General features: G+C 54.8%; 3 protein-coding genes across 5 annotated transcripts in view; all 3 read left to right on the top strand.

Annotated features, from left to right (window-relative positions):
• The window catches only part of DYNLL2 (dynein light chain LC8-type 2), a 7,241-nt gene extending 6,417 nt beyond the window's left edge, over positions 1–824 (top strand). For both annotated transcript variants that reach the window (XM_074160614.1, XM_074160613.1), the window contains one exon: positions 1–824. This exon is cut by the window's left edge and continues 1,078 nt beyond it. The gene's annotated coding sequence lies outside the window, so the exon portion shown is untranslated.
• A 10,362-nt stretch (positions 825–11,186) lies between these two features.
• On the top strand, positions 11,187–29,421 carry HEATR6 (HEAT repeat containing 6). Its single transcript, XM_074160621.1, has 20 exons — positions 11,187–11,400; positions 13,347–13,454; positions 13,859–13,999; positions 15,400–15,515; positions 16,982–17,096; positions 17,349–17,450; positions 17,865–18,002; positions 18,965–19,257; positions 19,648–19,825; positions 20,135–20,341; positions 20,892–20,991; positions 21,234–21,589; positions 22,462–22,584; positions 23,164–23,250; positions 24,276–24,410; positions 25,574–25,696; positions 26,422–26,546; positions 27,237–27,333; positions 27,744–27,948; positions 28,433–29,421. Exons 1-20 carry the CDS (start codon positions 11,200–11,202, stop codon positions 28,981–28,983), a joined length of 3,501 nt encoding a protein of 1,166 aa, XP_074016722.1. The 5' UTR covers positions 11,187–11,199; the 3' UTR covers positions 28,984–29,421.
• An 11,972-nt stretch (positions 29,422–41,393) lies between these two features.
• On the top strand, positions 41,394–63,932 carry HNF1B (HNF1 homeobox B). 2 transcript variants are annotated; one of them, XM_074160565.1, is made up of 9 exons: positions 41,394–41,731; positions 47,081–47,280; positions 48,700–48,886; positions 49,329–49,570; positions 56,985–57,148; positions 59,996–60,128; positions 60,259–60,450; positions 61,130–61,248; positions 63,912–63,932. In XM_074160565.1, exons 1-9 carry the CDS (start codon positions 41,394–41,396, stop codon positions 63,930–63,932), a joined length of 1,596 nt encoding a protein of 531 aa, XP_074016666.1. The 2 variants fall into 2 exon arrangements, with proteins under 2 accessions (XP_074016666.1, XP_074016665.1); XM_074160564.1 differs by having other exon boundaries at positions 48,622–48,886.
• The last annotated feature ends 4,446 nt before the right edge of the window (positions 63,933–68,378 follow it).

Below are 68,378 nucleotides of genomic sequence, written 5' to 3'. Positions count from 1 at the left end.
TATTGTTATTTTCTGTAGCTGATAAGCTATTTCTGGAGGACTGTCCTCCATGTTCTGATATCTGCTTTTGTTCTTAAAGCACAGTACCAAGAAGTTTCAATTTACATGTGATGTTTGTGTGAAGGAAACTCATGTGACATCTGCTTTGAAGGCAGACAAATGTCTTGGTCTCCAATAGGTTCAGCAGTGATGTTGTCTTAGTATGTACTGACTCTTGGATTACGCTGCAGGAAGTGCTTTTTATCTGGGTGCGGAGAACTGCTGTGTGATGGCAAGTAAATAAGCTGGTGCTTGTCGTATTTATTGGTTTGGCTAATGCATAGATGATGTCACTGGGCTGGTGAGCCCAATTTGTGTCTCTGGGGTGAATTTGGTGTTGGGAATAAATCACTGCTGGGGGAGAAAGGGCAGAGTGAAGGGAGCTCTTCATTGTGAAATGACTCGGTGACCCAGGTCGACTACTTCCTGAAGTAAAAGTCCTTCTTGTCTCTGTGCAAAATCCAAAGTATGCCTAATTTTGTAATATTGATAGAACAATGTTGTAACTAGAAAGAATGTAGCTGTCATAACTTCATGTCGATGGAAATGTCCGCACTGGGGTAATGTGCCTTGGGCTGTCCGGGGCACTCTTGTGGTCTTGTCTATTCAGAACTCCGCTCTGGATCTGAAAGGAGAATGTTTTGGGTTTGTTTTCTTTTCCAAGCATGAGTCTAATGTGAACCTGTTCACGGTCTCTCGTGGAGCAAGATCTGTTCCCTTCATAACTGCAATGGCTCAAATACCATTTATTTTTTTTCAAACATTAAAGGTGAATTGACACATTTAAACAGCCTCTAGTTTCTTCATTGCCAGCTGCCCCATGCAACATCTGCAGTTGTCCAGAGAGGGCGAGCAGCAAGTTCTCTCTGCCCTGGGAAGATGCTGATGATCCAGAGAGAGAGAAAGAGGGAGAAACTTGCCCTGAAGAGTGTGTGTGGCCCCATCTGTGCTGGTGGTGACCCCCCGTCTGGCTCAAACACTGGCCCAGAAGGAGGGATGGAGGGGGGGTGTGTCCTGCTGCAGCCCCCTATGGGGTGCTCCTGTCCTGAGTAACCTCGATAGGAAGGCACTGGGACCAACCTCTTAATGACTTCAGACTCGGGGTGGGGGGTTCAGCAGCTGGGTCCTGGCTGCTGGACACACTCTGAGGTGTCTCCCCACTTGGCAGGAAAGTAGATTCCCCTTTGGGCTTCCTCCTGGGAGAAAGGTGAGATATGAAACTCGCTGGTTGCCTGAAGCCGATGTGTGTTTAATTCCTCTTGTGCTGCAGGGGCTGTGCGTTTACCCTTAAAAAAAAAAAAAAAACAACCAAAAAAAACCCTGTGCTTGCTATCCTTCCTGCTCCTGATATAACCTAAATTTAGGATTGTGGCCTCCCTGGTATTTCTGAAAAGCTGTGGGCTCTTCCCAACTCCACCAGTGTAACAGCTCTGCTGGTGGCACAGCAACACCAGCAGGAGAAACACGGGGAGGTGTAGCTACAGACAACTGTGACTCATGGTAAGCAGCTATAAAATAAACCCCAAAAGCCGGAGCAAGCAGCAGTGTGGCTGTTACACACAGGCGATCTGCTCCAACCTCCGCCTGGCAGCGCTGAAAAGCAGAGGTGGCTTCTCCTTCGGGGGGAGCTGGGAGTGATGCTCCTCCCTCAGCGGGTCCCAGCCAGCCTTTTCGCTGGCAACGGAGTTCCAGGGCTTAAAACTCCAGTCGAACTGCGCTGCGGCTCCCAGAAAACATTCACAGCCTTGTGGGGCTGGGGTGGTCGAGCCCCCTTGGTGCCCAGGGCTCTTGGTCACAGCGAGTGGCAGAGAAAGTGGCTCCCGAACGCCGGCTGCAGCCCAGGAGGCTGCTCATCCAGAAACCTGGGGTGAAAAACTTCCAGCCTGAGTTCCGTCTGTGGGAAAGCAGCACGTGTTCCAGGGGCTGTGGTGCTGGTGTCAATGGGTCCCTGGTGGGACAGGGAGGCCCTGGCAGGGATGGCGGGATGGCGTGCCCTGGAGCTGACGCACACGAATAGGAAGTGTGTTTGGTGTTTCCTTGGATGTGTCACTGCAGCAGGAGCCCAGCTTCAGGCTAAGGAAAAGAAGCTCTAGCTCACACCTTTGGCAATTAGGCAGTGAAACCAAGCCGTGCTCACCTCCCTGTAACCTCTGCCACGGACACCGGTGCTGTGTGTCCCCAGCCTCCCCCTTAAACCGGTTTTTGGGTAGCACTGGGGCTCTGGAAGACACAAACTGCCTGAAGTTAAGCAGCGTTTCTCCCTGCACGGCTGAGAGCCGGGGGAGGTTTCAACATGGAGCTTTCTGTCCCTGCTGCCTCCCCTCCTGCTCCCCAGCAGCTGCCTGACACAGCTCTTGGCTCTGACTTTTTCCATTGCCCCAGCTCGGCTTTGTCTCCAGTTTCCACCAGGCAGGTGTCCTGCACCATGCCTCGGAGCATTAACTGTTTCCGTGCTGGAGAGACCAACAGCATCACCAGAACGGCCGCTCTGCTTCAACGGGGGCACGAAGCTACTTGGAAACATCTGGAGTACAGAGTGGAAGGTATGTATTTGGGTGGGGGGGAAACATCTGGAGAAAGAAACTGCTTCCAGATGTGTTTGGGGCAAAAAATGCTATTTAGATGTAAATTCAATATACGTTGCTGTCCTGCCTTACAAGCATTCAGCAAAATACGGATTGCGGGGGGAGTCCGAGGTGGCGGGCGCTGCCGGGGGTGAGGGTGCAGAGCAGGGTCTGCGGGTAACGGGTGCGCTTCGTGGCCGGGGAAAGCATCACGTTATTTTCTCTCGTACAAGCCAAGTTACTCAATTCCTCATCTTGAGTATTTCTTCCAGTTGTGGCCTTACGAAAGCAAAGCTCTGCGGCGCTGAAGAGCAGGCGGGCTGGGTTTTGGTGCGTGTAACTACTTAGACAATATTCAGGACTCTCTCTTCTGCCGAGGGAGCGCGGTGCGGAGCTGCAGGAGAAGGTGCGTGACTCCGTTAGGGAGAACTAGCCTTGCTCCCTGCCTGGCACAACTTTCTCCCTTCTTCATGACCCCCTGGGACGGGACAAAGTGACAGCAATGTTGTCCCCACCCTGAGCATCCTGCACAGGGCCTGGGTGTTGCACCCTTCACTGGGGAGGGCTGGGGGGTCAGCGCTCTCCTTCCCTCCCACCCTGCAGCGCTGCCATCGTGGCGTTGATCTTCCCCGAGCACGTGGAAGCAGAGCCCGTCGCTGGCAAACCCGGTGCCCCACGGACGTGTTCCTCCTCGCAGCGCTTTTGCGGGAGGTTTGAGATGAAGAGAGGAAAAACGTGGAAATCATTTTTTATCTCGCTTTCCGTCTCTGACGGGTGAATCCTTAGGAGGCCGGTGGCACACGGTGAAGGAAGCAGGGCTGTGCCATCCCTGCCCACCCGAGGTTTCCCTGCTTTGTTCTATTTTTTGAGCAAGGATTCTGACACCCTTTCCCAGACTGTGACTCATAGCAGCGCTGTCTGTGCACAAGTCATGCGTCTCAGAGCGCTTTATAGATAGAGGAGCTGCAGGAGCCTCACAGGAGCCGACTGTGTTTATTAAAAGATGATCAGATGTTTCCTCCCTTAAGGCAGTGTCTAGCTGAGGCTGAGTAATAACTCATTACCGACGAGACAAATAACTGCTTATCATCAGGTCAGCACCTTCCCCAGCCCTCCTGTCAGCGACGGCAGGCACCGTGCTTCTCCTGCACCCAGCTCCGGTGGTCTTAGCATCCAGCATGGGGGGTTAAGAAGGGAGCTGCCTTGCTGGACCCCGCTCCGGTCCCCATCCCTACCCCAGAGGGGTAACCCAACGCTCTGCTCCACTGCTCAACAGGGTTTGGCCCTGGGTTGAGCTCAAGGAACAGTTTTATCCAGGTTTTATCCAGCCCTGGTGGAGCTTGGATCCACCTGCTGCCAGAGTGGCCTCACAGTCCGTGTCCTTCTGTCCTAGTGCTGAGGACTCGGAGCAAACGCACCAGAGCTCGCTGTGGCCTGGTGGAAAAATCAATGGCACCGCAGAGGAGCGCTGCCGGGGCCGTGGGTGAGGCGGGATGTCACGTTCTGCCACGTCCCTCGTCCCCATGCGCCCCTTGTTCCCCGGTACGGCGGCACTTGCCCCCCAGCCTTTCTGGAGGGGGAGGCAGCAGGGAGCAGGGCCACCTCTCGTCCCCTTGCAGGACGTGGGGCCAGGACCCTCACAGGCTTGGTCAGAGGTTTTCCTCAGACGCCATCCTCTGGCGTGGCCGCTGCGGTCCTTCCCTTGCCAAATGCCGTGGCATCTCTCCATGTCCTTTGTTCCCTCCCTTGCTTACGCATCTCCATTGATTTATGGCCGTTGCGGAGCAGCCCGACCGCAGCTCAGCTGCTTGCCCAGACCCCAGCCGGGCTGTGTGCCCTCGCCCCCCCCCCGGCTTGCTGGGCAAGGGAGGCTTTTGGGGAGACATCCAAGCCCCCCCTGCCATGCAGTAGGGCCCCCGCTGCATTTAAACACGTGCACGGCCTTTTCTTTCACCTCCTTCCAGCCTGGGTGTGAATGAAGTGCTTTCAGGGGGAGGAGATTGCTGGGAGCCCCGCTCTCCCCGTGCAGTGCATTGGTTGCAGCCCCAGAAAAGCATCCGAGGAATTCGCCACGGCGGTCCCTGCGCGGGGTGAGCCCAGTGAAAGCCCCTCTTTGTTCCCGCAACCCAGTCCCACGCAGGGACAGGGCTGGAATCTGCAGAGCTGGTTGCCTGCTCCCACCGGCACGTCGCCCTTGGCGTGGGTGCCACGCTGCTCCGGGGCCATCGGGAAAGGTTTTCCCCGTGTCCGACCCCTGAGCACCGTTGGGCGCCGCTGGGGCAGGATGGAAGGATTTCCCGGGGTTTACACAGGGTGTGACCCCCAGCTTTAGCCCCACGTTTGCTTAAGCTGAGTCAGAGGAACGGAAAGCCCTTCTTACAACCGGTATTTTTTCCACGAAGCGTTCGATTACAGGTTTGGGGTTTAATCTCACCCCCATCTCGCCCGCTGCCCACCGGGGCTGCTCCGGCAGGAAAGGATGACACCGGGACGTGCCTCGGCTGCAGCCTGCACACAGGCGGCTGGTGCCCGCCCCAGAACACGGCTCAGGGGAAAAAAAATAATAAAAATAAATGCCTTTTTTGTTTTTGAGGAAAGCCCAGAACGCTTCGGCAAGGACAAAACCTCCTCCTACAAACCCGGTTTTCAAAGTCCTGTTTTCTCTTAAGGCTTCAAAATGACCTGGCCAAAAGCAACTGCTCCTCTGTGGGTCAGCTTGGACACGGTAAACCCGGACCCACGTTGTCACTGCTCCCTCTGACACCGCAGCTTGCAGGGGGACTGGGGGATGGCACCCATGGGTGCTGGCAGGGGGTCCCTGGACCTTTCCTCCGTTGTAATTAGCAGAAGCAGAAGTGACTCAGCACACATCGGGTGCCAGGCCAGGGCTCTGGCGCTGCCACCCTCCTCCAGCAAGACCGACACGTGCAGTTCAGGCAGAGCCGGGGCTGGCTAAAGATACCGCGCTACTTAAATATTTTATAGAAAATCATTAAGCAATTAAATCTGGCGGATCTCGCCTCGCGGGAAAAGCAGCTTGAAGTCTGCGCAGTAAACAGGGCAACGCTTCCTGGCCGTTCGGGATGTCTTCTCCGAGTCTTAACTCCACTCCTTGCTTCAGAATAACTATAATTATCTCTTAATTGCCATTATTGTTTAACATTTTTAGCATTTGCAAGTGCAAACTGCTACAGCGTTCCGTGCAGATACAATCAGTAGCCGGGGTTCACAATGAAAGCAATTAAAATCCTGCGATTATGACAAGCCTGCGTGGCTCATACGGCAGCTTCACTCTGCAGAACTTGCCAAGACGTAGGCTAGAAACTCAAGACAAATTTAGCATTTATTTAGTAACCCAGCAAAGCTACTACCTCTCGCTGCCTCCGATGATTGGCGTCTACGGCACTTTTTGGAAGGACGCGAGCGCTGAGGGGAGGGGAAAGAAAGCATTTTCTAGAATACATCCCCGGAGAACGTACAGCGGAGATAAAATTATGCACATGAATTATGCATATGAATTATGATTTCACTCCTATTTTTGTTGGGATTAGCTCATGTTTGGTGTGCCTCCCTGGCAGGTTGCTGGCGGTTCGGCAGCGAGCGCCGCGCTCTCTCCAACTCCCAGCGGGTCACTGCGGTCCCGTGTTTCCCTCTCTCCGTGGGCTGCGGAGCTTCTCGGGAACCCAGCCCACGCGTGAGGGTGGCAGCCCCTGCTCCTTCACCCCTCCCCGGTCCGGGGCAAGTAGTTTTTCCTGTTAATTTGCGGCATCTCGTGTGAAAACGTGCAATGGATGAAAACAGATTTAGGTGTAAAACTAAAAAAGCGAGTCTGCGCTATTTTCTGGGGGAAAAACGCCTCTGGGGGAGGCGTTTGCAGGCTCCGCTGCCACCAGCCAGGCTTCGCCAGTGTCCCCCGGGTTCCCACCACCTCCCAGGGAAGGCAGACCTGGAAATATCCCAACCTCTGCCAGCTCTGGGGAGATAACGCCCGGGGAAGGGAGCGCAAGGGGGAGGCAGAAGCATCTTTTCCAAAATCTCTGCACCAGACTCAGCTGCGAGCCCAGAACGCAGTGGATTTAAGCCACGTTAAATAGAGCCAGCAGTTCTTCCATACAGAAACAGCTCGGGAATCCCAACCCGCCTTCCCAGGAGAGCTGGTGACCCCAGCCCACCGGTGTTCCCAAGTGAAAGGAGGTTTAATGGCCCTCATTGCAGGGGGAGGAATTATCCTAATTAGCCAAATCACCAGGGCACTTGCAGCCAGGGTATGGCTGGGCCTGAGAGGAGCAAGGTGGGGGTCCAGGCGAGGTGGGTGCGGGCTCGGGCACCCTTTCCATGGTGGAACTGCAGGAGGAGGCTCAGGGGGCTAGTGGAAGCCCCCCCTGGCTGTGTCCTTCCCTTGCCATCCCACACACCCTGTCCCATGGCTGCTGCCGCCTTGGAATGACATCCCTGGGAACCCAGCAGTCGTTTGCATGAGAAAATGAGATTAGGAAAGTATTTCAAGTATTTGCGTCTGTCCTTCAGCGGCAAAGCAGCCCGGAGCCAGCGCTGTTTGTCCCGTCAGCTGGAAAACAGCCGCGAAGCCAGTGGGAGACACCTTTGGCACCAGCTGAGATAAAGTATTGTATCGGGGCTAAATTTGCGCGTGGTGCAGGTGGGGGCACTCACAAATGCCCCTCCCAGGGATGGAGTGCACTTTTCAGACACCCATCTGTGGCTGGGGTCTCCCCAGGACAGCCCCTGCTCCTTCACCCACCTCTGCTCTGGGGCAAGTAGTTTTTCTGGTCCCGCTAGTCCCCAGCCCGGCCGCAATCCTGCTCTCTAACCCGGGCAAGTCACCCCAGCACCAGCGTGGCTGAGGACGGCATAGCTCGTGACACTGGTGTGTAACGCGCGGCAATGCTCCGCATGGTGCAGGCAAAATGGGGCACAGCCACATCGAGTTCCCCTCGTGTATGAGCACGTTGGAGGATCGGGGGATTTTTCTGGGGTCAAGGTGTTTGATCTGCTTTGAAATGCTGCTGATGGGAAGTGAAAAGTCAGTACATTTGGACAGTCCCAGGGAAAAGGACCAAAGGCAGGACTGACAGAAACAGCAGTGTTTGGGAAAGCCTGGGACTGAAACCCCCTGAAATTCCCAGCTGAATTTTGGGGCAGTTTCTCTCCCAGGGGATTAAGATTCAGATCAACTCCTTCCATTTTGCCTTTAAGAGGAAGAGACAGATCTGGAAGGCGAGGAGGAGGCTGGGGGCACCGGCCGCAGCTCCCAGCTCATCGCTTTGTCAAAATCAGCAGGTTTCTGCCGTGCCCTTGAGCTCTCTATCGTGGTTCCTGTTTAGTTTGGCGTCCCCGTGGCAGCTGCCACCAGCCCCGTGTTATCAAACCACCTGCCTGAATCTCAAGGAACTCATCCATATATTCAGCAGGAATATCCATTTCCAGGAGCTCTTGGGGGCCTGGAGATGAGAGCAGCTAACCCGGGGATTTCTGCTGAGCTGTGCAGCTGGAATTTCCTTACCTGGGATGTCACTGGGGGGCAGGGAGCTGCAGGGAGGTGGGGGTTTTATTTAACCTGTGACCAAACAGGGTTGGCAAAATGCCGGTGGCGTTTGCTTGGGCTCAGCCCGGCCCCCTGGTACCCGGAGGAGCATGGATGCCGCTGTAAGTGAGGGGATCCTGGGATGCCGAGCCCTCATCCCTGCACATCCCGGCTGGTGGGACCCAGCCCAGGAGAGACGAGCCCAAGCGATGACACTTTCTGTGCATGTTTTTAAGCCGAATGTGGCTGCTGAAATCAATACAGGAGATTCCTCCACAGCCTGGGGAACCATCCTGTCCACATTCTTCCCTGGGACTTTCAAAGGAGCTGAGGAATCCAATCCCCACTAATCTGCTTTGAGAACGCCCACCTAAAATTATAATTATGGACGGCTGTATTCCAGGGGAGGAAAGAACCCACCGGACTGTAGCTACCTTGCTTTCCTAAGAGAGGGAGTCCCAATGATTTACTGAGACTTAGATTTTTAACACTATTACGTTGGTTAATGTTGGAAGGTGTTACTACAATTAATGAAAATTTCATAGACTGACTGGAGAAGAAAGAGATCATTTTGTGTCCCCTACCAGATGGCCTAAACCAGCTGCTCGCTTTTTTTTGCTTTGAACTGTGGTTCTAATGACTTCTCTGTCCTTTGAAGCCTGCCCCTGAGCTGCTCAGCCAGATGTATTTGCATGACAGTGGCAGAGCACCTCTAAGAGTCCTGGACTTTCGCTGTTTTCCCTCGCGGCCACTGCTGGATCCTGCCACGTGTGCCCTTCTTTGGGGCTTTTGAGAGGCGAGTAAAGGCAAAGTCTTACCAGGCACTGGTAAAATGTGTCTTGGTGTCACGTCGCTGGTTTCAGTGGGGTTATTCCCTAAACCCAGGGCGTCTTTACCCAGCCCTGGGCTGGTTTCGTGGCTTTCTAAGCCCATGCAGCGGTGCCAGCCTGCGTTCAGTCACGGATTTATTAGGGCCTCACGAAAGCCGGGGCGGCTGTCAAAACGCACACTGCAGCACCCTTTCCAAAACAGAGGAAAGAGCTTTAAATACGTATTAGGAAGTTTTAAAAAGAATAAATCGCAAAATAGAAGGAACAAACCCAAAAGAAGGTCCCCAAGTGTGGGTTTGGTAGAAATTTGTGCCAAGCGGAGCAGTTGGGAAGGCAACGCTGACATTCCTGGGTTTGAAATTTCAAACCCAATGTGGCTCTGTCTGAGTCTGTCCCCAGATGGGATGCAGGGTGACAGCGGGTGGCAGCCAAGACCCCGGCTGCCACACGGCCACCACATCAAACCCACGGACACTGTGGGGGCAAGAAGGGCTTTCCAGGACGGAGGGAAGTGCCGGGAGGTGCTGCCACAGGGTGGGTGCTGGGGGTCTCCCCGTTCTCCATCCCACCCTAGTCCCCAGCACCTGCCGGTGCGGTGGCAGGGCTCGAAGCAGCCTGCAGACGGTGGCTGTGTGACACGAGAGGGTACGACTCCCAAGCAGCATTTACCCACCCACCGGATGGGTTTTCACACCAAAACCATGGCTGCGTTTCTTCTAACAGGGATGAAGGCTCTGCTGCCATGAAGGTGGCCACGTGCTCCTCCTTTTCCCGTGCCCTCCCAGAGCACTTAGAGGACATGGAGCAGCTGCCATCCGTCCCCAGAGCGATGGCAAAGAGCTCTCTAAAATCATCCTCGCACAATACTAATACGCGGTACTGCTTGAGGCTGTCTCTTTGCTACATGTTTCTCTGTGCCTGCCTCGGGGGCCTGCTAGGGACTTTTGGGGGAACAAATAATGAAGAATAAATGGAACGATAAAGGTAAGAAGCAGAGCAATTAGACAAAGTCAGACAGCCCAGGGCGAAGGAGAAAGCCAAGGCGATGGCACTGGTGGCAAAGGACGTACTTTTCTTGCTCAGTCTGATAAGGAAATGAAAGGAAGGTGAAGCGAGGTAAACCAGAGGCAGGAGAGTCTCTGGAGTGAGGTACCAGATCTCGGCTTGTGACATGGAAGGAGCGGACGCCATGCCCTGACGCCGCAGCCCTCCTGCTCCTTCCTGGGTGACGCAGAGCCCCATGCTGGCAGCGTCCCCATAACGCTTGGCTCGTCCCTGGTCCAGAGTATTTCCCCGTCAGCTGGAGCCTTCCAGGCCTTGGCCTCTCTCCTGGGATCCACAAGGAAATGGCAGGAGACCGACCGTCAGTTACCCATCTGCCAGAGATTAATTCTGGGTGAGGTGAGGTTCAGATCTGGAGTGATGTCCTCAAGGCCAGCAGGTTTCTCTTCCCAACCGCCAGCCCCTTGTGTCCCCAGGCCCAAAATCTGTTACGTCCCGTGTCTGTGCCGGAGCCGGGACAGGGCAGTGGGACCGGAGGAACCTGTTACAGCTCCGCAGCCGAGGACTTTGGGCTCATTTCAGGCTAAATCCGTCACTCACTGTGGCTTCTAAAGAAGCACCGAGTGTCCCCGATGGTTAAAATCTACGCAGCCCCCCAGACCGGGGGGGGACCGGGGCTCCCCGGGGGCGCGGTGGCCACGATAGCGGACGGGCAGTGCCACCTACCGCGGCCCTGCGGCCGCCGGCCCCGCTCGTCCCCACCGGGGGCTGCGACACCAGGGCAGGCACCGAGCTCCCCCCGCCGCCATCAGTGCCCTCTGCCCGGGCTGCGGGACAGGGCTGTGAGGGCGACAGGGCTGTGAGGGCGACAGGGCTGTGAGGGCGACAGGGCTGCGAGCCCCTCGGGTGCGTGTCATGGCGGTGAGGGTGACACTGCTAGACCCTGTCACGGCTGCTGGCCCCCTGCCCGCCGGAGCTCGCCCAGCCCCGCGGCCCTTCACCTGGGCTCCAGCACGGTCCGGGCCCCCCGCCCCCGGGGCTCCCCCCGCGTTTATTCCCCCGCTCCCTCGAGGTGAGAACCCGGCGCTTCAGAAGGCGCCTGGGCCGGTCCCGGTGGCTCAGCGGGGCCCCGGTGCGCGCAGGCCCCTCCCGGCCGCCGTAGCCGCCCCCCGCCCCGGAAGTGCTCCCCGTTGCCATAGCGCCGCTGCCGGCAGGACGCAAGATGGCGGCGGCGGTGGCGGGACCGGAGCTGGAGGAGCCGGGCGGCTCTTTCCGCCGATACCTGGCGCGGCTGGGCGCCCTGCGGCCTCAGCCCGGCGCGGAGCGGCCCGACGGCGGCCGCCGCACCGAGCTCCACTTGCTCTTCGACCAGCTCATCTCCGAGAGCTGTGGGCCGGCGCCGGCCGTCGGGCCCAGCCCGCAGGTAAGGCGGGGCCCTGCCGGGGAGCGGGACCGCGGGGGCCACACACGCACGGGGGGTGGGGGTGGGAAGAAGGCGCTCGCGCGTGGGTCTGCACGTCACGGGGGTGTACACGTCGCGCGGGTGAGCGCACACTGACGGGGGGCTCCCCCCTTTCCTCCTCCCCCCCCCCCCCCCCCCGCCTCTATGGCGGCTCATGTGGGGGACAGGCGTGTGCGCCCCCCCGCGGGTGGGGTGCGGATGCTTTCCCAGGGGCGCACCCCCACGGCCTTCCCGTCACTAAAGGGGCCGGCAGCAAAGATGGGGACGGACGGGGTTTTAGCAGGGCCTGCTGCGATAGGAGAAAGGGGAATGGCTTTATACTGAAAGAGGGGAGATTTAGCCCAGAGATAAGGAAGAAATGTTTTACGCTGAGGGTGGTGAGACACTGGCCCAGGTTGCCCAGAGAGGCGGTGGATGCCCCATCCCTGGAAACGTTCCAGGTCAGGTTGGACGGGGCTCTGAGCAACCTGATCTAGTCGGAGATGTCCCTTGCTCACGGCAGGGAGATGGGCTTTAAAGGTCCCTTCCCACCCAAACCGTTCTGTGATTCTATGAGGTGGCTCCCAGCGGAGGATAATCAAGGGACTGGAGCATCTCTCCGCTCTGAGATGCTTTCCTTCTCTGAGGAAAGGCTGAGAGCCCTGAGGCTGTTCAGCTGGAGAAGAGCAGACTGAGAGGGGATCTCATTGATGCTTATCGATAGCTAACGGGCGGTGGCAACAGGATAGGGGCAGACTCTTTTCAGTGGTGGCCAGCAGCAGGACAAGGGGCAACAGGTACAAACTGGAACGTGGGAAATTCTATCTGAATCTGAGGAAAAAGTACTTTGAGGGTGGCAGAGCACTAGAACAGGCTGCCCAGAGAGGGTGTGGAGTCTCCTGCTCTGGAGATACTCAAATCCCACCTGGACGCATTCCTGTCCAGCCTGCTGTGGGTGACTCTGCTCTGGCAGGAGGTTGGACTGGATGATCTCCAGCAGTCCCTTCCAACCCTCACCAGTCTATGATTCTGAGGGTTGTGCAGACTGGCATGGAGGCACCTGCCTGGTGTCCCACGCAGCAGCCCTGCACGTACCACCCTGCGGCTCCCCACGGCTGACCCGCTCCAGACCCTGGATTTTTCAGCACATCTTCCACCCTCCTCCTCACTACCCTGTTCTCTCCTGCCTTCGCCTGCCCTGGTTCCCTTCCTCACCTCTCTGGGTGGTTTGTGAGCTCTGCTGCCCTGTGCCAAAGCCCTGCCGGGGTTGGCACGCGTGTCCCGGCAGCAGGGGAGCATGAGCACGGGTGGAGATGGTGGGTGACACCAGTGAGCGGGCAGCAGGTGGGACTGTGGGCACGGGGACTGGGCGATTTTCACAGTCTGCTATTCAAACAATTAAAAATTTTGTAGTCTTTAAAGTCAGGCTTGCAAAGTTGAGTACTGTAGTATTTCAGTGTTGATGCTGCTTCATTTGGAACACACTGTCCTTCATTATTACACTGTAATCAGTGCCGACTTACCGATTTTTCATCATTTTATTTCCAGAGTAGGCTTTGCATTTTGAAATTAATTCATTTTTGGACAGTGCTCCTTCCCTCCACCCTGCCTCTGTTCCTTGATCTAACTTTGTATTTTTATTTTGCTATTATTATTGGCTTTGCTTTTGCTCCAGTGTTGAAGTGGTATTGTTTGAGCGACACTCCTGCAGTTTGAATCCGTGTCAGCATATCTCTGCATCAGGCTGAAGGTTTGGGGATAATTGAGGGGGAGCTCAGTTTTATTCATTTTGTTACATTATCCACGTGTATTGATGCTAATGGTATCCACACGCAGATCTGGTTTTGCGATCAAAGTCTTAGCTGATAATGTGGTTTTCACCCTAGCTTTGTAGTTTCTAAATAATCAAATGAGGCTTTCTTTTCCAGGATGTTTGTGCTGTGCTTGTCCAAGCCTGTCAGCTGGTTCACCTTGATCAGGAACACCTTGTCAGCAAAGTTTGTCAGCTTATCCACCACTTACTTAACAGATTTCAGGTACAGAAAGTTTGACCCTGTCCCTCCTTTCCCTGTGTTCTGGCTCCCTGGTCCCACACTATGCCAGAGGGACCTTCTGTCTCTTTTATGAGGCTACGGAGCTGATCTTCATGCAGAGTTTCTCAGGTTTTCACTATTGATTATTTATTCTTAGCTGAGGTTCTGATCTGGGGGTCTAGTGTGGTTCCTCTTGTAAAACCAGCTCTCAGTCAAAAGCGATACATCGTCCTGGTTATAGGACGCTTGTGTTGATTTATCCATTTCTTAAATGTCGGCTGATTCTATGATCGTGAATAATTTTAACAGCCAGATCCCCCAAGTCTGTAACCAATAAATCTGGGTATATTGACTCTAGCAGTGCATGACCATTGTTTCTTGACCACAGTCCTTTTCTGTTGGGGCAGGTGATGGTTGATGAACAGAACCTGAATTTTCTTCTCTCCTATTGCATCTCTGCACTTAAGCAGTGCAGCTCATGGACACACGTTGAAATTCTGCAAGCCTTAGCAGCTCTTGTTTACAATAATGGACCTAAATGTCAGAAGGTGAGTTTAAAGGCTAAGAGAAAGTAACCACAAAAATATTTGCACCCTTTTGTTGTTTCTGCTTTTTTCCCAAAAGAAAGAATAAAAAAGTATCATGTTCTCAAATCACCACACCTTTTATCTTTAAGAATAATCCCATTTAGAAGAATAATGATTTTGAATCATCCTGATAAAGGTGGATTACCTCACGCAGCAACAAAAACAAACGAAGCAAAAGATTTGTTGGAATCCACTGCCAAAAACTGAAATTTAAAGCCTTGGGTCATAAGAGATTCAGCAGATACATCGTGCAACAGCTTTTGTGTCTACTTGCTCTGCATGGTTTCTTAATGCTGCATTGATTGTTCCTGTTTGTCGTCATAATTAAAAGTTTAAGATAATTTAAAAGCAAACCGAAATCTTTTACGGTTATGTGAAGTTACGTGCAGTTACGCTCCTGTGAGGAGCAGGGAGTTGGACTCGATGATCCTTATGGGTCCCTTCCAACTCAAGATATTCTGTGATTCTATTTAAGTAGTGACTGATATTTGTGGAAAAACTGAATTTCAGGTGTGAGAGGTGTATATATACTAATAATCAGTGGATAAGAAGATTCTTTCCATGCCAAATACCTCTTTACCTTGAGGCTGCAGCTGTAGGGACCACCTATTACTTGGCTTGAGCCAAAGTCACACTATTAAAGACGGGCACCAGCTCAGTCTGCAGAGTAACCGCCCTGTGGGCCTGTGCATCAAGCAGGAAAACCACGGGAAACCTCAAATTGCACATTATTCAGCAGCTTCCATTGAGGATCCTGAAACTTATCCTGTAACTGGATCAGGTCTTTAGCGTGTGGTGGGCTCAAAGCCCTTTCAAACTGGGGACTATCAGGTCTCAATCCCAAGGTTTGTCCCAAGCTCCTTGTGTGACTGATAGTATGTGATGTGTTGAATTCCCCTGCTGTCACCAGCGCTTGGCAGCTCGCAGAGCAGTTTCTGCTGTGGGGCTGCAGCGCGGGGAGGTGATGCTGGCAGTTTGGGAGCTGCCAGCTCGCGTGGGTTTGTAGCCTACATAGCAGCAGCAGTTTGGTACAGCAGTTGCTACTGACTTAGCTTTATGTTTGGGAAGAAAGCATAAACTGGGACTCAGTCTCAACTGTGCTCGTGCTCAATGCTTTTAAAATACAAAATACAAGAACTTTGGGAATTAATATTTTCATGTCATTGTTTATAAACATAACCTGTCTGTGGAATCTGAAATTGCTGCTGACAAATCTTTTTTTAATGTAGCATAGATATTTTTATCTCCCAAACAGAAGAACCAGGAGGGCTGAGGGAAGAGCGCTGACCCCCAATGACTTTCGGTGAGTTGTTTTTTTGTATCTCCTGGATTTGTAATGGCTTTTGGTGGGTTTTTTTCAGTATCTCCCAGATTTGCTGGGTGAGACTGGGCTCTTGGTGCGGTTCAGTGACTCTGCTCAGCCCGACGTGGAGCTCAGGAGGGCGGCAGTACGCGGCATGGCAAACCTGTGTCTCAGGTACGTAAAAAGCCTTTTCTGACAGTGGAGTGGATGCTTTTAGAAGATGTCTGTCTGAGGGCACAGATGGCTGGTCTGCTCTGTCTGTGCTAGGAACAGTAAATTCAGGACCAGTAAGGTCTATTTGCATGAATTTGAAATCTAAAACTTAAGTGTTCCATGATATTGTATCATTTGTGGGTAAAACAGTCTTCCAGAAATAATGTTACAGAGATTAATTTAGGGAAGAAAAGAAAAAGCGTTGTGCTGTCTGGTCCCTGCAGTGATTTTTTTGAGTTAATTTTGCATAAGAAATGGTCAGCTACAGGTTTTTATAGTGATTATTGGTTACTCTTTTGCAATTAATCCATTTTTCCATTCCACATGTAAATATGTTGATGTCAAAGCAACGTCAAATCTTTGTTATCTGTTATAGGGGAAGAATTTTGACAAACCAGTCTGTGTGGGCAAGCAAGTAATTAATAAAAGCAATAGATTCTTGGACTTGCTGTAAAAGTTTTTTGGTTAATAGTTGTTAAAAAAAAAAAACAAAACAAAAAACACAAAATCTTGGAATTTTGGCACCTATAGATGAAGTCTGGAGAACTAATTAATGTAAATAAATGCAGCATCTGGCAGTTTGGGGCGTGATGACTTTTGTCTGTGGAGACTTGGGATTGTTCAGCTTGGAGAAGGCTCAGCAAGGATCTTACCAATGTGTATAAATACGTGATGGCAGGGAAGGAGGACAACAAAACCAGACTGTTCTCAGTGGTGCCCAGTGAAAGGGCAAGAGGCAGTGGGGACATACTGAAATAATACAGGAAATTCTGATGAAACATAAGGAAGAAAAAAATTTTAAAAATAAGGATTATTGAATGCTGGAACCAGTTGTCCAGAGAGATCATGGAGTCTCCATCCTTGGAGTTATTCAAAACCCGACTGGACACAATCCTTGGCAACCTGCTGTGGTTGACTCTGCTTCAAGCAAGGGGGTTGGACTAGGATGATCTCCAGACGTTCCTTCCAACCTCAACTCTTCTCTGATTCTAGTTTCAGGAAAACCACTTGCAATATTAGTGTTGTCCTGTGAGTATTATCAAACACGCATTAATGGTTTGAAGTAATTAAATGTGTTGGAACCAGGTGCTTAGGAATCCATTACAACAGAATTTGTTTAACGACTCTAAATCCACTGCAACAATGGCCAGCTCTTGCTAAGTGGCACTCGGGGTCACAAGGGTGAAGTGATGCAGTTGCCCTCTCTCTTCATGCAGTGAGTCCAGTGGACGTTAAAATATTTCAACACATGAAGGTTGCCCAGACTTCATGGAAACCAGGGAAATGGCAAAAGTCATTCTAGGCCCTTTTCAACGCCAAATTTTGCCTAAAAAGCATTTATAAGCACGACAGCTTGAGTTTGTGTAACATTATAATGTGGGACGGACTGTAAATCCACCAGTTGTTACCTCCTGCTTTAATTTTAGTGTGCCTGGACAGCCATACTTGGATGAGTCGTACAGAAGTATCTGTTTTCAAACTTTTCTAAGTGTTCTACAGTCTTCAAAATCCTCTGATGTAGATGACATCACTTTTTGCATGGTAAGTGTGAGTCTAATTGTCTAGAATATTCTTAATTAGGAGATTGTGCTGCTGGAATATTGGAATTTGGAATATTGTCAACTGAGATTTTGCTTAAATAGGCTAATATTATTTTTTTTTTAAATAAACATAAGTAACTGTCCCAGTAACTATGTTGAACAAAACCATAATTGCCTAGAAAGTCACTTGAAAGATGTGAATCTTCGGTGTTTTGGGAAGGAGAAGTAATTAATTCTGTGCTTTGCTTTTCAGTTACTGCAAAATGCACTGAAAGGTATCCAGTCACTTCTCAATGGTGGGAAGATGAAACTAATGCAAACTGACCAAATTGGATCTCTTCTTGCAGTATTAAAGGTAAATACTTAAATCCACCTTGAGGAAGAGGCAGACACTGGAAGGTGCATGTTCCAGATGTGTGTTAAGTGGGAAACGGTAGGAGATGAGAGAGGGAGCGGAGAAGCCTGAGCGTGGGGGGAAATGTAGTGTGAGATATAAAGAACAGTTTCTCTCACAGCATCTGAAGTGCGCTTCCCACAAAAGAATGTGAGAGAAACATGGGAGGCTTTGTGTTTTTGGACCTACTTAAAATCCTTCTAGAGATAATTGAATTTCAGATGTTGCATTGCTGTTACGTAGCGTGGGGAGAGGCAAGACCTGGGGGAAGGATCACAAGCCCAACTGAAAATTGATGAACACCTGAGTAAATACACAGTAAATCTCTGTGCATCAAAAAGGGAAGGAATGCTAATGTTTTTGTTACTGTTCTAGAAATGTATGTTTCATGGACTGCCAGGACTGAGCATAGAAATGCCTGCAGCCTTGTACCCAGCTCCGTTACCTCAGTACGATAAAAGGTCACCCATCAAACAGGAACAGTCAGAACCGGCCGCCTTCAAGCAGACAGGGGTAAGGTGAAATTACACTCATTCTATACATTGTGTGTGTACTTGTTGAAGCTGTGTGTTACCTGACATGATACCAGGGGCTCACAGGCTCCTTCTGTTCTGAGCATGGGATACATTTCCCATTCTCTGCTTTAAAGGTATTGATTATAAATCTCTCCACTGAGTAAAATTGCTTTGTAGAATCAGGTGACGAGGACAAACAGCCCTGCAGAGGTTGGTTTTCCCAAGCGAAGCTGTGTGCATCAGTTATTTGTCTCTAGCCAAGAATTCTTGGCCTGCAGACACGGGATTGCTGCCTGCAGAAAAGCCAAAGCTTTTTATTTTATAAGTTACATTTTCTCTCCTAACACTGGCGCAATTGTTTAATTCTTTCTTAGGGAAGTCAAGTTTATCTAGAGACTGATTTTTCTTCCCCCCTCCCTCATCTGTTCTGCTTAATCCTTCTACAGGTTATTTTTTAACCCTGTAAATATTTTGGATTACCAATTATCTCAAAGACATTAGAGAAAATAAAAGTTGTATAGTCATGTTGACTTGTTTCTTTTTAGATGTTAAATACCTACTGTAAATCTAAAAGAACTAGAAAAGTGTTTACTGTTCCTCTTCTTTAGTCACTTTGGTGTGAAATATGATTTTTAACTAAAAGTTTTGTTGGAAATCTTTTGCTTTACTAAGAAGAGGCAGTATTGTTGTATCAGAAGATGCTAAATAGCTGTGCTACCTCTTGGTTAAACTAAATCTCATCTAAAATCTCATTTAGAAACTTGTATAATTTGATGTACTATAAAGAGGGCATGATTTATTGTGTTAAACTCTGCTTTTATTCTGGATTAGCAATTAGTTTTGTTTTCAGATGAGACCTTTTTCCCTTAGTAAAAGATTTACAACTACAATATGTTTGCATGTCTTTCTAGATACTATTTCAAAAGATTAACAAAAATATTATTTTTCGTCTTAAAACAGAACCGAAGAAAAAAGTCCAAAGGGAAACAAAAGAAGGGAGAGTTTGGGGAAGAAGGAAGAGAAGATTTGGGTGATGCAGGAGATGGATCTGTCCTTGGCACAGACATGCTGAAATTACGCCTGGGGGATGTGCAGAACAGTCCCTGTTTGGACCCTCGGCCTCGTGCATTGGACGTTGCACGTGTGTCTGCTGGGAAGGATCACTTTCCTTCACATTGCACTGGTTGGAAACGAATCAGCAGCAGCGAGTCGGAATATTCTGATGCTGAAGGTGGAATACAGAGTAAAACAAGGTGACTGTTGTTCGTGTAAACACAAGGCGTGGTGGCAGAGCCCACTCTTGTTCATAACAATTTAACCTCATGTGTCATGTTAAAGCATGGGTTTTGTTCCTGGAGATCTGGCATAAATTTTACGTGTGTGCAGACTCTTCCTCAGGATCTTAGTGCTTTGTTCTTAATGAAAACTGTTGAGGAAATCGCTTTTCCTTTTGATTTATGTGGTGACATCAATTCCTGCCTTCCAATTTTCTCATATTGGTTTCAAAGTAAATTTGTTCTTTCTCTTCCTGTTCTTGGTCTAAAAAATGTCTTCTCACAGCTAGCCACTAACATCAGTGAAAGAGCTGAAGTCCATTACTTTTCACTGCTGCTATTTCATTGATCTTTTTGTTTGTTTTTAAGATCTTATCAAGCCAATGTTCGTCAAGGGGCTTTAGCCTGTTTCCTCTCCGCTATAAAATCAATGGAAAAGAGAGTTCTTTATGGCTACTGGTCAGCGTTTGTTCCTGATGCACCTGGTATTGGCAGCCCCCAGTCAGTGTCCTTGATGACTATTGCTTTAAAGGACCCCTCTCCAAAGGTGAGGCAGTTCCGAGTAGAGAAAAACATTGTGTTTTTTCCATATTAATCTTAAGAGTTGTTTCCTCTAGCCTTCAGTAAGTACTTTGGCTACTGTATCTGCATTGCTTGGTCCCTACCGCAAGAAATAAAAGAGGGTGTATTAGATAAGCAGCACACAATCAATCCTTTTATTTCCTTAAAGTTATGAGAGAAGATAGTTGGAGTTGAATTTTCTCTTGCTGGAGAAAGAGACTTTCATAAACTTTAACACCTCCTTCGAGCTGATGGAGAATTTAAAGTAGGTAACGGAAACGTTTTCTCATTTCAGACGCGTGCCTGTGCCCTTCAAGTTCTCTCAGCCATCCTGGAAGGTTCTAAGCAGTTTCTTTCTGTTGCTGAAGATGCCAATGATCACAAGAGAGCTTTTACTCCCTTCTCGGTAACTATTGCTTCCAGCATCCGGGAGCTGCACCGCTGCCTACTGCTCGCCCTGGTGGCAGAGTCCTCTTCTCAAACACTGACGCAAATAGTCAAGGTAACTCTACTGTAAATGTTTCAAGTGCTGCCCAGGAGATTATATTGGTCTCTAAATCTTGAAGAAAGATCGCACAGAAGTTACTGTAGCTGTTGAAGACAGAGGTGGTGGTGGGAAATAGACTGTTACTGTCTCACAAGGCTTCATGGACTGAGTCTTCCTGCAGAGTCCTAAGGTTTCTTTTCTCTTCACAATGCTCTTGTTCCTGCATTTCTTTCCCGTAGTCTTTTTGGAGCTGAATGAACCTAAGAAATGATTCTGAAGACTCATGTCGGCTTTAAAACTGGGATCCAAATTGGCAAAAATAAAGCTTTCCAAGGGCTATTGAAATTCCTTGGTCGTTATGCCAGGTCACAGTAGTCAAATACTTGTTCTTGGGAGCCAGGGTTGTAACCGGTTTTCAAACACCAGATAATTGGGATATTTGTTTTCAGGTGCCCTCAGATAATTAGCTGTCTGAATGACCTAAATTGCAAATGTAAAACCAAATCTGCTGGAGGCCAGCTGACATTGTAACACCGCTGCATGTATGTTCCTTTGTGTGTTTCAGTGCCTTGCGAATTTGGTTTCAAATGCACCATACGGCCGCTTAAAACCGGGGCTGCTGACCAGAGTTTGGAACCAGATAAAGCCATACATTTCTCATAAAGGTTTGCATTCTGCTTGGCTGGAGCCTCTTTATGTGTGTTATATCTTAATTCAGCATTGGTTATTACAAAATAGTTGTGGATTCCCCCCACCCCATGCTTTATAAATACATAAACACATATATTGTTGTCAAATTATATATTGTGACCTGTCTTGTCTGAAAACTGCTGAAGAAGGATGTGGATGTGTCAGTGAGGTGCTAACGGACTGGCTTTTGCTTCCCCTGCCCTGTTCTTTCTTGCAGATGTTAACGTTCGAGTTTCTAGTCTCACGTTATTAGGGGCTATAGTATCTGTCCAAGCACCTTTACCAGAGGTGCAGTTACTTTTGCAACAGCCCAGTTCTTCAGGGCTAAATAACAGCGGTAGTGCCACCCCTCACCGTCTGAATTCTGAGCAGTGGAGGAAAGCTCTCCCCTCCGAAGGGGAACCTCCAGATCACCCAGCGGGATGTACAACTTCAGAACCGTGCTGGCTTCTCCGTCTCTGCGTTTCCATCATTGTTCTGCCCAGAGAGGATTCCTGTTCCGATAGCGACGCTAACTTTCCAGCGTTTTCCAGCGTATATGAACCGTGTCCCCTTCGACTGGAATCCTTGCAGGTGGGGATGAACAGCTAAATTGTGAAATGAACAGCTTGGTACAACATCAAATTATCTCACGTCCTCCAAGCCTCAGCTGTGGGTTGCCTTTGCTCCAAGCTCTTTCAGTGAGATTTAGACTAAAGCATTTGCTGCTGGGACTGAAAAAGCAGTGACACTTCCGATTCCGTGCCGGTGGCCACAGCGTAACTGTCCCATTGTAAACCAGCTGCAGCAAGTTCATCTGCCTGTGTTTTTTCTTAGCTTCATTATTTTTAAATATTATTGGGTTGTGTGTGCTGGTATCTGGTGAAGGCTGTGAGTCTTCCCCTTGCAAACTGCTACATACAGAATCAAAATTAAAAGTTTTGCTAGAAAACAGTGGGGCAGAGCCTTGCAGTCAAAGAACAGCCTGCAAGGAGCTGTGGAGTGATGCTGGTATGACTAAAGGAGTAGCCTGTAACCACAGAAAATAGTAAGATTTTTACAATGTGCATCCTGAGGAGTCTCACTGTTTTTCTGGAACAATGAATATTTGTTAAATCCAGCTGCACAGAACACAGCAGTGGTATTACAGGAGAGTGCTGCTCTTGCACGCACTCTTGCTTAGTTTTTTAGCTGCAGGAGACCTCACTTACAGTAAATAATTCATTGTGTTGCTACCTGATAGTGCTTTTGTGGCCCTTTTTTGAACAAGATAATGGAATGGGGAGGTTTTTAATTGGCTCTGATATTCTAGAAGTTGTGCTGCATGGTGTATCTGGTTATATCAGAGTTTAGTGTATGGTCCCAGTGTTGCTTAACCCATTAACACCCTCTCTGTGTGTATTTGGGGTATTTTGGTTTAACACAAGGAAAAAACACTGAATGGAATTTCTTTTGTTTGTGTTTAGGTGTTGGCTCTTCTTGTAAAAGGTTATTTCTCTATGGCTCAGACCTATTTTCTAGAACTTGGAGAAGTGGCTTGCAGATGCATGGAAGAAATGGACCCATCCATTCAGCTTCATGGAGCCAAAGTAAGAGCACGAGGAAACATCAACACTGTTAATTTTATCTATTCGTGTGCTTCGCAGATGAGTAGTGATGAGTATTGAGAGGATCTGTATGTGTGATGTAGCCCACCATAACGAGCTGGTGCCTGCTGTAGCCCTTTGGGAAATGCAGTACCCTGATGCTTTGAGAAATGCACCTTCTGCTTCCAATTGTGAATTCCCAGCAGCGTGTTGTTGCTCTGCTGAGTCACCTTGAGGCACACGAGGACTGTGACACTGGCCCTCCCCTGATTTAGCATCAGCTGGTGCAGGAACTGCAGTCTGTCACCCAAAGGAAAGCTCAGAGAGGTTTCCTCTTGGTGCAGCAATTTGTTACGCTGTTCTAGCTGGAGAATTTATGTAAGAAAGGCTTTTCCTCTAATTTTTTCACTAGCAGGGACGGAATAGAGTCCAAAACAATACTGAGTCTTTTATTTTTGTTCCCTTTGGGAACAAAACCCTTACTTTGGGTAAGCAAGTATAATCCTAGGTAGAGATTGCTGTAGTTCTATGGTACTTGAGTTATCCCTGATAAAGACCTAGTTGCTTTCTGTTTCCCTGCAGCTTCTGGAGGAGCTGGGCACAGGGGTTCTGCAGCAATACAAACCTGAGTCAGCTGTGGCCCCTGATCAGAGAGTACCCGTCAGCGTGGTAAGTGTGTGAGCTCCCTCTGGGATTCCTCTTCACTGAGCTTCCTTTCCTGAACTCTCTGCAAAGTGACTGGCGTGGATACAGGTAAATCAGTTGCAGGAAAGTAGAAAGGGACTCAGTACCTTGTGGCTTTGTAGGTGCTGATATGAACAATTTTTGTGGACTTCCTGCATTGTTTTGGTATCTGTTTTTGTCTGTAGGCAGGTGTGGTTGGGCTTTTTTTTATGCTTTTACATCACATTACCACTGCTTCTCTGCCTTTATCTCATCCCTCCTCTTCCTGTCTAAAGTCAGAAAGCTGGAAGAACAGCACAGATTTTGCATTCATCATTATTGCTGCATAAAACCTAGACGTACACTTTTAGAGTTTGGGTGAATTTACGTTGTCACAAGAGCCAGGCTACGTGTTCTGGCTGCTCACAAGTGCAGAGGGAGCGGCCAGAACCAGAATATCTGTGATTTCAGAAAAATTCATGGTTTGAACCTGTTTGTTGGATAAGTTGGCGGGAGCTGAGGAACATTGATGCTATTCTAGTAGTAACATAGGCCTGTTTAAGTCTTGCTTCTGTGAACAGAAGGCGAGTTTTAAAATTTTTTTGGTGTACACTAAGTTTTGAGCTGGTCACCAGTGACCCTAAGAGACAGGAAACGCTTCCAGTAGCATCGTGTTTCTGTTACTTGATATGAATGTAAATTGTCAGGCAAATAAAAATACCCACCTGTGTGGATTCAAGAATGGGACCGTAATTTTACCTAATGCAATCTAATCTGAGTGTATGTGGCCTTGAGAGGGAAACAAACAGAACTCAGTGAATAAGTACTTGATAGCAGCACTAAAATGTCTTTAAAATGTTTCTGAATGCTAAGTATTTTAAGCTTCCAAACAGTTGTAATCACTTTCACATGTGATTATGTGACCTGCTGTAAGAATGTCTTAAAGATGATCATAGAAAAACACAATCTGTGGTAGAATTTAGGCGTAATTGCGGAGTTTAAATAGGTAAACCTGGTTGCTTCCTCTGTAGGTTGTAACTTTCTGGACTATGATGTTGAATGGCCCTTTACCTGGCATCCTTCAGAACTCCCCACATGCCACTCTTCAGACAAGCGCCTGCGATGCCCTGTCCTCTATCTTGCCGGAAGCTTTCAGGAGCCTGCAGGTACGAGAGCATTCTTTTAAGCGTGGAATTTTTACCTATTGAGATTTTATTCTTGTCTACCAGATCACAGTAGTGTAAAGCCTTTTCAAACTTACAAGGAGAAGGTAGAGGAATCTTCCAGAATTTTTATTTTTATTATTCTGAACAAGTTGTGACTACGGAAGACTGGAAAAGGCAACGTTGGGAGTAATTAGTCTGTCTAAACAATTAAACTGTGAGTCACAGAAGCTGTTTGGCCCTGCTGTGAATACTCAGCCTCGGTGGCGATGTGCGGGAGATGGAGGGCAAGAATTTCACTGTGTGAGGGAGAGGTGAAGGGTTGTTATTTTGCTGGTGAAGTGTTTGAAGAGACAGCTGAGCTAGCAGCCACGGGTTCACCCATTTGCATGCGTGTGTTTTCTTTTGGCTGGCTTTTAAAACCCTAAACTGCGATGATTGCCCTGGCAGAAGCAAACGAACGTGTTGGCCTAACTCTCCTTTTGCAATGTGGAATACGCTTTTAAACATGAAAGCCTTGGCAGTGTCTCACCGCTGCATTGTGCAGCTCCTGTGTCACTGTGCCCTTCTTGATGGGCAGTCGCTCTGCCAGATCTCGTTTGCCTGAGAATTGCTAGTGCAGCAGTATCTCTGGAATTCTCCGTCTGGTTTCTCCAAGTACAGCATGTGCTTCATCGCTCCGTACTTTGATCCCGTGCGCTCTCTTGTCCCCCTGGCCGTGTGGGGCCGAGTCAGTGCCCACTCTGACCTTTTGCTCTGATGAAACAAAGATCTTTGTCATGGGTTGGTAAACTGACAATCTGCCCAGGATGAACTTCATCTGCCTGGCTGTCCTTGTTAATGAAGGGGAAAGAGTGAAGTAAGGCAGGAAAAAAAGTCTGTTTTACCTCTGATGGGCCCTGCGTTCTGCCTTTGGATGATAGATAAGATCACAAAAGAAGCCAAAATATTAACTAACAGCAACAAGATCGTGTTTGCTGGAGCATTCCCGTTTCCTGTGTGGCATCCTGAAATGCCAGTCAGTTTACTTGAAAGAAAAGAGTAAGCTCTGAATGGTAGCTGTTACAGATTCCAAATATTAAGGTCTTTTAGAGGATTTGTCAGTTTTTTGTGGGACAGAGATCTTCTCAGTTTCTCTCTGTTGCCGTGACCACTTGTCGTTGCAGAATGACCAGCAGATCCTGTGTGTCACTCTGCTTCTTGGCCTGAACCACAGCGAGAACCCGTTGGTAAAAGCTGCTGCTGCGCGTGCGCTTGGAGTCTACATCCTCTTCTCTTGCCTTCGGCAGGTCAGAACTGGCCCGTTTTTCTTATTTTGAGCCATTCTGTAATGGATTTGATGTACCATAAGATGCAGGACATGAGTTCTTTTGGAATTAATTGGCCTTTCTTCTTGCTTTTGGTCTGTAGCGTGTATATAGCATTTCTTTACTGTCTCCAGACCTGGAACCTTGGCTTAGCTGAGCTGGAAGACTCTAGTTTTTCCACTGGGGCCTTAAATGGGAGATTGTAATAAAAAATTTATGCAGTAGCTGATGTTGAGATTTGAGTCCAAAATATTTTGAAAGAAAACCCTTTACCATAGGCAAGGGAGTGAAAATGAGATGTAATGTGCTATGGAAGAGAAAATTAGACAGGCAGCTCAATGGGGAGTTTGGGGAAGCAATTACTTTCTTAAAAGTCAGATTTGATGAGTGTAAGATTGGCAGTCCAGGTAATTATGTTAAAATATGAAGTAACTAAAGCACCAATTAAATTAAATAATATGTTGAAACCTTTCGGCAATGCAAGAGAGAGGTGAACTTGGGCAGCGTGCAGGCTTAGGCTGTTAATTAAAGATCAAACAAAGCTGTACAGAGAGCACCACAGGTGTTTAAAAGTTGTCACCTGAAAAAGAAGAGTATATTAATGGAGCTGGTCTCTGCGCAGGTACCAGAATGTGTATGTTTGTTACTAAGGAAATCACCTGAGTTTTTAAAGCTTTCTAACTTTGCAGCAGTTTTTCCTTTTGCAGGATGTGATGTTTGTGGCAGACACAGCAAATGCTATTCTCAATTCCCTCCACGACAAGTCTCCGAGCGTCCGTGCCAAAGCGGCCTGGTCCCTGGGCAATCTCACCGACACCCTCATCATCAACATGTACGTAAGCGCCTCGGCCCGCGGAGTCCCAATCTCTGCCTGTATTCTGTAGCATCAGACAGAGGGTACTGGTCTAGTTAGTATCAAAAAAGCCAAAATTTGGCTTCGATGCTTCTTTTTAACCATCATTCAGCCCCTGTGCCTACCCGTGCGTGACACCATTACAAATATCCCGTATCCATCTGGGGTTGAGTTCTGAACTGCTTGGGTTTAGGTCTTTCTAATCATTAGTTGTGCAATATATTCCGAGTTTACTTTTCAATTCCCTATTTCTTGTATGTTGCTTTGTGTAATCGCATGTTCCCTGGTTACTTTGCTTTCAACATAACACAGAAGTAAGATTAATAAATATTTAACACTTCCTCAAATCCAAGACTGAAGGAAGCCTAACCTACTGTTACAGTTTTAACAGGAGCGATAGTTATCATATATTCCTGCTAAAGGGTCCCCTCCGAGCAATTCATTGCCCTCTGTTTTTTATTACAGACTTAATGCATTGCTAACCGGCTTTCTTGCATTGATAGTTTGGTTTTAAATTAATAAACATAGTGGTCACATGCAGTAAGGGCTGCCTTACATATTAGCCTTCTAAAGAGTGAAGGTTGCTCGTACGCCTCGATAAAGGATCATATCACATCTTTGGGGATGGATCCTGTGAGCTGGGCTTTCAGGGTGTGATCCTTCTGCCAGGGAAACGATGGGACAGAGTTTTCAAGAGGAATTTTCTGATCTCCTGCTCTTGAAAATGTTACGATCTGCCACTGAAGCATCCAAGGACAGAGACAAGGTATGACTGAGGGGACGGAGGGTGGAGTTATCATAGTGTAATTAACTCTTGCATTTTTATTAAAGGAAAAAAAAAAGGAAAAAAGGCAGCAGTTACTTGGGGGCTGTTTGTCTCAGGGGATGGGGAGCTGCAGCTCAGCATCTTCTCTTGAGGGCTGGTGTTTGGAGGTTTCCCATGTTGTTTGACCTGCAGAGCATTTAATTGTGCTTTTCCCCAGTGTGGGGAGGGGCTGTTGGTTGTTTTTCAGGGTGACCACTTGCAGAGAATGGTCTTTCTGGTGGCACTTGGGAAGTTACCATCTGATGAGACACCATTCTGATTCCAGATGGGCTCCTTGTTGGCCTTGAGCTTGACAAAAGCTTTGCCTACAAACTGAAAGCCAGAATTAGGGGGTTTTGTGTGTGTTCTAGGTAAAGAGTAACGCAGTCCGCGCCCTTGGGAACGTGCTTCATTTCCTTCAACCCTACCACGTAGCAAACCCCAGGTTCAGGGAAGCCATCGAGGAATCTCTTCAGGCCCTTATTTCCACTGTTGGGAGCGAATCCACTATGAAAGTGCGCTGGAACGCCTGCTACGCCCTGGGGAACGTCTTCAAGAACCCTGCCTTGCCACTCGGTGAGTGATTCTCCCACTGGCTCTGGATTTGCGCAGCAGGTTGTGGTTTTGATAAGCAGGTCTGTGTTACAAACGTGTTGGGGGAAAAGAGGGGAGAGCAAACCGAGCTGAATCTTCCTGTCGTGCCTGCCATAGGCTCAGGCATCGCTCTGCTGTGTTCGGTTGGATCTGTCGTGTTAGAAGAGAGCGTGAGGATGGGATTATAGCTGTGAATAGGGGCAAAATGTCATTTTTCCTCTTAGAAAACTTCTTAAGATTAACTTTTTAAACTAATTTTTCATTTAAAAAAACTGATTCTCTCATTTGGACCAGAATAAATACAGTAAATTTAAGCTCATTAAATATTTAGGAGATACATTTATAATTTTATATACTTTGATGGATTAAAAAGTGGGGTGGTTTGTTTGTTTGTTTGTTTTTTGTTGGGTTTTTTGTGGTGGTTTTTTAGTTTTGTTTTGTTTTGGTTTTTTGGTTTTTTTTGTAGGAGAGGCTCCTTGGACCACACAAGCGTATAGTGCCCTTTCCTCAGTAGTGAAGTCCTGCAAGAATTTTAAAGTTCGAATCAAATCGGCGATGGCTCTCTCCATCCCGAGCAAGAGGGAATGCTACGGCTCCACCGAGCAGTTCGGCCAGATCTGGAGCGCCTTGGTGGTGGCCTTGCAGAAGAGTGAAGACACTGAGGACTTTCTGGAGTTCAAGTACAGCGCCAGCCTCCGGACGCAGATCTGCCAGGCTCTGCTTCATCTCTTAAGGTTGGCAAAGGGCACGGACCTGCCGGTCGTTTGGCAAACTGTAACGGAAAAGGGAGACACGATCAAATCCTACCTCTTGCAATATCTGAAGTCTGGAGTTGAGGAGAACGAAGCGGGAACCCACACGGAATTGTGTGACAGGGAGAGAGCGTTAAAAGGAGCTCTGGAACATCTCAGTGGGGTAGAGAAAGAGCTGGAGGGCAAAGCTCGGGTAAGAGTGTCTGGTTTTCTGGGAGATGTCTTGACAAACCACACAAATGCCACCAAATTAACAGAGGCTTAGAAAAAACCCCACCAATTTCCTTGACCAAGAACTGGCACTTCTGGCTGGGCCCAGAGCAGAAGCACCCCGCTGACGTTTACACAGTCACCCAGAGGAAAAGTTTCCTGTTGCTGTTATTAAAAAATTTATTTCAAAGTTCTTAAAATCCTTCATAATGCCTGGTGAAAAGGTCTGTAGAACTTAATTTTTATTATCGGTTTTGTCTGTACGTTTAACTGTTCCAGTGCTACACTTGGGAAACAAATGCCTTTTCCTTCTTTGTATGTTTTACAAAACCAGCCTCTTCTCTGGGTTTATCTACAAGCGTTTTGTTACTGTTGCTGCTGTATTCAAAATGGTGTTTGTAAAGGAGGTATCTGGAAGAATTTTGTTTTTCTGAGCCCTGCAAATGTTATCACTCTTGTGTTCCTGCAATAAACCCGAATCTGCCAATATTTGAATAATACCTTAGAGCAAACACACTTTGCCTTTACCTGTCTCCGATCCTGGTGTTTTACACCTGGCCGGTGCCTCCCTCCTGCCTTCACTCGTCCTGCCTTTCAACAGCCCCAAATTCCTCGTTTCCAGGTGGCCGGAGCTGTGCTGCGTAAGCCAGAAAATTCAGAGTAGCTCTTCTGAGGCTGGAATTTTGATTCTTGGAGCAGCACTGCCCCTGGAGCTCCCTCGCTGACCTGTGGGAGGTGCGGGGATGTTCCAAACCGCCTGTGGGTTTGTTTCTGAAGTTCTGTCCCCTTCCTCCCTGACGATGTCACTCTGTTTGCTGTGTGTCCCTGCGCTGATAACCGCTGGGGGACCAGGCTCTCCGCTGTTGCTGGGGTCAAATCCCTGCCTTCAGGAATGAGCCGGTCTCGGGGAGGAGAGGACACTTGGAGGGCCCTAACCTCTGGGTGGATGTTTGAACAGAGCTCAGGGCAAGCCCTGCCTGTCGTAAAAGCTTTTTGGGATAAATTTTTGTATCTGCTTTGTTTTTCCACCCTCACCGCTGGTTTCAGTGGGCCTCAAGCTGTGCGAGTGTCCGAAACCCCTTCGGAGGAACAGAGTCTTTCTCCCTGGATGTTAGGGGCCAGTTCCCTGCCAGGAGTGACTTCTCCCGCTGTGGCAACTTCAGCAGGAGCTGTGAAAGGCTGAGCTGCTGGGGACAGAGGCTGAGGAAGAGAAGGGCAGAGCTGAGCATCGCTGATGGTCCCCAGCACCTCCCCTGTTGGGACACGGGCCCCATCCTGGCTCAGGAGCATCCCTGCCTGTGCTTCACGTTATGAATTCACACCGAAGCTGACGCTTGCTTGTCTCACGCTTGTACCCGTCTTTGAGTTTCCACCCTCTGAAATGAGCCTGTGGTTCACAGCTGGGTTCTGCCTCTGGAAGGAATCTGTGCATCACCGTTGCAAACACCACTGTGCCTGGATTTCTCGCCTGGGTTTGCTGCCCTCTCCAGAGCTGCCCCCACGCTGTGCCAGCTGGCAGACTGGCCGGTGGGGCAGCTGTGGGACTGGGTATCCAACGCATGGATACAGGGTCTATCGGTGCTGTGTCTGCTCCCCCAGCTGATGTCAGGGTGTTCTGAACGGAGAACTCCCTGATTTTATGTGCCCTGAGAAGCAGGTGGGAGCTGCTGGGATTCTCGATAGCACGCGGCCAACCTCTTGGGTTTTAATAAAAGCTTCTGTGAGGTCTCGCCTGGCTCCAGAAACACCTGAGGGCCGTGGAGGAATCGTGGATTTGTGCTCTGAGCAGCACTGAGGGAGTGATACAGAGCAAACTGATGCTGGATGCTACAGCAGAAGGGGTCCAGCATCTTCTGACCTGCTGAGCTACATTTGGCCACCATTTTTCCCTCAAAACTGGACAAAAATAATGTCCCATGTCTGAACACCAGACAGAGTTTTCAATTCATCTCTGAATGAGCTGAATCCGTTACGGGCTGGGTTCGTTGGCTGGTTGTGGGCGCCGGCGGCTCCTCTCTCTTCTGGAGCTGTTTTCCCCAGGGATGCTCCAAGTGTCCCAGATACTGTCTTGACCCATCACCATGTCACAGCAATAAGCACCGAAACACTGGGTTGGGCAGAGAGTCTGGATTTTGTGGTCTCTCCCCAGACACTCATTACAAACCTCCTGCCCACGCAGGGGAGACCGTGTGATGGGTCTCAGGTTGGCACCAGCCTTTCCTCCTCCTGCAGGCAGGTCCTCTCCCCGGCTCCTGGACACCCTTAGCTGGTCCTCTGGGGAAAAAGCGATGTGAGCACAGGGGAGAGCGGAGAGGCAGGAGCTGGTTTTCACTCTGCCTGGTGGAACTCCATCCAGAAGATGGGACAACCGCCGTCAGGGCTGGGCCCCGCTCAGCAGCCCATGGGCATTGCTGGGGAGAGACAGGTCATGGGAGGGTGGAGGGGGCAGCTATGGGGATTCTGGCCTAATTTCTGTGGGAAACAATTAAAAAGCAGCTGGGTGTGGACCTGGGTCACTCACGGGGTTCAGCTGTGCCCGGTCCCAGCCCCGTAGGCTGTTCCTGCTGCCGGTGGTTGCACCTGGGTGCAGTCCTGAGGGTGCCGGAGCAGAGCTGGGATGGGTTCTCTTGCCTGGAACCGAGGTCAGTGATGATTTTATGTGTCTCTTTAGCGTGGGGTGCTCGTTTTCGGCGCCTGGCAGAGTGGCGTGGGCTGTGCACGCCCCGTGCTCCCCGCTCACTGCCAGTGGGAGCAGCAGGGGTGAACGCAGCCTCCGTCCTCGGCCGGGGACTGGCCAAGCACGAGGTGCTCGGGGCTGGCAAAAGGCAGCACCTTCCCCACCCCGGCCAAGGTTTTTATTGTCCTGCCTCTTTATTGTTGTGTTTACAAGCCAGGCGCTTTATAGGTTTTCCTATGAATAGTTTCAAGGAGAAGGTAATTACCTTATCACATGCGGGATGATTTATAGCCAAGGTGGCAAGGGACATTGGAGCTCCACATCGGCTCCGTTTGAAAGACAATCTGCCCGTTCTTCCGCGCGGGGTCACTGGGTGGGTGAAAACAAAAGGGCTTTAGTGCCCGATCCCAGCACCGGGACGTCTCCTGCGGCCGAGCCCCGGAGGGGAGCGATTCCCCGGGCCGTGCCGACGGCGCTCGTACCCCCCCGGATCCCCCTCCGTGGGTCTCCCTGGGGCTGCCGGCCGCGGTGGGCTCTGCCCTGCGCAGCCCAGCGGGTTCAAAGCTCAGGTTGTAAAGCCCTTTCTCTTTAATTGCGTTACCCGGGTCAGTAAATGCGCAGAGTCCTGCCCCACGGCCTGCGACCGGGGTGTGCGGTGATGCCTTGGTGAGCGGAAGCGACTGATCTTTTGGGGCAAAACTCCTCTCCAGCGGCACCAGGCCTGGCTGGCAGCGGCTGTGGAGATGGTTACACATCTCTCCTTGCCTTCACATAGTGATTCTTTTTGCTTTTTTTCCCCTTTTTTTTCTTCTCTTTTTTTTCCCTCAATCTCCCCTTTGTTTTCCCTTTGTTTTCCCTTTGTTTTCCCTTTGTTTTCCCTTTGTTTTCCCTTTGTTTTCCCTTCCCTTTTTCCTCTCCTTATATTTCTTTCCCCCCAGTAACTCTCTCTTTACGGACTCGGAGCAAAGGCAATAAATAAAAAGCGTTATCCGGTGGCTGTTGCGCCCTGAGCATCCCGGTGCAGCCCCTCCAGGGGAAGAAACGCCAGGGCACCGGCAGCCCCGGGGCCGGGAAGGGGCCGGTTGGTCCCGGGGGCCGCGAGGTGGCACCACGTCCCCGGTCACCGCCGAGCGCCGGCCGGACGGGGTGGCCGCGGCTGCGCGTCCCCCGGCAGAGGGGTCCCCTTGCGGGGTGCACAGGGGGGGGTCCCCTTGCGGGGGTCGTGCAGGGCGTGGGTGACACCTCCCCTGCACCCGCCGGTGTCTTCCTCCGTCTCATACACCCGACCCTTCTTCTCCCGGTGCACGGTGCCGCTCGTTGTCACCCCGTCTCTACAGGGGCCTGGGGACCGTGCCATGAGGCTGTCCCTTGGGACGCTCTGTGCAGCTCTGGGGACACAGCCTGTGCGTGGTCTCGCTGCCACCCACCTCCCCAGGTGAGGGGAAGGGGGATTTCGCACCCAGCCCTTCCGTGGGACCCTGGGGTGCTGGGGGGTCACAGCAGCAGTGCCGAGCTGGGGGTCTGGTGGCAGTAGTGGCACTTTGGTACATGAGCAATGGGGTGGCGAAGGCAGGGGTGACTTCCAGTGGCGGGGTCAGAGGGAAGAGCCCGATCCGCAGTTCATGCCCGCTGTCTCTCCCATAAAAAATGGCTCCGCGCTATCTCGCAGGCCGCCCCTCCCTAGGACCCGCTAATTCGGTGATTTTTATCCTGTCTGTTTTCCTTCTCCCCCCTCTGCCCCGCTGCAACCTCCCGTCACTCCTCCTCGGGGCAGCCCCGGGGTCGTGGCTGATGGATGGCCCCCGGCAGCGCCCGCCCGGAGGAGGCGATGGCCGGCGAGGGGGCTTTCGGCACGGGCTGACCCGAGCTCCCCCCCACCCGGGCCATTGCGCCAACCTCCGCTCCGAGGTGATGCTCTTCCCGGGGGTGGGAAGCCCGTTGTGGGAAGGATCCCAGCAGGAAGGGTGCAGGCGATGGGGGAAGGAGCGCAGAAGAAAACCCCAGGCCCTCGGGCACGGGCAGCGCCAAGCAGGGATGGTGATGGAGCCCACAGAGGGGCTTGGAGAGCCCCAGGGGGGCAGGAGTGTCCCTGGAGTTATGCCCCCCTGTGCCACCCCTGGGAAAACAGAGCCCACGCTGTCCCGGGGGGGTCCTTCAGCTTCCCGGGAGCCCAGACTGGTATTTCAGTCTAGACGTGCTGGTATTTTTTCAGTCCAGCAAATTTCCTTGATGGCCCAGCGGCGAAGCGGGAGCACGGCGCGCTGGCACCGCCGGCGGCTGGAGGGTGGGGGGTTCCCGCGGGGGGCACAGGGGGGCAGAGGGTGGCAGAAGTCCTGTCGAGGCGATGCTCCTGGCTGACGGGGGCAGGAGGGGGGGAGGGGGGGGTAGGAGAAAAGTTTGCAGTGGAATGGGAGGGAAAACTATGTGAAACTTGAAATTTGCTCATAAAACCAGGCTGGCTGGGGGGAAAACTTGCCGCATCTTGCTCGAGCGTTGGCCCGGTCTGCGGAGGGCTTTATTCAAGCTTTATTCAACCGCCGCCGTTCTGGTGCCCCTGCGCCGCGTGTGGCCGCCCGGTCCCGGCTTGGGCTGGGTAAATATTTTGGGGGGGTTGGGGGGTGTGTGAGCAGCTCGGCGCTGTCAGAAACGTGGGGGTGACTCAGGGGTCAGTCCCTTCCCCTCGATGCTGCGGGCACCGGGATGATGCTTTTACCCGCCCGCCCGCCCCGTCGATGCTCCTCCTGGCACCAGCTGCCCCGAGGGACCCCCGACGCCCTGCCCCGGGGACCGTCGGGGTGGACAAAGGCGGCTTTCAGGGCCCCGGCCGTGCTCGGGCGGCCTCCGAGATGTGTGAAATTCGGCTTTTGGCCGGCTCCTTCCTGGAGCGGAACTGTTCTCAGCGAAACCGTCCCCGCCGCCCGCCCTAATGGCTTTTCTCTGTGCGCCCGCATTAATGAACACGAGGCCCAGCCTAATCGGAGGGAAGCCATGCAAGTAATTGCTTGAATTTTTAATTCGGGGTTATGATAGGGGAATCAAAGTCACACGGCAGCCGCTGAGGCCGCCCGCGGCTCCGCGCCATTGACTCCCGCAATTTGCTTTTGATTTTTGCCCTCCCAGCTCCCCCCATGCCCCAGTGGAGACCCCGCTGGGGGCCAGGGCCGGACCCTCCCGGGAGGGCACCCAGCAGAGAAACGCATTCGGGGTGGGGGTCCCACCTCCGGCAGGGGCTGGGGTGCGCTTGGCCGGCTTGGCCGTGCCCACGGGGGCCATTTCCAAACCCTTCAACAGCATTTTTTTGCCTCCAAAATCCTCGTTCCACCCACACCCGATTGCGCTGCCTTTGGGGAGCTGGGGTTTAGTATTATTTTTCCATTATGGCAGCTCTCGCCCTCAGCCCAGGGAGCCACCAGCGGTGACTCCCAGCCCCGTGGCCCAGCCGCTGCCACCGTCCTCGCACGAAGGGGCGAGCGATGCTCAGACGGGCAACCCATAGCCACAGGGTGGGACACGGGATGGGGTTTGGGTTGGGGTACCCGGGCTGGGGGCTCCCCTCAGTGCGGCCAGGGCTCACGCCAAAGCTGTCCCCAATGTCCCCCGTCAGCGGGGAGCTCCTCTGGCCCCGAGCATCTCCCGGGCTGCGGCTCGCCGCCACGCCGCTTTTGTTTTCCCAGAAAACAACCCCACCTCCCGCGCTGGTTCCAGCTCACTTCCCTCCTCTTTGTCTTAAAATTAATATTAAAAAAAAAAAACCAACAAACCAAAAAGGCAGGGGCCGCGCGGCTGCTCGCTAAAGCAGAATGGCATCCGCGAAATGCTTGCCCCGCGTGGGGAGAGGGCGGCTGGCGAGGCTGCCCCTGCCTCCCTGCCCATCACCGGGGTCTCGGGCACCAAAGCTCCACCGCTCGGCACGGCCACGCATGGGATGGACCCGGGGGTGCAGGGGGCAGCCCCGGCTCCTCTCGGGGAGCCTCTGGCCGGCGGGTTCTGCCCCGTGACCCCCGTGTTTGGGGTTTGGGCCGCTGTTGTGGTGTTCTTTGTGCCGCGATTCCTGGGCAGATAGCATTGTTTGCCCTGACACGTAAGCCGGTGACAATCTGCAAAGAGCTCTGGCATGGATTCCGGCGGCGCGGCTCCCAGCCTGCCCCGCTTCCCAGCCCTTTTTATAGCCCAGCAGAACTTGTTTTGCTGTGGCAGCCAAGCAGAACCCGAGTGTGGGCTGGGAGCCGTGGGGGGACACGCGTGTGCCTCACGGGTGGGTGCTGGGTCACGTTCGCACCCCCTGACCCCCCAAACACCTCCCCATGGAGGGTCCCTGCTCCCCCCACGGTCACTCAACTGCGGCGCTCACCTCCGGCTCAAGACTTGGGGAGGTCAAGGGGAGCCCCCAGGTTCTGAACGTGGGGGATCTAGGGTTTTGGGGTGTCCTAGAGAGGGTTGGGAGCATGCTGCTGGGGAGGGGACACAACGGCCAGGCCACCAGCGCAGGAGGGGATGCTGCCATGGCCATGGGAACACGCCAAGGCAGTGCTGAGCCCCACTGCCTGTCCCCACGGCTGGGCAAGGGGACACCGAGCAGCCCCGGAGGGGTCCTGCCTGCAGGCGAGGGGCCACCAGCACCCTTGTCCCCCCCCACCAAAGCAGCAGAGCCTCAGCAGAGGACAGGAGGGTGAAGCCGGATTATGAAAGTGTTTCTTTGCTTTGCTTTTGAGAAAGGAGAACTTCAAAGGGGCCATTTATCACCAGACAAAGAGAGTCGCGAGTTATTTGCAAAGTGTAAGGGAGAAGCATTAATTATCGGAGTGACAGACAAACGCCGCTGCCGGGTGTCCTCCTGCCCAGCCCTCCACCCCGTCCCCGCAGCCCCCCGGCAGCTCCCGGCAAGCCCCGGGTGGCACCAGGGCTCCTGTCCCTCCTGTCCCCGGCTCCTGACTCTTCTCCCCTCCATCTGGGGCTTGGTGTGACGGGCGGTGCCACAGCGAACCTGCCCAGCTCGGGGTGATGGATGTCCCCAATGTGGACTGAAGTGGCAACATGGAGGGGTTCCCCATGTGTCCCCAGTGCTCTGCTGGGAGCTGTGGGCTGGGAGAAGCGCTTCCAGCAAAGCCCATCTTTGCCCCAGCCCTGCCCAGGTGCTCCCGCTGGGTGAGACAACACCATGGTGGGAACTAGGTGGGGAGAAAGGGAGAAGTTCGGTGCCTGAGCAGCCCAGGAGCATCTTTCCTGCCCTGGCAGCCCCACTCACCCCGGCTGCCTGCAGGGCTGGAAGCTGAGGTTCACCCAGGACTCGCTGTATCTGGATTTGGGGACACATGAGGGGAAGAAGAGTCGTTTTTGCCTTGCTCTGTGGCTTGGTGACCCCTCAGGCATGTTCCTTCCCCATGCCTGGGAGCCGGTTGTGTGGCAGGGCCAGGAATAGGGCGTCTGTGGGGTGTTGGTGGGGTCTCTGTGCTGGGGACCACAGGTAACGGCTGATGGCTGTGGCCAGCAGCCAGGCTGGGGGATGGGGACGGTAGAGTTCAGCCAGGAGCTGGGGCACTAGACCCCTAGAACTGAACCACCACCCCAGAAGCTCTGCAGAAGGAGATCCACGGCTCTGTCCATCATCCAGGAGGGCTAAGATGAGGTGTGAGAGCATTTACATCCTAAACCGAAGGGCCAACAGACCCGGCCACCCTCAGAGGGTCAAAGTGGCACCCGTGCCACCGTCCCCTCCACCTCTACAGTGTCAGAGGGCTGCAAATATTGGGGTGGCTGGGCCCCGAGGGCTCCCCGCAGCCCTGCAGAGCGAGCCCCGCGCGGGGCGGGCAGCTCTCCCTTTCATGTCTGGTCCCTCCCGAAACCACAGCTTCCCTTCGCCCCGCACGGGGATCAACCGCGGGTCATATTTAATAAAGGTGGGGATGGGAGAAGGCTTCAAAACATTACGTCACCTCGGTGTGGGGGAGGCGGAGGCAGGCAGGGAATGCAAAAATCTCGGCGCAAGTGGGGGCAGAGGAGAAAAAAAATATCAGCGAGGGGATTTAATGGCCCTGTTTTGGTGGGAACTCTCTTGCCCACTGCCCACGAGGTCAGAGGCGGTGTGTCTGCACGCGCTCAGGCGTTAAATGAAACTGTAAGGAAAAAAAAAATGGGAGGCATATACGAAATGCGTAAGCGCGTCCGTGGCAGAAATCCCCCGGCGCCGCATGAGTCACGGCGCGGTGCCCGGCTGGCTCACCGTGGTGGCTCTCGGGAGAAATCCCCGTTGGTCCCCAGGACGGTCCCCAGGTCCCGTGTCTCCCGTGTCCCCAGGCTGCCCCGTTGGGGTGCCCTGGCAGGTGCCCCCACCTGCCCCGAGGTTTTTTCTGCCTGAGACGCAGCCGCATGGTGCCAGGAGCAAAGTCCCCCGTGCCGCAACCTTGCCCATGCCGACCCCGCAGGGATGGCCGTGGTGGCCATGTGTGGCACGGGTGGCTTTGCCACCCGGGTGGGAGCTGCTGCCCGTGCTCAGGCAAACACCACCGGTGGGTGATGGAGGAGGCTGTGGCCGCAGGCGAGGGGTTGCCTGGTCGAGGCAATGGCGCTGGGGTGGTTTTTCCCTTGCAAGGGGATGGGCTTGAGTTTGGTACCAGGGAGCCTTTTTGGTGCTGTGAGTGATGGGGGAACAGGCGCTGAGGCCACCTCCAGCCATGGGAGCCGGTGGCCAGCACTGGGTACACAGTCCCTTCCGTGAAACGCGTGGGCTGGCTGCAAACAGGGTGGCTTCGAGGGCTGGGGGGCAGAGCAGAGCAAGTTCAGCTTAAAAAAAAAAACCACCCAACCCCGTGCAGCCGTCCTGCGTTCCCAGCCGCAGTCACCTCCTGGTGAAAGCTTGGGCTGATGCTCACGTCAGGCTGGTGCCTTCCCCCCGGCTGGGAAACTATGTGCTCCCAGCCCCGCGGGGCACCCACCGGCCCCCCGAGCTGTAATGACCACGCTCTTCTGCTGAGAGGAGTTAATGAGCTGTGCCGGACAACGATGGGAAAAGGTGGATTGCAGCGAGGCTCCTGACACCGCTCGGAGGAGCTGGGCGTGGAGGAAGGGGGAAGAGCAATAGGGTGAGAGAGATGGACCAGAAAACGATATCCACTTCATTAGCCAGGTGGCTCCAAATGTGTGGAAACAGGACAAGGTCCAGGTCACCCACTGTGACAGAACATTATTATCATGCGATGCCATGAAGCCTGTGCAAAGACCAAGTCAAAGCTCACCAGCCCACTTGAAAGGGAGAGGGGACCTTCTGGGAGCAAGAGCCAGGCTGTTCCCAGGCCGGGGGCAGGGAGGGGGGGGGATCTGCAGGTGGGCACAGCCCGTGCCGGGGGGGTCTGGGCACTCAGCCCGGCTCCTGCTCGCACCCAGCACCCACAGAGCCTCCCGCAAGCTCTGCCCTGAGCGGGAGCCTGGAAGGGGGCAGCCATGGGAGGACAGTCCAGGGGGCACAACGGGACTAAGCCCGCGTCCTGGTGGCAGCAGGCTGTTGCTCAGGGGTAGTAGTGGGACTCTGTGGTCCCCTAGCCCCAAAGGTGGGTGGGTGGTTTGGCATCTCACCCGGCATCTGGGGTCAGGGGAGCTTTGGGGTGATCAGAGACCCACTGCGGTGTGAAGGATGAGAGCACCTATGGGTGCCGGTGGGCACATACACCTCACTTGCCCTTGCAGGTGGGAAAGCCAGGCACGGTGGAGACACTCACCCAGCACCCTGGTCCCTGCACCCTATAGACACAGGGAGGCTCATCCATCTGGGCGCTGAGCTCCTTTGGAGCTGACCCCAGCAGGGCTGGCATCGGGAGAGGACCATCGTGCCAGCGCCGGGCACAGCCGAGCCGGGGAGCCCCCACTCTCACCGCAGGTCCAGCAGAGCAAGGGCTCGCCCCGTGCAGGACGGGGACGAAGGGGCCACCGTCACCTCTCCATCTGAGCAGCCCTGAGTAGGCAGGAGCAGAGCTGAGGAAGGTGCTCGGCCGCACTGGGGGCTTCAGGCTGGGAGCTGGGAAGGGTTTTTGGGGTTTTTTTCAGTCCTCTCTTCTATAAGTGGTGCTGATCCTGCCCGTGTGCCCATGAAAAACCCTGCACGGGCATCGCGCACTCACCCACAGACTCCCTCCCAAGCACGCAGAGAGGTTTCGCACTCCCTTTGGGATACCCTTGACCCCCGGCTGCAGCTCTGCCCCCCATCCCCAAAGGGCAGGGGGGGCTCTGAGGGTGCTGCGCTGCCATCCCAGCCCCGGGCGGCTCCTGCGCTGCTCCAGGGAGCAGGAATGGTTCCGTCTGACTCCGCAGCAGCGCGTTCAATCCGTGCAGCTCCCAACACACTCGCTCCCGCAGGCGGGCGCAGGTTGTCCCCAGTCGAGCTGCGGGGCTTTTCCCTGGCTCTGCTGGAAGCCAAACTGCCGCTGGCCCCTCAGAGTGTTTTGCCAGGGGGAAAACCCATGGCCAGCAGTGGCAGAGACCCACAGCCAGGCTCCCGGGGGGCTACGGGGCTCTGCTGCAAAGCGCTCGGGGTCTGCCATAGTTGCTTGGTGGCTGGCAGGATTTTGGGGGGGGCTTTTGAGATGGGCAGGCAGCTACAACTCTGGGTACTGGGCTGGAAACGCTGGGTTTAAAGCTGTCGTCCTCCAGCCAGGGCTGACATCCAGGTGCCAGCCAAAAAGTGTCAGGGAACTGGGCTACCAAACTGAAAGCGCTTTGGGAGGCTGGGGGGTCATGACTGGAGATTTCGGACACCGGCCCTGCCTTCTGCTGCAGGGTCCCAGGCCCCTCCACGTCGTGTTCTGGGTGTGGTGGTGTCTCTTGTGTTCGTGCCTGCTTTGATTTAGGTGAATTTGTTGATCTTTGGGACTCGGCGTTAGGAAAAAGCAGGTTTTGTTCTGATTCCAGGTCTTGGATCTCCTCCTCTGCCCACTTCCAACCCCGTTCCTTGCTCCCACCCCTGATGGCTGCCAAGGTTCAACCGGGGCTTCGTGTCCCCTGAGCACCCTTGTCCCCACAGGGTCCCCTTTGCTGACTTGCTGAGAGTCCTAAATTGTGCTGAGCCTGTCCCCAAAGCTGCCCCACAACGGGGGCCGAGACCCCCGTTGTAAACCCACGGCTTGGGGGTGCTCTGGTGGGGCCTGGACCCTCGCAGCCCGTATCTGCTCTGTGCCGGGGCTTGGGGAAAGGGGGAATGCGGGGGGAGAAACCCCCCTGCGAGGCCTGGGGGGAGTTTTCTCAGCTTGGCCCCCTTTCAGCAGGGGGCACAGCCCCCGAGGGAGCCGAGCACGCTGTGGGGTTGCCACCCGGCCCCGGGGGGTGCGGGCAGCGGGGTGCCCAGGGCTGTCGGGGTGGTGCAGGACGGGCAAGCGTGTCCCCAGCCCCGGGCTGCGGCTGGCACCGGGAAGGCGGCCGCGCACCGACCCCCCCGACGGCAGCCGGGGCTCCACCGCTCGGGGCCGCCGTCCCGTCCCGTCCCGTCCCGTCCCTCCTCGCCGCTGCCCCCGCCGCTCCTCCCGCTCCTCCGGGGCCTCCCGGCGACCGCGGGCAAAGTCCGTTCCAGCGCGGGCGATAAGGGCCGGGGCGGGGGCGCGGGGGCCCGGGCGGCGGCCGGAGGAGAGGCCTGTCGGCGCTGATTTGCATAAGGCAAATATATGCCTAATGGAGGCGGTCATGGCTTGGTAGAGGGCGGCCCGCGCCCCGCAGCAGCCCGCCGGCCGGGGCGGAGCGGCAGCGGCCGGAGGGAGGGCGGGAGGCGCGGGGCGAGCGGCGGGGCCCGCCGCCGGCCCCCCGGGAGGATGGTGTCCCAGCTGAGCGCCCTGCAACGGGAGCTGCTGGGCGCCCTGCTCAGCTCCGGAGCCACCAAGGAAGGGCTTATCCGCGCCCTGGAGGACATGGTGCCCGCCGCCGGTTTCGGCGTCAAGCTGGAGAGCCTGCCGCTCTCCCCCGGCGGGCCGCCCGACGGCAAGGCCGCCTTCCCGCCGCTGGCCAACGGGCACGGGAAGGGCAAGCTGTCCGGCGACGAGGGCTCGGAGGACGGCGACGACTTCGACACGCCGCAGATCCTCCGCGAACTGCAGGCGCTCAACACGGAGGAGGCCGTGGAGCAGCGGGCCGAGGTGGACAGGATGATCAGGTACCGGCGGGCACCGGGACGGAACCGGGACGGGCACGGGACGGACCCCGCAGCGCACCGGAGGCCGTCCGCGGGCGCTCGGTCCGACGGCCCCGACCCCGAGCGCCCTGCCCGGGGGTCGTTCCCGGTGCGTCCTACCCGGTGGCGGGTCCCAACGCTCCCTGACCGCCCGGCGGTCAACCCCGGTGGCGGGTCCCGACGCTCCCTGCCCGGCGCGTCCTTCCCGGCGGCGGGTCCCGGTTTTCCCCGCCCGCCCCGTCGTTAATCCCGGGTGGCGGGTCCCGGTGCTCCCTGTCCGGTGTGTCCGACCCGGTGGCGGGTCCCGGTTCTCCCTGCCTGCCCCGCCGTTATTCCCGGTGCTCCCCGCCCAGTGTACGCTGCCCGGTCCCCGGTGCTCCCCGCCTGCCCCGCGGTTAGTCCCGGTGGCGGGTCCCGGTGCGCCCTGTCCCGGCGGGGCTGTGCCGCGGTCCCGGCGGTGGCGGGGAGCCGGGCGGGTTGGAAGCCCCCTGCGGGCAGGGAGCGGGGCCGGGGCCGGGGCCGGGGTAGGGCAGGCCGGAGCCCGCCGGCCGCGTCCTCCCGCCCCGTCGGGTGCTGCCAACCCGCCCGTCGCGGCGGGACCGGGGGTGCCGGGGCCGTGGAGGCTCGGACCGGCCGCCGGCTCCGTCCCTCCGCCCTCCCTCCGCGCCGGGAGATAAAACATAAACTGCTACACGTGGAGCCCGGGGTGTTATTAATTTATTTCTATAAATCATCAACAGAAAGATACACAAAGGGACGCGATTAGGGCGAGCGGAGCGGCGGGTTATTCATTGCCGAGGTTGTAAAGCGGCCGGGGAGGGGGGGAAGGAGGAAACCCCCAAAGGCGGCGGGTTGGGCTCCCGCCCGTCCCGGGGATGCGGCTCTGGGCCGGTCCCGGCCGTGCCGCGCCGCCGGGATCGGAGCCGCCGTCGGGGCGCGGTGGAGCAGCCCCGGGCACCGCGGGCTCCGCGGGCGGCATCGGCTCCCCTTCTCCGTGCCCCGGGGCCGCCGCCGACGCTTCTCCCGTAGCCGGGAGCGCCGGAGGCTCTCCCCGACGGTGCACCCGGTGGGGAGCCCCGCGGGAGCATCCCTGCGTGCAGCGAGGGCACATCTGTGTGTCCCCCCCACCTCGTACTGCAGTTTTCATACCGGTCTTGACGCCCCAGTGGCACCCTGAGTGTGGCACCGATTCTGCCCGCCGGCTTCAGCCCCCGCTGTGTGCCTGTACCCTCTGCCAGCCGTGGTTCTTGTCCCCTAACAGCTGCGGCGTGGGGATGGGGACGCTGCCATGGCCGGTGCGGTCGGCTCCAGGCTTGCCCCGGTACCAGCAGGACAGACGGTGCTTTTTGGGAACGGGGCTGGGTGGAGGCACCAGTGCCTTCCAAGGGGCTCGGCTGGGACACACTGGGCGCTAAAGAGGCTCCATGCGAGGGAGAAACCATTGTAGGCCTCCTCCGCTGGGTTCCCACCATAGCCCCGTGCTCTGCACCTCTGGGTGCTCCTGCCTGTCCCCAGTGCCCCCCGCTTGCTGGCTGCCTCCGTCCCTGGGGTGCCCGGGGTGGCAGTGGGGGTGCAGAGGAGGCTCGGCCCCGGGATCGCCGCGCTCCCACAGGTGTTTCTGTGCAAAGTTTGCCTTTGGTGCAAACAAGAGCAGGCACATGTCCCCGAGGAGCCTTTGCAAAGAGCTCGTGTTTGCTCTAAGAGAGCCCTTTGTACTTGGAGAGGGAGCCAGGTAGGGGAGTCGGGAACCATTTATTGCCACCACGCACGGGGGCTAAACCCCCTCTGCGCCCGCTCCCCCGGCGTCAGCAGCCTGACCCCGGGACTTGCTCAGTCTCGGGCTGTTCCTGCGTCCCTGGGGGTGCTCAGCTCCACGGTGGGGGCCGTGGTGTGGGCTTGGCCACCCACCTACGCCATGGACACGGGCAGGAGTTGCCCGTCACGGTGCCGTGGTCCCGAACGGTTCACCCTGGCCATAGCCCCTCGGCCGGCAGCGCCTTCCCGTGGGCCCACTCATGGCACCCAAAGGTGTTGGTGGGAGAGCAGAGAGCGCCCCGACACCGGCGCGGCTGTTTCTGGCAGAGCCCAGCCGAAGGGATGCCGGCGGCACCCAGAGCCCAGCTCCAGGGCGAGACGCCCCGTGGCTCCCTCCCTGCCCCGTCCCACTCGCCGGAGCTCGCCCAGGCCACGCTCGGGCAAATAATCTATTTATTTGCGCACAGATCCCATGGGGCTGGGGGCTGGGGGAATGCCATCCGGCCGGAGATGCCCCAAAACCGCTGGGAAAGGTGTGGGGGGCGGCGGGTGCAGCACACCTCCCCGCGCCGATTCCCTGTGTGCACAGGGAGATGCAGATTAGATAGATCATTTCTGTTGGGAGCTGGGTTTATAATCCATCCGTATAAATTCTTGGCATATTTCTCCGGGAGATGTGGAGTGTATTTACCTGTTTTTAAGGCTGACAAAGGGGGTGAGTGGGTCCGGGAATCCCTCCGGGGAGAGGGACGGGCTTTGCCCCCCACCTGTGCGTGAGGCTGGGTGGGAAATGCCCTCTTCTCGGTCGGCGTTGGTGGCTGGGCTTCATTTGGGTTAATTTTGTGCAAGAAAAAAACACCTTTCCGTGATTTCGGTGGAGAAGGACTGCAGAGTGAGGGCTATAAACTGGTTTTCCAGTATTACAAAGCACTCCTGGGTTGGGTTGGGGTTTTTTTGTTGTTTTTTTTTTTTCATGTAAAGTCTTGGTGAAGATCGGACAATTAATGGGTTTTTCATTTTGGTGACAGAACCAAAAAAAATGTGCTTGTGTTGAATCGAAAGGTTTTCCTCTCTGGCTTTTTAGGTTAACAGAAAAAAAAAGGCCAAACAAACACTCAAAGGTTTCATTTTGGGTCAAGTCCAAACATTTTGTTTAACATGAAACAAAATGTTTGGGTTTGGTTTCAGGTTGTTTAACCCTTTTGAATACGGTCAAGTTGGTTTGTAAGGAAAAAATCACTGCTCAGAAATTAAGAGCCGAATAATTGCTTTGAAAGTGTAAGTGTGAAACGCGCTGGAAATATCAAGGTGAAGCCTTTCTTTAAATAATAAAATGGAGGGAAACTCGGGGATTTATTTTTTTTTCCTAATTCTCACGTATTTTTTCCAGCCAAAATGCTGCCAGATTTTATTTAAATTCAGAAATCACGTCTGTAACCCCCGAGTCGCTTGTTTGACTTTGTGCTCTGCCGCCGTGGCTCCTGATTTAACTCCGGGAAAACCATGCCCTTGGCTCAGTTGTGAACCAAACTGCTGTTAGAAACCATACTGAGCTCTGTTCCATTAACTTATTATTAATCAGTAATTAGTCGGATGGGTTAGGTGACACGAACCTCCCCGTGACAAAAGTCGGTGAGCCCCTCGGCGCGGGCACGGCGGCCGGCGGGCTTTGGAGCAGAGCTGCGGTGGAAGGACGTTCTCTTCCCATCCTTCTTGTTGGTTCCCACCTTCTCCTGGGGCAGCACCAAGACCCGAGAGCCCCCAAGCCCCCTGTGCCACAACGTCCCCACCGGCTTCTGTTGCCAAGACCTGGCAGAGCAGTGTCCCCGCTGCTGTGGGCACCCGCGGGGGCTGCTGAGCCGATGACCCGGCCACACGGTGCCATGCGTTTTGGGGACAGGAGTGAGCTTTTCTGTTCACACCGTGTTCAACCCGGCCAGGGGTCCGGGCTGTTGGGAAAACGGGAGTCAGCGTGTCCGTGCCGTGCGACCACTGCCATAGAGAGGACACCGTCTACACGGTGGGGTTCCCCTCCCCGGAGGATGCAGGATTTGGGGACAGGGACAACGTCCCTCGGGAGGCTCCATGCCCTCCTTCCCAGGGTGTGACAAAGCCCCCGCCGCCGTCAGCAGGCTGGCCCTGCTCGGGTACTTTTGCTTTGGATCCAACCAGCTTTGTTTTCACGCTGCCTTCAGGACAAAAAGTAAGAAATCTACTTGTTGTTCGGTATTTTTTTCCTGTGACAAGTTGAAGGATCCAAAATAAGTGATGAATTGGGAAAGCAGCCGGACGGTTATTCCAAGCGCAGCGTTAGCGTGTGGCATTATTCGAGTGCATGACTGTGACCAGGCTCGGGCTCCACATCGATTTTTCAGCGTTAAAGCACTTCCTTTTGGTCCGGCATCCTCCCGTAGAGCAGGATAAACCCGGGGTGGTGAATAGAGCGGAGGTGTGTCGGCCTGACCCTCTGCTGTCGCGTGGTGCTTTCGTTAGAGCTAAATAACACAGACAGCGTTTTGATTTTTGGCTGCAATTTTATTTATTCCCTACACGGGTGTCAGCTACCCCAAGGACACCAAAGTAACGTGGATTTAGGAAAGGCTCATTTTACGCCTGGATCTCGCAGGAGCCAAATTTGAGTGTTCCTAAAAATACTCAAGAATGACTTAAAAATTACGGGAGGGGAGGTTGGTTTTGGTTTTTTCCGTTCCGGGAGTTGCCTGTGTTTGTGTGCCTGGTTTGACCTTCGCTTCTCAGCCTTCTGCGTGTGGCCCGTGCGTGCGCTTTGCCGTTGTGGGAGCGTGGAAATAGGGTCTCTTTTAAATGAATATTGAGATTTTTAGATAATTAGGGACCGGAAGGGAGAAGGTAAAGCAGCAAGGGTGGCGGGTGGGGTTTGGTAGCCGTGCGGGGGTCCCCGCTAGCCAGCAGCAAGCCTGCGGCCATGGGGCGCTGTGTGGGTACTGCACCCGGGAGCGGGGCAGGAAGAGCATCCTTGACACCTCCAGAGGAGAGATTTCTCTTTCTTCAGAGGAACATCCATATGGGCTTCCTGTATCCATACGTGTGTGTGTTTGTGTATCCCATCCTGTGTGTGTATCTTCAAAGGGAGAAATTGCAGTGACCGTAATTGCAGTGAACGGCAGCAGTTAATGGATGGGCTGCATTTAGAATAGAATAGAATAGAATAGAATAGAATAGAATAGAATAGATTTCTCCTTGAAGGATCTGAAGGTGCTTTACCAGCATTAATGAGACCTGGTTGTGCCCCCGTCAGGACACTGGGATCCTCTTTACTTTTCCTTCCCTGGGTGACCAGCCTGGTGGGCATCCCTGGGGTGGCCGTGGCACCCTGTGAGCCCCCATGGCACCAGCCCCTGTCTCCTGGGGGCAGGACGGGGCTGTTTTGGGGGGCCGGGATGGCAGTTGGGGAAGGATGCGTGCTCAAGGGATCTTGTGCCCTCCTGAAACAGGCTTTAGAATAATAATAAGGGTTTTCCATCATGGGAAGAAGCCAATACTGGGTTGCTTTTCCCCCCGCTGGGAGAGGTTAACCCTTCATTTCCCTCCCCACAGCGAGGACCCGTGGCGGGCGGCAAAGATGATCAAGGGGTACATGCAGCAGCACAACATCCCGCAGCGGGAGGTGGTGGACGTCACCGGCCTCAACCAGTCGCACCTCTCCCAGCACCTCAACAAGGGCACCCCCATGAAGACACAGAAAAGAGCCGCCCTCTACACGTGGTACGTCCGCAAGCAGCGGGAGATCCTCCGGCGTAAGTACCCGCACCAGCGCTCGCCCTTCGGGGCTGGGGGGGGCAAAGGGGGTCCCCGCGTCCCGGTCCTGCCTGCGGGGACCCGGCACATCCAGAGCAGGGTGAGGAGCAGCCCCCTGCCCTCTCCCCTGGCTTTGCCGCGGGCTGCCCAGCATCTTCCCCAAAATATTTTCACTAGTAAAATGAATTTAAGGAACTGGAAAGCTGGGCGAGAGCCCTTCTTGGTCACGGTAACGCTGTGCGAGTTCCCCCAGGCCCATCCACGCAGCCGAGTTTCTGCATATTTATATTCATTAAAGCTGGGAAAGGAATTAATGATTACACACCACCAGATGCCTTTCCCACCTCTGCCCCCTTTTTCTCTCTGTTTCTCGGAACTGCTCATTTTCTGCAACTACTTGCAAAAAAGAAAAAGTAAAGAGAGAGAAAAGAAAAAACTGTAAATTGCTCCTGTTCGTAGCGTGGTCTCGGGCAGCCCCTGCTATTTAAAATACAGATTATTTTGACCAAGTAACAAGCAACCCATCGCCCCCTGCCCCGGTTTGGTCCCATATTGCTCAAAGCAGCCCCATTTTCGGCCAAGGTGCAGGTTGGGGCACTGACACCCCCCTTACAAGGCCTCTGCTTCCCTCCACCTAAAGGATGTGATATCCAGTGGACGGGAAGCGCAGAAAAAGTTTCAGCACCAAATACCATTGCTTTGAAAACACACCTTGAGACGTAAGAGCAAACAGAGCCTGCTCCAGCCTTGCCCTGCGTTTCCCCCCTCGTCACAGGGGGAAAAGCCATTATAAAAAGAGGGAGAATTCCCCTGCAAAACTGAGAATAATAAAACCCTCCCATTAATCTCCCTTTACTGCCGCGGTGACAAGCGCCGGGTCTGGGGCAGGCTGTCGGGGAAGGTCACCCCTGGTGCCTGCCCGGGGACGGCGTCCCACGGCGCAGGGACGGGAGCGGGGGCCGGAGGGGAGCTCTGGGCGAGCAGCGAGAGGCAGCCTCTCGGGGGGCTGCGCAGGGGCCCTGCCCGGCTCCTGGCTTGCAAAAATCCTCCCGAAACAAGTGCACACCGGTAGAGACCCACTCCATGAATATGCATGCCCTGAGCATGCCTCCCCATTAAACACCGTCCCCAGGGATGGCAATAACTCCCGCACTGGCCTGCAAGGCTGTCCCCTTCCCCGGGGTGGGGGACAAGGAGCACCCGGCTTGTTCCAAAGTTTGCCGGGGCCGTGGGCTCGGGGCGGGGGGGGACGGGACACGGGTGGGGGGCCACCTCCGCGCGGGACGGTGACTCCGAGCAGCGGCTACAGGCCAGCTCACGTCTGCTCCTTTCTCTTTCAGAGTTCAACCAGACAGTCCAGGGTTGTGGAAATATGACAGACAAAAGCAGTCAGGATCAGCTGCTGTTTCTCTTTCCAGAGTTCAATCAGCAGAACCAGGGGGCTGCCCAGCTCGACGACGCCTGCTCCGAAACCCCCAGCAAGAAGATGCGCCGCAATCGGTTCAAGTGGGGGCCGGCCTCCCAGCAAATCTTGTACCAAGCCTACGACCGCCAAAAGAACCCCAGCAAGGAGGAGCGCGAGGCTCTGGTGGAGGAATGCAACAGGTAAAGGCTGCCCTGCGCCACCCGCCGCCTCCTCGCCCGCCCTGCAGCCTTTCTTCCAAAAACTGTATGCAATTCTGGGCTCCCAGCTTGCAATCCTGGCCACCGGATTGTCGCACGGCTTTGCTGAGCTGCTTGGTCTTTTTTTGCCATGTTTTCCCCGTGTGGGTGATGTCCTGGGCTGAGCGAGCTCTGTGCCGGGGCAGGGATGCTGCCGGGGTGTCCCGGGGATGCTGCAGCGTTACAGCAATGTCAGAGGGATGGGGGAATGGCTTTCGCAGCATGGATATAGTTGGAAAGAGCAGGCAGGCTTTGAGGAAGGGCTTCAGTGAGCCCAAATTCGCCTGTCCTCCCGCAGCCCCCTGCCTGGCGGTGCTGGCGGAGGTCCGTGTCCGTCCGTCCCCCAGCAACACCCTTGTTCCAACGTGTCCCCTTGCACACACAGGGCTGAGTGTCTGCAGCGAGGGGTGTCTCCCTCCAAGGCGCACGGGCTCGGCTCCAACCTGGTGACGGAGGTCCGCGTCTACAACTGGTTCGCCAACCGGCGGAAGGAGGAGGCTTTCCGCCAGAAGCTGGCCATGGACGCCTACAGCTCGGGCCAGCCCCCGCACAGCATGAACCTGCTGCTGTCCCACGGCTCCCCCCACCACAACCAGCCCAGCGCCTCGCCCCCCAGCAAAATGCCAGGTAAGCCCTCGCTGAGGGTGCTCGGGCGGTGGCGTGGAGCAACTGCAGTGCTGGTTCCCATTTCTGCTGGGGATTGGGGTGCCGAGCCCTCGGGGATGTGCATGGGTAGCCTTGATGGGGGGGGATGATGGTCACCCTGGTCCCCGCTGCAGCCTCGACGAGTGATGGTGGGCAAGTGAGAGGAGCAAGCGCTGTTGATGCAGAGTTATGGCCGGGTGAGCCACGTGTCAGGGGCTGGATTTCTGTCCCGCCCTGGATAAATGGGCATTTGCTTGGTTGGTTTAATTCACCAGAGTTTCCGTGGGCTGGGCAGGGGAAGGCTGTGCCCGACAGGGCGGGAGGCGGGATGCAGGATGCTCTGCGCCTGACCTATGGATGCTGGGGCCTCGGGATGCAGCCCACTGGTGAGCACTGGTTTTGGAGAGGGGGTGTACAGGCGATGCTGCAAAGCCATGACAGCGTGTCCCCGTGCCGGAGCAGAAGAAAGAGGATGAAGAAAGCTGCTCGGGGTGGGGGGTTACAGGCCTCACCCCAATCTCCACCTCTCCACACCACGCTCCGTCTCTGTTCATAGCAGGAAGCCAACTCGGGAGAGCAGACCCGCTGAAAACTCCTGGGGGATTTAAGCAGGAGATAACACCGCCAGGGAGGGGGCTGCCTGCCTGGGGAGGCTAATCAGGGTGGGTGGGGGCAGCACGGTGTGGGGTGAGAGGCATTGTCGGGAGAACAATCCTCATTGTCCCCCTCCCTGCCCTCTGCAGCCAACATGCCATCCCCCGGCTGCGCCCCCCGCGTCCCCCCTCGGCCACGGCACCGGCACTGGCACAGCCCGGCCGGGGAGGCTAAAACCAGCCGCCTCTTGGAAATGACCCTGCCTGGGTCGTTACACACACCCAGCTTGTTACAAAGGCAAATTAAAAGAAATCCATGTGGCGGAGAGTCCCTGTGGGAAGGGCAAGGTGCCTGGGGAGAGGAAGCTGAGAGCTGGGGACGGTGCCAGTCCATGGCTGGACACTGGTCCTTGGGTGATAGCGAGCAAGGTCAGCCCCCCGAGTGGTACCCAGGGGATGCAGCAGCCCCGGGTGGGTGCGCAGCATCCGACCCAGCTCCCACCCCTGGGAGGGACAGGCAGCATCCCACCCACTCCCGGGTACCGCTCTCCCCGCAGGGCCGGCCGGCGGTGACCAAAATGTGACCCTGCCCCAGGAATGCCCCGCACAATGGCGGGGACAGGGAGGACGTTTGCCCTCCTGTCACCGGCTGATTGCTTACAAGGTGCCCTACAAGCACATTGTCAGCAAAATCAGCTGTTTTCAGTGTCGGCTGGCGGGCTTTACAATACCCCACCAGCATGCAGCCCCGCGTTGTCATGGCGTTGTCCCCCCCGTGCATGCTTAATTGACAATTAAGCTGGGGCTTTGAACGAACCCCGCTGCCTTTGATGTGCCCCCGTCCTGCCAGCGCGCATGCAGGCACCCCGCGAGAGCCTTTGTTTTCTTCTATTAGGGGACGGCAATTACTGTAACCGCGGGCATTTATCTGGGGGCTGGAGGGCCGTTAAGTCCCAGCCTTTATTTTCCCGTCGGAGCAGTGGCCAGCAGGAGCCGGCCGTGGCTATAGGGCCGATGACAGCCCATTCGGAGGGGCTTTTGAGCCGGGCAGGAGTGATGGCCGCGGTGGCGGCGAAGGGCCCCTCCGGAGGGGTCAGGAGGGCTCGGCCGCGGGAATTTGTCGGTGGCCAGTGCTCATATCCATTGGCCTTGCTGAGGAGGAGGAGATGGGAACGGCGAGGGCCGCCATAGGGTTTTAGGGCTGGACTGGGGGCAATAGGCAGGGATGGAACTCAGCCATGACTGCTTTGGGATCACTTGGACCATCACTTGGTCCAGCAGGCTTGCAGCTCCCAAAGCATCGCTGGGTCCGTCACAGCTTAAACCTCCTCCAAGAGATATTTGGGGACCCACTGGCTCGGTGGGGCACAGGACAGTGCTGTGGGGCCATCCCCTCTGCCTGGGTGACCCCATCCGAGGCCGGCCGTGCTGGGATTTGAACTGCCCTTGCACCGCGTGCGGCGGCGTCTGGAGCGCTCAATGCCTTAACAGCTTAATGACGGCGCTGGGACACTGCCCGCATCCTACCCCGTCCCCCCCGTGATGTCCCCCGGCAGGAAACGATAGGGCTGGCGGCATGGGGCAGCTGCAAAATTGCTCCTGTGCCCACAGACAAAGAGGGATCACCAACTCCTCGGGACGTCAATGGGGTCTTGCGAAAGGGCGGAATGACGGCCGGGCAGGGATAAGAGCTGTAAAAGTCAAACATCCTCCCGGCCTCTTCTCGGGGACCCATCTGTCAAGCCTCAAGCTGTAGTTTTTAACTATTTGGAGGTAAATACTTAAATCCTATCACCTATCTCGGAGGCTTCTCTCAGACTCTGGACTTTTCCCTTCCTATGGGGTATTATCAGCGATCTTGGTTCCCTGTTTGATTTGAAGGTCACTCGGGGCTTTATCTCGGTGCCATGCCGTAGACTCTGGCTTATGCCATTTTTATCTTCAAGAGCCCTGAAGACAATCAGTGCATTGATGAGATTAGGTGACGCACCGCCCTGCTCACCAGCTGCACCCCCCCCTCCCTCCGTCTCCCTCCCTGCATACAAAGGGCCGGCCGGCGCCCGTCGGACCCCGCAAAGCCCCTTCCCCATAGCCGGGGGTCACAGCATCCCCTCCAGCCTGTCCTGGGGGGTCCTTTACTGAAAAGTGGTCGAGGAATCCGTCCATCCGTCCGTCCATCCAGCAGTGCCTACGCTGTGATATCAGAGTATCCGAGCAATCATGTATACACACATATAAACATATTTATATGAATGTGCATTATTTATATATATATTTTTAGATATCTCTATAGATGTAGATAACAAACATAAAAATAAGTCGGTACCATTCCTGAGATTCATCTCCCCTGAGATGAATTGCCCCAAAGGGCAATTGAAGCATGTTAACTTTTTCTTAAAGAAGAGCCTGACAATAAACCCTCGGTCCAGAGGTTCTTCGGTTTCTATCTGGATCCTCCGCGTTGCTCCCTGGGGTAGGTGTTGGTTCTGATTGCGGACCCGGTGCCCACGGTTGTAATATTTTACTGTTGGGCGCATTGTGGGGCTCGGTGGGTACAGTGCGCTGTTAGGAGCTTTTCCCTGGTTTTATGGGGGGTAATTAGAACTTTATGACAGCAGCAAAATGGGAGGGTCCAGTCCCCATAAACAGGTTTATAATGGATGTAAACTATGCACCTCTGTAACTTAGCAAAATTAACACTTTAGGGACAATTTGAGTGGCAGCCCAAAAATCAGAGCTGCCCTCGGCGCTGCCCGGACCTTGGCGGGCGAGTGTGAAACGGTCCCGTCACCGACCCGGCTGCTTCTCTGGTGTCGGTAGGCGCAGCATCGCTGAGCCCAGCCTGACCCCAAAAATGACACTTGCCCTTTCTCGCCCCGCTGCTGGGCTCCCGGTCCACACCGGCGGCTGCGTCCCCGCGGCTCGGGCTGAATCCCCGTCACCACCTCAGTCATCGGGGACCCGGGGCGTAGTTTTGGCGTTGGGCATCGCTGGTGATTTGCAGGGTGTTTGCGAGGCTCCGTGCGGGCGAGCAGCAGGTCGAGATGTGCCGTGCCGTGCCTGCGGGGGCTCCCCGTTTAAAAGTACAGTGAGTTTTCTCTTTTTTAAAAAGTACAATTTAATCCTGTCAATATGGCTTAAAGCAGATGAGAGCCGAGCTGCTTCACTGCTTTTACCTCCCAAAGACACAAGGCTGGTGTGTGCCTAGAAAAAGGCACAATCCTGCCACGAAAACAGCAAAATTATTGATCGCTGCCCTAAAACCCCCCGCATTGCTCTCCCCAGCCCAAAATCCAGGTTGGGGGAATGGGTCTGGCACCCCTGAGGAGGCGGAGGGCGCTGCGGCTGGCTGCAGAAAGCCGTGGCCACATGGGACCCCCTGGATCCTGGGGGGGTGCGTGTCACACCGCCCGTCCCTGTCGGCTGAAACACAGGGTTAAGGCTGCGGGAGCCGGACCCTGCGGTTTGTCTGGGAGCCTGGGAAAGCAGTAAAACATTTCACGGGCAGTGCAGCTCGGGGGCCGCACAATGGCCGCGTCCCATAAACAGACTTTTATATTATGGCTGTAGCTCCAGTTAAAAAAAAAAAAAAAAGAAAAAAAAAAAGAAAAAAAAAAAAAGCCTTAACGAGGGCAGGCTCCGCGGCCAGGCCCCTTCCCGGTGATCCCCATCCAGGCTCCTCTCTCGGGCGGCTGCAGGGAGAGGCCGAGGAGGAATAAATCTCTTTGCACGGGCGCTGCTTCCAGCTGCGGCGGCGCAGGAGAGCGGTGGGAGAAGAGTCACGTTGGACTCCGATGGCCGTCCGAGCCCCTGCTCGTAAAGCTGGCACCACGGAGCCCCCCTTCGCTCCGGGAGGGAACCTTCCTGCCCCGGTGCAAACCACCGGAGCCGTTCCCATGCATCCACCCTGGCTGGTGGGGTCCCGTGGGGGGTCCCATGGTGGGGATGAGTGGTTGTGCCGCCAGGGGATGGCTGGCTCCCGGGGCTTGGCACCCCCTGTGATGGCAGAGCCTGGGCTTGGGCTACCTGCCCTGCGGCAGAGTGCCACGTCCTGGTGTTGAGCGTAACGAGGTCCTATTACTGTGACAGATAAAAGCCCAAAAGCAGGAAAATGGGGGCCAGAAAGGCAGCTGATGATGAGTAGTGTGCACTTGGGGGCAGCCTGGAAGAAAGCCTGAGGGTGGCTGTTGCCCAGGTGGATGCTTTAGGCTGGGCTGGAGCTGGCCGTGTTCGCTGGGAACAGGGAGCTCGGAGGAAAAGTACCCACCGGCATCAGGGGAGCTCTGTTATAGCAGTGAAAATAGCAACAGCAATAACACCTGGTGATGTTTTCCCCATATTAATTATCTAATCTGCCCAAACCCAACCCAACTGCGAGGGCATATACATAACAATAATACCCATCCCATTCGAGGACTGGGAAAAACCCAAGAGAAGTTGGTGGCTCTCTAAAGGTCTGCAAAGTAGCTGTAGCAGAAGGCTTTTGCCCTGCCCAGCAAGGGGTTCCCGGGCAGATCCAGGTGCCCACGGGCTTTGGGGATGCAGTAGCAGTCAGCACAGCCCCTGAGTCTGTGGGAGAGGGTCATCAGGGGTCCTGGATGGTGGCACCGCTGCCACCGTCCCCAGAGCCTGACCTCGCACTCCTCAGGAGAGTTAATCTTCATCAAGACTCAGAGTCTTCAGCGGTTTTATCTAGAGACCCAAAATCTCAGTCCCCAGCCTATCTGAAAATCTCGGCATTGGTTATTGTTTCTCAAACAATAAAAGTCTTGTCCTTGAGATTGCAGGGAAAAGCTTGAAAATCAGCTTTTAACCTGTTTTAAAGGCAACTTCATGACTCTGGGTGTCTTGACTCATGAGTTACAAGCATCCTGGGTTGGGTATAGCATGATTTGTGGTTTAAACTGGATGGTGTTGGGTTTTTTTTTTTTTCCTTACTGAAAGCTTCACCGAACCCAAAAGAGATTGAAGATTGAGCAGAAACCCTGATTTCCTTTCCAGTAGGAGCAGCCTGTGCTCCTCGTCTATCTTTAAGATCGTGCTCAGAAGAAAGGGCTTTATTTTATCTCCCCTCCCATTGTTTAACCAGCGCTGCGGGATCTCGGGCCGGCAGCGGCTGAAGCACACTCTGCACGAGGCCGGGACCGCGGGGAAGAATGTGTGTGACAGTGCCCCGGTTGAGTAATGTTTACCCTGTTCACGGCAGGGACGTCCACTCGGGCCGGCAAATATCCACCTGCCAGAGGACATTCTTTTATTATCAGGGATAAAAGGGGTTTGCTGGGAAATGATCAGGAACCAGACATCGCGGGGAGATTCCTATCTGTGGGACGTGTTTAACCAGCTGATGGGGAAAATTCGGAGGGGGTTAAAGCGTGGCTTTGCTGTGGTTTTGGTGGAGGGCGCAGGTAGCCTTCTGCACTTTGGCAGATGCTTTGGGAGCTCGAGGAAAGCTCCCGGACTCCAGTTATCTTTTCTTTCCTTGATTCAGAGATTTTTAGAGTAGCCCTTAGAGCATCCTTCGCTGAGCCAGCCTTCATCAGCTCTTCCCCTCGGGCACCTGGGAGGAGGAGATCCTGAAATCCCAGGAGGAGGATCATTTACCTGGGTGGGTTTTAGCTGAGAAGCCACCAGCAACCTCCAGTGGTGGTCATTTTAGGGACGTGTCCCCAATACCGCTGTGCAGTGGCTGGGGATCACGGTGGACAATGCTCTTGGTGGTCTTGGTTGGGAAGTTGGGCTTTGCTGCCGTGGTTTTCTTTCCCAGGAGAGCTGTGGGCTGTCCATCTGTCCATCCATCCATCCACCGCTTCGATCCCAGGGCAGTTCAGTGAACCCGGCCGGGAGCACGGTGCCGGACTCCTCGTAATAAATGGCTTTTTGCCGTAGTCATCAAGGCAGCCTCGTAAAAGACGCTTTTGTTTCCCGTGGGTTTTCCTCGGTTAATTATTTGTGATCTGTAGATGCCTTTCCATGACACATGGCTGATCATATGGTTATCAGTGCAGGGTGTTTTAGCCAAATTAAATATATTTATATAGAAGACCTGTGCTGGAGCCAGATTTCCCTCCTCGGCAGTGGTGGGCTGTGGTCCGATTTGGAGGCTTGTGTGTATGTGTGTCTGGTCCTTCTGTCTTCCTGCAGCGATCTGTTAATCATACACTTGTCGAGAGGGGGTCGAGAGAGGAAATGGGATGCAGAAAGGCCCGAGGAACAAGCGAGAGCCGTCGCTGATGAGAGCTGGGCAGCCTCGGGCTGGCTGGGGGCTGCGAGGGGCCGGGCGAGACCCGCAGAGGGAAGAGCTGGAGGATGCGGAGTCGCTCCCTGCAGCTCAGGACGCTCGGGCCGGTGCCTGAGAGACACGGGGACACCGCGGGAATTGGCACGACGGGTGCAAAGTGTGCAAATTTAAGCACAAGGGATGGCGATGGGTGTCCAGGCTGTTGACCTGGATCAGGATCCCATGGGAGCAGCTCTTTCCACCCCGTGGCACTGGGGGGGGGGGCTGCAGCAGCATCCCTCACCGTAAACTCCTTGCTATAATTTCAGCAGATGGGCTTGGGGAGAAGCTGGGAAGCGGCACTGGAAGAGGGGACACGTTGTCCTGTGCTGTCCCTCCCGTTTACCCTTCAAAGGTGTCATTTAGGAGCTTGCACGCCTGTTTGCGTCCTCGTCCCGCGCACGCTGAGGGATCTGGGGAGGGTTTCCCTTTGCGGGGCAACTTTCAGAGGGGGTTGGCACGGCCAGGGCACTGCCACCAGGGTGCCCGTGGGTGATTCCAACGCCTTGGCGCTGTTTTGCAGGGGTCCGGTACAGCCAGGCGGCGAGCGGCGAGGCGGCATCCTCGGGGACCATCAGCCACCACAGCGGCGGTGCCATGGTCACCACCAGCCAGGCGGTCCTGCAGCAGGTCTCCCCGGCCGGCTTGGACCCGGGCCACGGTTTGCTCTCGCCCGACGGTAAAATGGTGAGTACACCTGGCCTATTGTGGCGGCGGCGCTGATAAGATAAGAGGGCCCAGCGGGCAAAGCAAACACGCTTTCCCCCGGGTTTCACACGCGGCCCGCCAGGAACAATGGGGCATTGTGGGGCTGGGGCCGCGGGGCGGGCGGGCGACCGTCCCCACCGCCCGCCTCAAAGGCGGCCCTCGCTCCCCGGCGGGCAACGGCGTGTTTTCCGAGCGCGGCCCATAAATCTGACAGGGCTTCACTCGGGATTTTATTGATTGCGTGCCTCGCCGACTGAATGCGCGCTGGGTGGATCTCTGTTTGTTTTCTCCTGCCGATGACACGGCTGTTGATAAAATGCTCATTTGGGGTTTTTTTTTGGTTTGGTTTTTTTTTTTTTTTTTGCCTAAACCCTCCCTAAGTTTGGAGTTTTGCTGGGGAAAGCGCTTTCCTGGCGAGCAGGGACCTTCTTGTCCCCAAGCATCACCCAGGGTGTCTAACCCAGAGCTCCTGCCTCTCCTTGTCCCCTTCCCCACGTGCTGGGGGCTCTGCCACAAGGACCTTACGGGACATCAGCATCCGCGCTGGGATGCCTGACACCTCCCCATGCCGGGTGCTGCAGGACCAGTGCAAAAAAGAGGTTGTAGATGCCAGGCTGGGGTGGGTTTCCAGTGCCCCAGTGCCCAGGCTGCTCCTGTGCGGGTGCCGGGCGGGCGCAGAGCCCTTCGTAGGGAAGCGGGAAGGAGTGAGGTGAGGAGGGGACACAGGGGACACGGGGCAGAGGGGGACGGGAGAGCAGGGCCATCCCTGGGGCAGGCTGGTGGAGGTTTGCGTGCGGCCGCCGCTCTTCCGGGAGGAGGTTTTTTTCTGCTGAAAGCGAAAGTCAAACATGGCACTGGGCGGCAGGGCCAAGCCCGCTCTTTCCTGGTTTTCACTTCCATTTTCGGAGGGCTGGCCGTGGCGTCGGTCTCCTCGCCAGGCTGGGTGGCTGCAGAGGGGCTCAGCATCCCCTCCCTCAGCTGTGGCACCATTTAATTTTGCCTTTCCTTCTGCTGCGCTCTGGCTCTCGAGAGTCTCCGTGCAGCCCCTCGGGCTCGGATGCTGACCCTGCAAAGCCCCTCCAAGCAGGGGGGGGGTATCACAGAGCTAAACCCCATTGCTCCCAGCACGCTCCCTCCACCCCAAACGCGCCCGTATGGCCCCAGGGGTGTGTTGAGCCTTATAATCCTCAGCCTTGAAGTCATAAAATGAGTCAGGAGCAAAGGCGGCGGCAGCACGCACCAAGTGCCCGGGGAGGGGGTCCCCGAGGACGAAGCGATGCAGAGCTCGGGGGCAGAGGAAGGAGCACAAGGAGGGACCCTGGGATGGGGCAGAGGGAGCTCGCTGTGGCCAGGCAGCACGGGAGAAAGCCATGTGGAAATGCAGTGGATTAAACTGGGAAAACAACCTGCCGAAGTGCAGTGGGCAGCAGCAAGAGGCCCTGAATTATCCCCCTCTGCACGGCACCATCAGGGACCGCTCGGGTCCACAGCAGCCTGTGCCTCTGCCAGCTTATCTCTGATCTTTAACAGGGCTAGCTAGTGCTTGCAAGTGATTTAATAAAAATATGCTGTAGGCTGTGGTTTCTAGTAAGTAAACATGTGCTTTTGATGCCCCACATGAAACCAAAAGCTGCCAAGGAAGTTTCTGCATCTGAAGGAATTGATTTTTTCAGGGACGAGTGTTATTGAGGCTGCAGAAAGTTTCAGCTGTTCGTTCTTTTGTGCTCCGGTGTTGCCCTCAGCCATGGTAGAGGGTCTCCCCCACGGGTCCAGTGTCCGGGGAGTCTTTTCCATTCACACAATCTCCAGAGGTGATTTTGGGTGCAGTGCTTCGGGTCAAAACCCCCCGTGAAAGGAGCTCGGGCTGCAGGCGAGCAGCGATGCACTTGCCGTGAGCTGTTTGACTTGTGCAGCCAAGTGTGGTGTAACCTGGCCTTGAAGAGACTTTGAAAGTGGAAAATACCGGATCAGGAAATACGAGTCACTCCTGGGCTTTGGAATTTATTGATGGATTTGTTTCAATTGCGACGGAGCTATCTCCGACTCACATGTGCAAAATAAACAAGGCGCTCGGACCGGTGTCCAGAAATGTCACACGAAGAGCCCCGAGGATGGCTCTGAATCGGGATGGACGTTGCTCAGTGCAAGAGGTCTAATTAGAGGGATTAGGAGAATGGGCAGCAATTAAAGAAATCAGGCACTTCGCCCCCCTTGTTTGTCCCGGTGACCCCTCTTGTCACACTCCAAGTGCCTTTGTGTGTCTGATCCCTAAACACTGACCTGAAATCCCAGGAACGGGCTCTGGCCAAGCACTGTCTCACCAGTATCCTGCCCTTCTGCAAAAGTGATGACTAGGATCATCCTTTCTGTCTACTTTCTGCCTTTTTTTTCTTTACCTTCCCAAGTTTATATTTCCCACTTTCCCCTACACGGTGAGAAGTTAATAAGTGTTGAGAGTCCTCAGCTGTCCCCGAGGCCAGGAGCTTGGACTTGGGGGACAAAATGGCAAAGGCTCGGGATGTGCCGTGTCCCGGCGCTGTGCTCCGGTGGAGCTGGGAGCCGGTGCCAGCAAAGTCCTTCCCTCCTGCTGCTGCTTCGCTATTTATTAACACGATGTCCCAGCCGGGGTCTGCAGCCCCGGGGCTGTGTGCGCTGAACTGAAGGTGCCCAGCGAGGCTGCAGCCTGCTCACCTCTCGGGAGGGGTTTTTCCTGACTCCCCCTCCTGCAGTCTCCCTGCTGAAGGGGGCAGGCGGCTGGGGAGGGGGCCGGGAACATCCCTTGGCTGTGTCTCTGATGGTGGTTTGTCCTGCTTTGCTCCTTGGCAGATCTCCGTGTCGGGGGGTGGGTTGCCCCCAGTGAGCACCCTGACCAACATCCACAGCCTGTCCCACCACAACCCGCAGCAGTCCCAGAACCTCATCATGACGCCGCTCTCGGGAGTCATGGCCATCGCACAGAGTAAGTGTCGTGCACCCTGGGCTCACCTCCATGTTCCACATGGAGCCCCGACTCCTGCGATGGGGAGGGGGACGTCCTGCCCGGTCACACCAGTGATGACGTCCCCGTTCTGCTCTCTCCCTCCTTCCAGGTCTGAACACCTCGCAGGCGCAGAGCGTACCCGTTATCAACAGCGTTGCCGGCAGCTTGGCAGCTCTACAGCCGGTCCAGTTCTCCCAGCAGCTCCACAGCTCACACCAGCAGCCGCTGATGCAGCAGTCACCCAGCCATATGACGCAGCAGCCTTTTATGGCCACCGTGACTCAGCTGCAGAACTCGCACAGTAAGGGCCCGGCCAGTAGCTGTGAAGGGAAGGGCCCAAAAAATGAATTCAGTTGGAAAATAAGCTTTTCCTCCCTCCCTGCTCTCCCCTGCCCAAGCTCGCACCCTTGGCTGGTGCCATTTTCCCAGGGGTACCAGCCGGTGCGGGGCTGTGAGCGGGATGGATGGTGGTGTGGGGTGGCTGCATCCCACCCCATCCTCTCCTTCTCCCGTGCTACATCTCCCCTACCACTGCCCCGTGCGTGGGATGCAGCCCTGCAGCCCCCACCAGCGTTTTGTACAAACTTTATTTTTCCTTCCGTGTCCTCATTGCTAAAACACGTGCTCTGGGGAAGGAGGTGGCCCGGCCTGTTGCGCTCCCTGCAAAGCAGACGCTTTCCCGCTGCGCCATCCGTCATCCCGGCCCCATCCCTGCAGAGGGGGTGCTACCTCTGGCGTCTGGTCCAGCCACAGCCCTTCAGTCCCCGCTGGTTTCCCTGGGGGAGCTGGTAGCTGAGAAAGCGATGGCTTAGATGCAGGAGGTGATTTCTTTCCGTGGCTCGTTTTATCTCATTGGTGTCCCCGTGGTGCTCCTTCCCACGCAGCGCCCCTGGGACCTGCCCTAACGCTGCTCTGCCCCGGCGCGAGGGCGGTGGGGTGGCTTTTCCCGTGACGGCTGCTTGTCTCCCTCCTCTCCGCAGTGTACGCACACAAGCAGGAGCCTCCCCAGTATTCCCACACCTCCCGCTTCCCCTCGGCGATGGTGGTGACGGATACCAGCAGCATCAGCACGCTGACCAATATGTCTTCCAGTAAGCAGGTAATGGTCAGGCAGAGGTGGCCGAGGGTGCGCAGGGGTGGGTGTGCGGAGGTGGAGAGGGGCTCTTTCTCCCCTGGAGACGGGGCTGGAGGAGGGTGTAGCAGATACCCCATATTGCACCCACCTGGGCAGCTGAGGACAAGCCTCAGGGCGCCGAGAACCCCATCCCAGCCCCTTCACGGGCACCCAAAAACCTGCCTGCAGATGGCAAACATGACGGGTGATGGTCCGACCGTGCGGGATGAGGACTTGTCTAACGCCTGGTGGTACCAACCAGGCCATGCTCATCCCTGGGACAACTTCATCAGAGTGGGAGCGTCCTCCTGGGCTTTCAAATTGGGCTGAGAAGGTCAGGAACAAGCAGGCTCTGCTGCCTTTGTGTCCGGGGGGAATCAACCCTGCTTGGAGTCGAGCGGAGGAGCCCGTAAACCTTTATCATCGTCCCGGTGCCGGGGCAGGTGTAAGGCAGGACTTATCCTGGTTCAAATCAGGTGTGCGAGGCCTTTCCCAGACAATAGTCCCTTTCTGAACGCCAGCTCTGGGGACTGTGGGAAATATGTGGCCCTTATTGATTGCTAGATAAATAAGAGAGAGCCTTGAACTTGCATTCAGATAAACTTTCTTACCGAGGTCTGACAGGGGAGAGGAAAAAAATGTCTGCAATGACCACAGAGTAAATATGGTGTGGGATTGCTGTGAGACCCCCCCCGGGGATGCCCGGCGGGGAGCAAAGGAAGGGGCTGGGGGCTGCAAAGGGGAGAAGCTGGGAGAGGGGCTGCCTGGGGGGGGCTGGGATTCTTGGGAAAGGGGTGACGAACACCACCGGGTCGAGCTCCTGCGCTTTGTAGGTGCTAGGGGGGTGACCATTTATCTGCCCCCGCGCATCTGGGTGCGGGAGGCGGTCAGGCACGGCCGCGCTCCTCGGCAGCACCATTTCCTCCGCACGGCTTTATCAGCCCATCTGGTGTTCGCTCAGCCCGAACTCCCCCTGATTAATCCTGCTCTCCCACCACGGGGCCGCCTTTGATGCCGGGCTGGCCCACGGGAGCCCTTGGGCACACAGGAAATGTCCCTGGCAGGGAGATAGCGCCCGGCCATCCCCGCTGCCCGGCTGCGATCACCCTACCTTGACGCGGTGCCGCCCCGGGGTGCTGGGGGCTCCCTGGGTTTTCCCCCTCCATCACGCTTTTGCAATTTTAATTAAAGCAGGAGGATGCCCCGCGGCTCAGGAGGGGGGTGGTGGGGCTGGGTCCATGGGTGCGAGGTGCCGAAGGGGTACGCACCCCCCCCATACGTGATAAACAAGCACGGGCTGGTCCTGCAAGTGCCGGGGGCAGGATCTGCTCCTGCTCTGTATGGGGGGCCAGGGGCCAGGCACTGGGGTGGTGTGTGTCCCCCCCCAGCACAGCCTCCCAGCCCCTTTTCCCACCAGCCATTTGACATCCAAGCTAAAGCTGCAAAAAACGTTATCCTTAAACATTGATTTATTTCTCCCCCCACCCAGTGGGTGCCCCTTTTGTTAGCAAGGGGTGCTACAGAGGTGGCGTGGGGGGGCCCCATAAATGCTGCTTACTCCCCAAAATGGCTCAAATGCCCAGATATTTATGCACAGTCCACACGAAACACCAAGCCTCGGCGGGGGGGAGCTGCGCTGCTGCTCCCGAGCAAACCCCTTTCTGCAGAGGAGAGGTGTCCTCATGCAAACATCCTCGTGCAAACATCCTCGTGCAAAAATCCTTGTGCAAAGCAAAGCCTCTGTCATTCCCCGACGGCTCTTCTGCACCCCACAGCCTCCATGCCAGACCCTGCAAACCCTCTCCATGGCAGAGCCCGGCTGCTCCCGGTCCTGCCGGCGGGGACGGAGGATGGAGGGATGTCCCTGGTCCCCCCCCCCGTGGCTGTCCCCTCGCAGCCCGATGCTGCGAATCCCTTATCAGATGTTGTTGTTTAGACCTGGAAGGGGCAAATACCTCCCGGTTCCTTTGACAACGCTTGAGGCCGAGCCACCATTTTTATGACGTTAGCAAACACCTGATAGCCCCGTCCCGTCCCTAATGACATGTCACGGGAGGCTCCTGGCGTCTCCTTATCTCCGCGTTACGATGTTTGCTGTGTGCTCCAGCCCACAAGGTCACCCGTGGCTCCTGGCCCCCCACTCCACCAGCTGACCCCCAGGTGTGGGGGACCCACCCCGAGGGATGGAGAAGGGGCTGCTGTGGTGGGATGGAGGCGGGGGCTGCTCAGCTCCTTCCCCGCAGGTGACAGCAGTGCAGGGGGACAGTGATGAGTGTCCCCCCCAGCCCCGCTCCCACCCAAGCACAAGCTCCCGTGCTCAGCCTCACGCCTGGCTGCTCTTGTCAGTGCTGCCGGGCTGCGTGGCACAATCTCTGCGACAGCCCGGGCACAAACAGGCCCTTTTTTTAAAATTATTATTATTTTTGGGAGGGGGTGGGTGGCACTATCTGGCTCGGAAAGTATTTTCCCACTGCCTCCCCCCTCGGGGGTGCTGGGGAGGGCTTGGGGCCAAGCACCACCAAGGTCCCGGGGTGGTGAGGGAGGTGATGCCTCTGAAGGCGTTGCAGTGGCCCCCAGAGAGCCCCCCGCGGTGCTGCCTTCGCCTCCCCCCTGCCCGCCGGTCACTGTGCCGCTCTCTCCCTCCCCAGTGTCCCCTGCAAGCCTGGTGATGCTCCACACCTCGCTGCTCTCGCGCGTAGCAACGGGATCTTATTTTCCACAACATCCCGCCGCTGTGACCCGCACCCCGAGCCCGGGGAACCGCCGGAGCGAAGCCCAGCGCCGCAGCGAGGAGCCCAGCAACCCGAAACGCAGCCGGAGGCTCAAGACCCCCCCCCCACCGGGGACAAGCCCGGAGCCGTGGGGTGCCCACCCGGGACCGTGCCTCTCCTTCCCTCCACGCAGTATTTCCAAGACGTGTCTTGGGGATTTTTTTTTTCTGAAGTATTTGCCTTCCAAGAGGTTGTTGGCTCTCCCGAGAAACTAGGAACAAGCTGTACTGGGGACTGGCAGAAGGGGAAGATGGATAATATTTAAGTTATACTCCTCCACCCGACGGACTGAGAGGGACTTGGGTCTGTTACTTGGCGTTTGGAAGGAGGAATTGCATGTGCTGTTGAACTGAGCCAATTAAACTGTAAATATAGGTACAGTCTGCTCCATCCTCACCCTTCCCCACTCTTATACATAGAGATTTATATAAAAGAAGTAAATTTTGTCCAATGGATGTAAACTACTGTAATTAAGTGCAATTCCCCCATCTGTATATATTGTTCCCAAATCTCTTCTCTTTATCCCTTTTTTTTTTTTTTTTTTTTTGGTAAAGGTCAGAGCTGAGGGTGGGTTTGGTTTTGTATTTCTCTTCTTCCTTTAAATGAGTTAATTCCCAAGGAAAGACCTGGGCTTACGCAAGGACGTGGGTCAGGCAGCACCGGTCTCTGCTCTATGGGGGGACAGGCAGACGTGTGTCCTTTGCACAGTGACATCCCGCGGGAAGGAAGGGCATGGGGTGAGCCAAGAGGAGCCCTGGCAGGACCTGGATGGTCTGCCTGGGGACAACTGCCACTACGGAGCTCTCCAGGGACTCTTCTGCTTTTGGGGACTCTGAGATGGACCATGGTGGCGTGGGGAAGCGTCACCAGCCCGGTCGACACATCCAGACCACTGGGAAGCACCCGGCATCAGCAGTTTTCAGGTGAGCCTGTAGCATTTGCTGCTACAGAGGTGAATGAGGCGGCAAGAAATTCTGGTGGGATCTTCCTCAAGTGGGGTTCAGAGACTGTCTCCCTGTTCTTCTCTACTTGGGTGCAGAAGGGCCTGGGTGCCCAGTTACTGCCTTGTCTCTTGACCAGTTAACAGCCAGTACGGGTGGCTTATTTTTCCGCCATCAGCAGGTTGTGATGAGCCTTGTTGGCTCCACCCTTACCAATAAACACAGTGCTCTTGTCCTCGTGGTGTCACCTCCAAGCTGTGGATGGATGGATGGGTGCCGGGCTGTGATGTGGACACGCTGGTCCATGGTCCCCTGCCTGGTCTCACCTGATGGCGGCTCTTGGAGGAAAACATCTCCAGCTTGTGAGTGAGCCCACCTCTGCGGTGAGGACACATCCCAGCTGAGGACACCGGGCTCCACACCCACCCTCCAGAGCCCTGAAGAGCTTTAGGTGCCCAGATCCCACCTCCCAAAGTTGTGGGAGCTGCGAAAGGCACCGTCTCCCTTCCCCTGAGACACCTCCGTACCTGCTCCCCTTTCTGAATGGATCTCACGCTCCCCACTTGTGCAAATTTGTCTTGAATTTTGCAGCCTGTGCCACCTGCTGAGGGATTTAGAGGGGTGGAGAGCAGTAGAGGTGCCCGTGGACAGATGACCACTGCTAAAAAGAAAAAACACGGGATGCTTTATTTGGGGCAAGAAAGGCTCTTTTGCTCTGTGTTTGTACAATGTCTGGCACGGTGGGACCCTAACCCTTGCTGGGGACGATAGGAGTTGCCCTACGGTGAATAAAGACATCATGAATTGGAGACCAATATTCAGAATGACATTTAATTTAATGTATACCATAATTAAATACCGTTTCTTCTGAGTCATTGCTGCCATGTGGTCTGTAAATTCCCCAGTCCTCCTCTGCCGGTGCTCCGGCCGGGACGCAGGCTGGTGGCAGTGACCCGTCCCTGCTGTCCCCTGCAATTCTGATCCAGGTTTCCACCTGCCTCAACGTGGTGAGTCAAGTGTTTCACGTGAAGCCCCAGGTACCAGCCAAAACTCGCAAGAGGCTCTAGGAGGTTGGGAGAGCGTGTCCTCACCCTCCTAATGATGCCCTAATGATGTTGCCCTCAGTCCAGCAGAGTTTATTCCTCTTCCCCCACTAACTTTAGCAGCTGAGTGTTAAGCAAACCAATTAGGAGCTGAGTGCCAAAGCCAAACCCCATCCGTTTTGGCTACGGAGCCCGTAGGTCGCTGAAGCACGAGGGGGAGGCGGGAGGGTGCACGGTGGTCACTGTAAAGCTTTTGAAGATCTTTGATTGCAAAGAGCTGAGTGACTGAGAGCACATCAGTAGGAAAGAGTGGTTCTTCTGAAGATGCAGTGCAAGGGCTTTGGTTTCAGTCACCTTCAAAATCGCCTTGTTTTGTCTTGGCACCCATTTTTTTTTTCCATAAAAATTGCTGTGGGAAAAGCTTTCAGAGCAGCAATCTGTTGCTCACTGTTGTAGCCGGAGCAGGACACCCTGACAAAAACCTTCCCACAGAGTTTTTTTGCTTCTGTGAATTTTAGCTCCCCCAGACAAAAAAGGGAAGCACAGAAGCTGGAAGAGGACGGGAGGCATGTAGACTGCTCAGTCCCTTTTAGCAAAGTTTGAAGAGAAAAGACGCACGTTTTATCCTGGGATCCCCTTTGCACCTTCCTGCTCAGCAAGTCCCTTTCAACACACCTGAGTGCCAGGCTGAGCCCTTTTCAAATTCTGCTCCGAAATGCTGCATTCCTACCAGTCAGGGTGGAAATTACTTGGATTCTTCTACTTATGCCGACTGTGTTTTGCTCCGTGAGTGGCTCATTAAGCTAAACGGGCTAAGCTTTCCCCAGCTGATGCACATCCAACATCAGGTTGAATTGCTCCTGCAGAGGAATGGGAAATCCAGTGGGAAGCAGGGGGGCAGAAAGGGGTACTAGAAAACCTGCTGTATCTGAGCTGATATTTCAGGGGGATTGGTACCTTCTGGGGCTTGATTTCTGCACCAGTTTCAAGATGGACACAGGCTGAGAGGTTTGGGGTGTGAAAACTATGTGTAAAGCACCCTTTGGTAAGCGCTCTGGTATCAGCGCTCCTCTCCAGAAAGCCCCACGGAGAAGGTAAGTGAAAACTTTGGGGAAAGAAGGCTCTGAGATGCAACCCCACCAGAGAGGGATCTGGAGAGGGAAGGGGTCACTGAGCCAAAAAACTGGGAAAAAAGGGCACAGGACACATCCGAAAAAAAGACACAGATGGAGAAGGCGACTGTCATGGAGTAAAGAGTGTATGTGACAGAGCAGGCAGGATAAAGTCAACAATATGAGTAGAACAAATGATTAAGAACAGAGAGTATTTACCCAAGAGGCGTGAATTTATGAAGTTGCCAAACAGCTCATTGTGTGCTGTCACCCGCCCCAGGCAGCAGGAGATGAGAAAGCAGAAATTGCAACTGGTTGCTAGAGGATGCTGTGGATGGTGCACATCCCAACATCTTCTGGGGAGAAAGGGTCCCCTGGTTTGGATTTAACCTCTCTCTGAGGAAACCTTTCTGCCCAGGGAAATACCATCCACAACTGGTTTCTTGAGCAGCCTCTGCAGCAGCTGGGGCTGGGGCCACCCTTCAGTTTGTGATGGAGAAGCACTGGGTGGGGACTTTCCTCCCGTAGATGCCCAGGTTGTCTCGTTATGTTGTTGGAAAATATGATGTGATGTTAAATGAGGCTCCTGGAAGATGTATCTTTTGTCTCCCTGTTGGGCATGTGGTGTTTGACCATGATGCAGTTGTTATGGAGCAAAGCAAGTAGTAGAAACACGACAAAGTTCATTTATGGCCAATACAGTTTTATGGGGCTGGGTAATTATTTTACAGTCCAAAGCAGTTCACGAGGGAATTCCTTGCACAAGAGGATCCGCAGGCTGCCATGAGGCTTTATCAGTTGCTCTTCATAACTGCAGCTTCCTTTGTGCAGAGTGCAGGGACACTGCTGCGTTTAATTGGAAGTGCAGGTGTGGGTGCAAAGGGAAAATCCCTAAAATCCCAGCGTTACTGAGGCCAGGGGGTAACACCCAGGGTCAGGGCTGTCGTGGCTCTCTGCAATGCGAGGACCCGCTCTCTCCAGGGTGTTATCACACAAAGCTCACTGTGTTTTGGTGCTCTTTCCTTGACCGGGATGCAGAGGTTGTGGGGCAGGAGAAGGGCACAGGGAAGCCCCGAGAGGCGCAAAGGTGGGATGCGGGAGGGCTGGGCAGGAGCATCCCCTCTCCTTTACCTCCGGAGGAGAGCACAGCCTGGTGAAACCAACCTGGATGGGTTCACTGGGTCACATCCAGGTTAGTGCCACCCTCGGTGCCTGCCCAAGGGCCACGATAAGGCTTTATCAGACTAT

The sequence above is a fragment of the Numenius arquata genome, chromosome 18, assembly GCF_964106895.1.
Source record: "Numenius arquata chromosome 18, bNumArq3.hap1.1, whole genome shotgun sequence".
Taxonomy (NCBI): domain Eukaryota; kingdom Metazoa; phylum Chordata; class Aves; order Charadriiformes; family Scolopacidae; genus Numenius; species Numenius arquata.
The sequence above is the reverse complement of the archived record's forward strand: the minus strand, read 5'-3'. Positions and strand labels throughout refer to the sequence as shown.

What these genes read in the sequence shown, in the direction of transcription:
- HNF1B (XM_074160564.1), top strand. Translation starts at nt 41,394, where the DNA reads ATGGTGTCCCAGCTGAGCGCCCTGCAACGGGAGCTGCTGGGCGCCCTG. An exon ending in AGTCATGGCCATCGCACAGA is followed by an intron (nt 60,129 to 60,258) that starts GTAAGTGTCGTG and finishes CCCTCCTTCCAG; the next exon opens with GTCTGAACACCTCGCAGGCG. An exon ending in ATATGTCTTCCAGTAAGCAG is followed by an intron (nt 61,249 to 63,911) that starts GTAATGGTCAGG and finishes CTCCCTCCCCAG; the next exon opens with TGTCCCCTGCAAGCCTGGTG.
- HEATR6 (XM_074160621.1), top strand. Translation starts at nt 11,200, where the DNA reads ATGGCGGCGGCGGTGGCGGGACCGGAGCTGGAGGAGCCGGGCGGCTCT. An exon ending in ATGACATCACTTTTTGCATG is followed by an intron (nt 17,097 to 17,348) that starts GTAAGTGTGAGT and finishes TTTGCTTTTCAG; the next exon opens with TTACTGCAAAATGCACTGAA. An exon ending in GACACCCTCATCATCAACAT is followed by an intron (nt 26,547 to 27,236) that starts GTACGTAAGCGC and finishes TCCTTCTGCCAG; the next exon opens with GGAAACGATGGGACAGAGTT.